Raw genomic sequence first — 72089 nt, 5'->3', positions numbered from 1 at the left:
TTCACAGTAATGACTTGAATTTCCATAAAATTTCAGACAAATTAGTACTTAAGTAAAATGACGTACATGCCTCTATTTATTAATCCTTTTAGTGATGAAAAGGCGTGTCAACATTACTCCCTAACAGGTGCAAAATACTTTGGTTTCTTTTCTTTCAGGTCCCAAACTAATCACTTATTTTGCGATAAAATTTTTGATCAAATTGATCACTTATTCGGGACCGAGGGATTAACTAGATTATATACTTCAGAAAGGCATGGAATCTTATAGCTAAGCTTACCATAGGCAGTGTATGTTAAGTTGGTTACTGTGAAATTTTGAGAAGTTTACCATGCAGAGAGGAGGCAGTTGATGAGTGTCATGTTGTATGGCACCCCAGAGAAATCCTCTGTTGATTTCCTCCGAATAATCCTCCAGAAAGTAGGCCTGTGGAAAAGAAGGTTATTTTTTTTGGTTCACAAATTCATTGTATGCTGGCAGTAGCAGTTCCTATGCATGTTCAGTGCAAGACAGCAACCAGCAACAGTAAAATTACAACGTGTCTTCCCCCAGGAATGAAAGAATACAAGTGCATCTCTTTCAAAAAAAAAAAAACAAGTGCAGAACGGGACACAGAAAATGACTTGCTTGGAATTGACTGTGGCAAAATACAGTGTATGCCGGAACTTTCTAGTTTAAATTGCTTTAAACTACCACGCGAGGAAAACAATGGATCCCCTTGAATTCTAACTTTTTGTTAAGAGAGTAGTTGATTCATTACATCATGTGGGTTTATGTATCTTGAGTTAGCTACAAGTACACAAATTCACATAGGAAAGATCCACTTCAAAAACTATGAGGCTCATTTTTCGGCTTTTTTTGAAAAAAAAGGCTAAACGACATATTTGCAAACGAAAATAATTTATGAATAAAACTTTTATTATACATGTTCTTAGTGTTCTAAAAACAAAGGTTGAAAAATAAAAACTCCAATATCAACTTTAAATTTAAGAATAAATATTTAAATTTTGCTTTATAAGCAGAAGAAAAAAAAAGAAAATATGAGGGTGTATATGTTTGGTGAACTCACTGAACTGTGGCAGCATTTTATTTCTTTTTATTTACTTGTCATGTTTTTTCTTCAACATTTTGATCTCGTCATCTTTAACATTCTCTTGTAAATAACATCTAACAGAACCAAAAGAGATATGGTAAATACATCAAATACTTACACAGGGGATAGGAAAAGAAAGAGCGCGATGACATTGCCTGAAAGAACAAAACCAATCAATAACCTGAAGAAAGGCAACAACACTCACCAAATACTAATTATCACCCAACAAAATTCCAGCAAACAGTATCATCAAGCTAACGAACAAAGAGTACCGGGTGTCCGAGTAACACTGACCAGCAATTCCAAACAAGAATTTCGCCAAATCCTCCATCTTATATATATCTATGCTCCCTTAAGCTCCTAGCTTGCACTTACAAATCTCTCTCCTTGAGACACACACTAAAACAAAAAAAAAAAAACGAAGCAGGGTGAAAGCTAGCTCTAAAGCTGATCAATCTCTTCTTTTTTCTTCTTCAGAAGAAGAGATCGAAGCAGGTGCCCGAGCCAGCATGCACAACTGAATGTCTGAATGGCAAATGCGTCGCGTGTTCTTGTGTGTGTGACATACATGAACGGCCGCATTATATATAGGAGGAGAGCTGGAGGGAGAGGGCGTGTTTTGTGGACAGGGGAGAAGATGTGCCTGCCCATTGATGTCATTCACTCACTCTTATCTTGACCTCCTGAAAACGAGTGCCCATTTGTAGACGTGTAGGGTTCAGGGAAGTAAACAGTTTTGTTTCCAACAGCATCTTGTCTCGATCCTCTTTCTTGTATTTGTCACCGTTAAGTCACGATTTCGAGCCATCGTTTCGTTCTTTGTATTTTGACACTCCATTTCGTCACAGTAGCATATCTCTCTGTCAATCTTTTCCTTTTCTCCAGAGAAGAATGCGGTTCTGAATTCTGAATCTTCTGAAGATGTACCGACCTCCACCACTAACTACTGACGGAGAAAATAGTATTCTGGATTCAGTTAACCTGTAGCCATGTAGTATATAGTGCACTAATTAATTAATCAATACCGAAATGAATTCTCAAACTAAATAAATCACTCATCAGTTGATCTGGCAATTAAGTTGTTGAAAGAGACCATTCCTTGAAATTAAATACAGTATAATCATTCCACTTGAGGACACTAGTTTAGACGAGAGGCAATCAGTGATCAGTTCGGCATGCTCCTCTTTCCTCAGTGATGCAGCATTGCAGATGAACCATGCAACTCCTCATGCTTCTTCTCCGGCCATTTATAATCTATGTGCTTAGATTACGTGGACGCCTAACACACAGACATGCATCTGCCAAGTAAACAACCCTCTCGTCTTATTCATTGTAATGGCCTGTCGACGACGTAGTGGATATGTACACCACAATCAAAGTAGCTCATGAACAATGTCGAAATGCAAACAGAAGTGTTCTATCTGGTATTGCTGAAGGACCCCAAGAATCCAAGATATGGTCAAACTTAGAACACAAATGGCAGGCTACGACTAAAGTAGTAGAGCCGGGTGTACAATCTTGGCCTTTTGCACCGTGAAATGGGTGAGGATATGCATGAACGTATACATGCGTCGGTCCAAACCCATGCATCATATAAATTCGTATGCATCTGCAAATCGGGATATGTCATATGTCACATGTATCTGTACACACACCACCAAACCCAAGACATTAACGGTTGCTCTGCAGGCTGTTCCAGCATCACCGGTCCATGTGGCAGTATTATCCAGTCATGTAGTGACGGTATTGAGATCCTTTGTAGTCGGTGTGCTGGTGTGTTTGTCACTGACATGTGGGCCCAGCAAACATTAGGCCCATATGTCAATGACAAACGCACGGTGTCTTTGATTGCATAGGATCCTGATCTGTAGTGACGCAATGGGCAAGTTCAGACATTCAGAAATCCGGTCCAGAATCCCTGCCGTTCTATCAGTTTACTGGCATGCATTCAGCTGGAGCTGTTTATCATACAAGACAAGAAGAAGAATCCATATGAGCTTTCCTAATTGTGCTGAAGTTCCACATCAGTGAGGCAAAGCAATGCAGTGCAGTGCAGCTATGATCTAACTACTTTGCATGGAACCATGTAGAAGAAGCCATGCAGGCATGGCAGCACGCAGCTCTTGACTTGCTGCAGCATGAGCAGAAAGCAGAAGCACGCGAGCACTTTGGCATGCAGGCACCTACATTTCTGATGGCAATGTCAGAATATTCCTCTGATCGGGACACTACTAGCCAGCTTGCATCAAGAGAGATCACAGACGCATTCTGTCGATGGTTAGAGAACTCTGAACTTTTCATTCATTCTGACGAAATTGGGGTCGGCATGAGGGGATACGTGACTGGTGATCATTGCACAGGGAAAAAAATGATCTTGTTTTTCTTTTTAATCTGCAGGTGATTACATCATATTTATAAACGGAAAATAATTTAGGAATAAAACATCTATATTTATATTCTTACCAATATAAAAGTTAAGGCTGGAAAATAAACTTCGATGAAAACCCTCTAAATTTTAAAGTTAAAAATTTAAATTTTAGCTTATAAAGATAAGCAGAAGTGAAAAGATTAGGATGGATGTCTCCATGCATTTTAACCTGGCGTGTCAGAGGAAATTTTTTCACCAAAAGAATAAAATGTTGTTGTGTTTCCAGCATTTGATATCGTTTTCACGGATTTTTATATGCGATTCACGGAATTTGATTGATCGAGTATGATCATCGGTTGTAGCAAAATCTGGGCCGACTGTAGCGGTTGGACAGCGATCCCCTTAGCTGTGCCTTCAAGAATTCTCTAGAGTTCATCGCGCTATTGATTGCACTACCAAAATTCGTGGTTTTGCGCTTTTCATCGGGTGATCATCGATTGATATGATCGATTCGATAGCGATGTCATGTACTCGTGTGTGTCATCTTTCGCACGAGCAATTCGTTTTTCTGTGCCACAAAAATCGCACGACACTGCAGTCAATTTACTGATGTGATTACACACTTCTCGTGTTAATTCCTCTCGACAGCTAAATGAGGCACTCACACATCCACGGTCTGGGTAGTTTTGAATCGTGGCTCTCCTAAACAACTATTCATCGCGCTTATCTTTTTTTCTTTCTGTTTATATTATAAATTAAAATTAAAATTTTAATCTTAAATTTGAGAAGTTTATTTTTGGAGTTTTTCAATCATAATTTATTTTTTAGCCTTGACTTTTAAATCTTAAAGAACAATATGCAAAGGTTTTATTTACAAATTATTTTCATTTACAAATATATCGTTTGACCTGAAAAGGCTAAACAATCACCGACAATTTTCAGTTCAACAACGATTTTAACAGGGTTAATAGCTAAATTGATCCTTCAAATTTCACCTAAGGCTCATTTGGTACTTGACATTTCAATCTATCTATTTTACTCCTTCAAGTTTTAACTTTAGTTCAAACTTATCCTTGGACCCGCTTATCAAGCACATGATTAATCCTAATCAACATATTTTTTGATAAATGACTCTTATACCCCTCATTCACATACGTAAGAAAAAGAGAAAAATAATATGCCTCACTATCTATGCAGTAAAACTATGTCTTTAGGAAATTCTATACACCCAACTTTCTATAGACATACATCCAAAAATATATGACAATGTTTTTCTCTAAAATTTATGTACAATGAATATTTTGCATAGGCGGGTAATACACGGTGACTTATGTAAAAATAAAAAATAATTATTTACTTTCAAGTTATGTGATAAAGCTAAACCCTCATGTGCAATTGCTGAAATAACGAAGAGTACATATAGAATACTATCTATTTTATTTTTTTCCTAGTGTATGCAATTTCAAACTAAGAACAAAAGAGACATTTTCTAATATAAATATTGGGTGTGATTAGCCACGTGGCATGTTATGTGGATCAAGGATGATTTTAAACCAAAACAAATACACAGATGACACATATGAACAAAATGAAAGCACAAGGACCAAATTGAGCCTTTGATAAAACTTAAGGGATGAGATTGGGTATTCACCCATTTTAATATGGATAAGCAGATAATAAAAGTATTAATTGACTGTTACTCTCCATTCCCCTCGTAACAAATTAACTGTGCGCTAATTCCATGGTGATTATTATGTTCTTTTCGTAGAAAAGCCAAATGAAATATTTATAAACACAAAATAATTTATGAATAAACTTTCGTGCATGTATTCTTACCGATCTAAAAAAAGTTAATGTTAAAAAATAAACTTTGGTGAAGGAACCCTAAAATTAACTCTAAATTTAAGGTTAAAAATTTAAATTTTATTTTATAAGCACAAGCATAGGCGAAAAGATGATGGGTATATATACATTGCAGAAGGATCTTGACGAACGAAAAAACTTCTAAAGCAAGGTTCTTGGTTCCCTCCCGTTCATGGTGACGAACGGATAACTAATGAACAAATACCTAAGATGATTAAATGCGCCCTAATGCGAAGGGCGGGTGATCCAGTGGTCAAAACTAATCGTGTTAGGATATGTCTCGGCTGCAATTAGAGCTCGACGTCGCCTTGCAACGAAGGGCTCTGGCCCTAGCCATGCGTATCACGAGCACATCCATGTGTCGAGTCTTCCATTTGCTAGTTGGCCTTACACTAGAGGCGATCGATCGGTCGGTCGAATCGACGGCGGCGTTCCGTGTCATCTCTCGCTCTCGACGTTGGACGCTGTGACAGCCACCCGAGGATAGCTTTCCCTCCTGTTATTTCGCTTCTGCTTCGGTTTATAAACTAAAATTTAAATTTTTGACTTTAAATTTAAAGCTGATTTTAGAGTTTTTTTTGTTATTATATTCTTTTATCTTGCTAACAACACACATGTAAAACTTTTATTTATAAATTATTTTTAGTTTGTAAATATGCCGTTTGCATGTGCGTACTCAATTGGGCCATAAGTATTTGATTCTTAATTGATTATAATCATATTTTTATTAAGTTCTAAATGTTTTGATCATTAATAATTTCTTACCTGCTTAGTTTTGAAAATTGTTATATGTAAATATGTCTTAAGAGCATTACCGATAAATTCATTCTGATATAGAATTGATGGCACATCGGGTATAAGTTTGTCTTAGTGTGTGATTGAATCTGCGCTTTCACAACTTTCACTTTCTTATTTTTCACACATATGCTTCCCGAACTACGTAACAATATATTTTTAAAAATAATGTTGCCTTTAAATAAACTTATTTTTAACTTTTAGTTAACAGTTAAATAATCATGAGCTAACCAATCAATCAGTTTTACGTGCACAGGATTAGTTTCCATCCTGCATCTTTGAGCAAACTCTTAATTGTTAAACATACGTAATCGAATTCCGGACTCCAGTGTTACACTATTACTTAAAGCTCATGAGTTAATTAGCTTGACCTAGACCAATTAGCTCTCTCGAAATTTTAGCTGATGTTTGTATCAGATATATCTCTTTTATAGATATTGTATAACCTCTATAAATATACTTATATGTCTTTTAGAGATATTGTATAGCTTCTATATAGTAACTATATAGTCTGTATTCAGGGCAAACTTGTTTCAAGTACTCTCCCTTGTGAGCTGCAAACCTGAGAGTAACGGTGAGCAGCTGAGCAGCACATGAATTGAATTAAGGAGAGGCTAAGAAGTCACTGACGAGTTGTTCACCATTTAAAGTTTAAATTCATTTAGGAAAATTATTTTTCCTTATAGTTTTGAAATAGTTTTGAGCCCAAAAACTTCAAAACCAGCGCACTCCGAAGCAAACCATTTTCAGTGTGACCCAAAACACCTCAACTCATTTCCACTTGCACTAATATCCAACATGTTATCCCTAACAATCAAGCCATTAGTATGGCTAACAGATAACCATGACAATCTCCATCCAAAAATAATATGAAAGCATTCAGTATTATAGTATATCGATACAACATGTGTTATCTGTGATATCAGAATGGAATTGCGAAAGCCTATACTTCATAAGTTGTATCATCAGTTCAGTCAATCTAATATCTCTATTTAATTGCTCATTGCTTGAGTGAACTTAGTAAACAATCTCGTCAAAAGATTGTTTTGTAACTTCAAAAGACATATGATCCCCGTTAAATTTCACCATATATAATCACTAGATAAAAGAAATACTAGTTAAACACTTGAACATTAACATACCTCTTAGGTGAACTCGGGATTTCATCATAGAACACAGAGTTGTTTAGAGCAAGAACTAGCCGAACTAGCCAAGTCTGTCTTTGTTGCTTTAGAAACAATCTTCTAACATGTGCAAGTTAAAAGTAAAATAAGCAATTCAATGGTTAAAATTAAGTTGACAAAACAAAAAAATAAGTTTCTGAGACAAAAAACAGTATGTATCGTAAGCCTTAAAGGATAGATATGAGAATTCTTTCTTCTGAAGTTCCTTTTAAAAGTAATAAACAAACATCATTTTCGATCTCATTAGTCAAAATGTGAACTCGGTTTGAAATAGGTCATAACTAGTGAAATTTATTCTAAAAAAAGAGACCTTCTTTTAGGGCCTGTTTGGGAGCACTCCAACTCTAGAAAATCAACTCCAGGATCAGCAAATCCAGGATTCGCAACTTCAGGATTAGCAAATCTAGGATCACGATTACATGTTTGGCAAATTTTTGTATGCAGCTCTAGGAAAAGGAGAGCTTGGCGAAATTGACTTTTTTGCCCTTTTACTGTAGAGGTACTGTAGTATGCGACTATCGTAGCGACTGAGCACTGTAGCTCGAATATATATACGGAGCGATCATCAATTTTTTAGGGACTGCCATGGATTAGAGGATGAGGAAAATTGACACGAGATTAAACAAAAAACAGAAACATACTTATATTAGAGAGATCATAAAGATTGAGAGAATCCATTTCGCCATCTTTGGAGTGCCGCCGGCAATGGAAGGGGCGGCAACGTTGTAGGGTTTGGCGGTGGTACTGTTCACGATGAACAGTACTCGTGAACAGTGCGATGGGGAGGGGAGTCAGGTTTCTATTTTTTTAGCTAAGGGGTAGTGTGTAATAGCATTGGTGATTAATTACCCCTCAACTCTATGTTTAGGTTGATAAGATTGGTTATTGGAGCACCCCTTAAGGAGCTTCAGGAAAAACATAGAGTTGGTCTCCAACTCCAGGATTTTTTCGGATTCGAAGTTTCTGGAGTTGGATGCGTTTGGCAGGAAAAAGTTAGAGCGAAGTTAAAAATGTTGGAGTACAGCTGTGTCAAACAGGCCCTTAGTTGATTAGAAAGTGAATTTCACAACTAGCTAGGAATAGTAGACCCATATGTTTTATAATTATATCGGGAACGAGAAATTTAACTATTTTCCACTACTTTCCCACTTTTATATTTGCTCTTACAAATATGACACTGGAGATAGGTTAGCTTCTAACCTTTTGTCACTTTTGTTGAGTTGGCACGCCATGTCAACACGCCGAACATGGAAAGGGCACGTGAAATGACAATAGTAACCTTGTAAAAGCAGCTAAACCATAAGAAGAAAAAAATTTAAATATTGAGTTATATTTATTCTCGATGTTGTGAAATAATTTAAACATTGAGTTATATTTATTTTTTATTTTCACATTTAAAATTTTCATTATAATTATAAATACTTTAAATACAACAGGCATGAGTCTAAAACACATTTATTTTAAATTTGTATTTTCTAGATCACATACCATGATACCATATTATAATCGGATTGAATTCCAACTTTAATAAATTTAAAAAACAAAGACCTCGTGTGAGTTGTCATGCATTATTGCATAATATAAGAGAGTTGTAATTATTGTTTTCCTTCCCTAGTGGTCGTATTTGTGGAAGGAGACAATCATTTGTTTACAGGAGTAGATTGGTCATTTTGCATGCCAATAAAAGTGGCAAAAAATTAGGATCTAACTTCTCTCTAGTAGCATATTTATAAGATCAAACGTAAAATTGTTAATTTGAGAGTATGCAAACCTAATAGTGACAAATAGTTAAATTTCCCTCGGGAAACGAGGGTCTACGAGTATCAAACTCAAACAGCTAAATGAAAAAACGTTTTACTAGGTATCCACTGATTTTCCAGAGTTGCTATGGCATCAAACAAAAACTGAATAGTGAGAATTAACTCAAATAGTGAAATACAAAGTTCTCGGTATATGAATAGAAGATGATAAAATACTTGTCAATAATGTCAATATGATTCAAGCAAATTTTGGTTAACTCAATCTTTATCTTGTGCGTATACATGCTAACTTTGTTTGAATCGCTCCCATTTTAAAACCACAGACTCACTTATAGAGAAGGGATAAATTTATAAGTTGAGACAAACCCTTGTCTTCCCCATCAGAAATCATTCAAAATTTTCTCAAAAGCTTAATATTTTTTGGAAATAAAATTGTCCTCTAAAATTGGAAAGTAATTTGTGTAGAATTTTCCAGACGCATTACAAGCAAAGTCAAAAAGACAAATAAAAAACACACGAACTAGTGTTGTGAATGAGGTAGTTCGAAGAAGCATGAGGTATTTAAACTGCGGAATTTATATTATGGTATTTAAATTACAGAAAATAAATTTACAAAAAATTTAAATACACAACATATTTTCAAAATCTTGAAATGGAAATATAGGAAAAGAAAATATTACAATGCGGAATGATTCAAAACCTATTACAAACTAAAAACTTATCTAGCCTCTCGTCACTCTCTCATTTTTCTCTCTAAAAAAATGCTAGACCTAAACCTATCCCTCACCCTATATATATATATATATATATATATATATATATATATATATATATATAGGAGGACATCCAACGCATGTTATTTTTTAGCCTTTAGATCTCATCTTAATGACCCCCCAAGAAGCCATATCATAAACCAAATGGATATCCACACATCCCTCTCCACAGAGGATCAACTTTCTTGGCCGCTACTCATGAGACAGTCCGACGTTTGTTTACAACGTGACAGAGTAATCCAGTGCAGCTGGCTTACTGTCCCCCTGCTTCTATATGTCCTCATTGAGTGACGAAAAATGGAAGAGGAGAGAGTTGAGTTGGAGAATACGTATATGTTTTTTTTCAGTTCTCATTGCTGATGGTAATGACACGCAAGTGCAAAGTGTGCAACATCTGATTTTTTTTATATTTTTTCTGCTAACTGGATTGCCACTTAAGAACCACATAAATAAAACCATTATCTAAACTATTTAAAGAGGTAAATTGCACCGGTATTGATAGGAAGACGTTATTTGGGGTCGAGCCGTCGAGGGATGAAATTACTCGGGCTATCGAAGAAAACAGAGCAAGCAAAGTTGAGAAGCGATAGGTGGTTGGCTCCATAGGTGACATCACTTAGGTTTAGGCCTCCTCTATGTTGTTAGTCTTAATATACTTGCTAACGTAGTAACGTGGCATGAAGAGGGGAACGATCTGAACGATACCAAGTGCTAAGCACTTCTTCACTCAACTTGATCAAGGCAGAAAAGCAATGCATACAGCCTCCACTCACAAATAAGTACAGCGACACAATCGTCAAGGCATTAATTTAATTATTAACTAGTATTTCCTCCGTCTCTAAATATTTAACGCCGTTGAGTTTTTTATATAAGTTTGATTACTCGTCTTATTCAAAAAATTTATATAATCATTAATTATTTTTATATCATTTTATTTATTATTAAATATACTTTTATGCATATATAGTTTTACATATTTTACAAAAGAAATTAAATAAAACGAACGGTCAAACATGTGTCAAAAAGTCAATGACGACAAACATTTAGGGACGGAAGTAGTACGAGTATAAAACATATAACAAAATGTGGCAATGTTATAATGTTTTGAAGCTATATCTAAGACAAATACTTCAATAGATCAATGGATATATATATATTTGATGTATGTGTCTAAATTCATTAGCATCTATATTAATTATTAAGAAGAGTTATAATATCTTCTAATATGAGACAGGTAATGCTAACCATTCCATTTGAAAAGGTTGAATTGAAATATTCAAAGAGATATTATGGGTTAAAATTTTAAATATTGACTACACATTTGCAACGTGACTGATTTATGACTAGGGAATATGTCATCGCATGACCGCCCATTTTCCTCAAATTTTCATGTGGGCATAATGGAACCTGCATTCTGATTTATGAATCATGGGCGCTATACCAGCCCATGAACTTGCCCATATGTCTAGGACGAGGGCTGCCTGATGTACTTCACTTTGACACGCGGGAAATATATCGGTTACACAAAGTTAGACGATAATAAGTCAAAAGATATGTTTTCATAATGCTATTACCCACCTCTTATAAAGGAGTGGCAGGTTTGATGATTTTCCAATTTTTTTTTCAGACTGCCATTGGCTGCGTTCCAAACGGCCTATCCCGCTAAACTAATCCTCGTTTTCCGTTAGCACGTTTTTCAATCTACTAAATGATATATTTCGTAAAAAATTTCTATATAGAAATTATTTTAGAAAATCAAATAAATCTATTTTTAAATTTTTAATAAGTAATATTAATTAATCATGTACTAATTAAGTTTATCATTTTCCAGGTAGTTAATGGACATTTGGGACATAGAGCTTCGAACGCAGCCATCGACCATTTGCCACCCTATGAAAATTATAAGTCGGATCATTTGATTTAATGGCATGTGGGCTAGAATGGCAAATCTTTCGTACACATAGATAAGCCCCTTAAAAGAAGTCCCCTACATAGCATACATTTTTGCAGTAGCATGTAGTAAGTGGCCCGAGTGGCAGAGAAGCAACTCTCCAGCCATTCTCCACTCCATGGTTATCAATTATCACACAGAAACCCTACTGACATAGTCCTATTATATACATTATTATTGAGTTCCCACGCTTATTCACACAGCGTCTTCCTTCTAGGCCAGGAGGAAGAAACCACATCCATCAGGCAACCGGCGTTCACCAGGACCAAAGCTGCCAAGCACCATCAGTATGCGTGGCTAGGCACCATGGCTCTTCCAGCCCGGTGCGGGTGGAGGGCGCAGGCACAGTGGACGGACGTCAGGCTGAGGCAGCCGCTGATGATCAGGGAGTGCCTGTCAGGACAGGTGTGGAGCGCCGGGAAGGAGTCGCAGACCGCCTGCACGGCGGGGGGTGTCAGGGCCGTGCACTGGCTGATGTTCAGGTTCGCGAGGCCGTCTTCTTCCTTGCTAGAGGTGCCGCTGCTGCTGCTCCTCGCGGCATCCCACCTCCTGCGTTTGCTCTTGACCCGGCTGTTTGCGAGGGAGTACATGGCTCGGTCGGTGATGTTCTGGCAGTAGTACAAGCCTAAAGATCGCAGGTGTGGACACCCAGTGGCAAGAGCGATCACACTCTCATCTGCAGTAAAGGATTGGAGAAAAAAATTGAAGTTCGGAAGTCACAACCAATGCAAAATACTGACACCTTCATTTTAGTAGTACACAGAAACCAGGTGCCTGAGAAACTAATGTAAAACTCTAGTAACCTATATGATTAGCACTCGTACTGACACCTTATTTCTTTTCATCAAATGAATGAAGAGAGAAAAATCATTAAAAAAAAAGATCGTATACAAATACTGCAAATTACCTGTTATAAGAACACAACCGCACAAGTCCAGAGCCCTGAGATCAGGGCACCCCGACGCCAAGCTGGTCACTCCCTTATCAGTGACATCCTCACACCAACCTAAGCTCAATGATTGAAGCTGGCCGCAATTATGAGCTATGGCCTGGATCAAGATCACAGAAGCTGAATGGAAGTTCATCAAACATGTTATCAAAATAATTGGTTAGCAGAGAGTACCTGCAAAGCTCTGTCTGTTGCTGCCTTCCCACAACCACATAGATTCAAGCACTTAAGATTTTTACAGTGGCAAGTAAGATAGGTCAAGGCAATGTCACTGAAGTTGGAACATCCACTAATGTTTAGTTTTGTAAGCTGTGGACAGCCATGAGCTAATGCATACAAGGAACGGTCACTAAGCCTAAAACTTCTGCTAAGGTCTAACTCACGTAGATCATGACAGTAGGTGGCAACTGCCTCAACTGCAGTGTCTTCAAGCTGAGCTATGTTCTGTCGAAGAGTAAGAACTTGAAGCTTTGTGAATTTGTAAGCAAGTGATATCATTAAGTTATTCATGTTCTGACGACACCTGCAGTTGGTATAATTTTTCAGTTCAACTAACAGATCACTACAAACTTGGAAATGCTATACTATAACATGAAAACACAAAGAAAAATCCATTTGAAAATATGCTTTCAAATAATACTAGTAGCATGTATCTCATGATGGGAATCATCAAAGCAGCATCTTAATTAACCTATGCATGAGAAATACAAATACAAATCACTTGCCAGTGGCTTAGCCGTTTAGTGCCTTAGAACATTCCCAACAGTTCATCCAAATTTAATCAACCATATTGTCATTTGGATAACCATCCAAAATAGATTTTCTATTCATATCATTTATCACTCCACCAAAGCATTCATATTATATCATACATATCTATTTTTTATTATTTTGTATTCACCTTGTCTCATGTTGTTATTGCTCTCTTTTGTTGTGATTGGATGTTGAAATATAGAGAGAAAAGAGAGAATATCCATATTTGAAGTTTCTCTTTCTAATATGAATGATCCTCTATTTTTGGAAGATGTGATGGAATATCTGCTGGAGTAACATTTTTCTCCCTCACATACTCTATTTTCACGATGGAGGATGTGATGGAGTATCCATTGGGAATGTTCTTGGTGTCCCTAATCAGAAATAGTTACTAGTCCCTGTTCAAGTAGGTGAACCATGTTGTGTTGGCCATGCTCTGCTAGTTCCTTTCATAATTAAGGGATATATAAAATATTTCAGATCTGTGTATTTGCATTGGACATCAGTTGAATTGAAAAGAGAAATCTTAGGATTTTCAAGCCTTGAGACACTATAAGGGGCCAGCTATGCTCTATATCCATGCAAAATTTCAAATATCATATACGACACAGGAGGTAGAGGAAAAGGACATGCCTAAAATAAGTGAAGAGGCGGGTATGCATATATTTTAGTAAGTATTTAGCGACCCAGCAAAGTATTTATCATTTTCCATGTATCAAATGTGTGCTTACAGTGAGAGGTGTTCTTAATTATTTGTAAAATAGGCATATGCCTAAATAAATGATAACTAGTTTTTCCATGCAAAAAAGGTTGAGAAATAATTCCTGGATTTTGGGATGGCAGTTTAATTTCCCCATTTGATTGTATAATTCATGGAGCATAACTTTATCACTTCATAAGTTGGAGACTGTGCAATTCACTATGAGGAACCAAAACTAAGAGGGAAGTTAATGAGTACTTTCTGTAGTGTTTAGAAGTTCCCCACATTGTGGCATACACAGTTCACGCACAAAAACATAGTAGACAAGTTCCATAAACAATAAATCTACAAGGGGCTCCTAGTTGATTGGCACCGTAGAACTAATAAAATGGATAAATTGTTTTCAGAATCGAGGATGACACAAAAGGAGGAGGTGCAAACTCTGGCTCTTCTGAAAACAAACAAAATGGCATACAAATTACCATGGAACATAGATGTACCTCACAGATAGTAAATTAGTAACATCAAAGCTGGAGTCATACAAACTGACCTATATTAAAATGTACTACCGTAAATAACCAGAAAACTAACTTGTTTGCAGAACAATGTACAATGGTTACAGATTGAGTCCAAAGTTCTAAGCACATGGGCTTTTCTATTTTTCTAGTGATAAGATATGGACCATATGGTTGAATAATACTGCATAGGAACATGGGCTTTAAGACACTTGGAATATATTCTAGCAGTAGTTCCATATGCCATATTTCAGTGATTGAAGCTAATCCAAATATTTCCCGCATTGCACCTACAACGTGTAATACTGTGAAAAGTTATGCCAACTCACAAAATCACACAAGTCAGACACTAATCATCAATCTAAAGAACTACACTGAAGGATGAAACTCTACTCACCGTGAGAGGGAAAGATTAGTAAGCCCCCATCCCAGTGCGTCACGCCAACCAGTGCAAACACCAGATGCCGCAACAACCATCCGGTCATCTCCAACTATTGACATAATCCGCAGCAGCAGCTCAACAGGAAGGTCCTTCCAGCCTGACAAGGTTGGCATTGCACCACCACTTTCAGCCTCTCCCCTCCCATTGCCAATAGAAAGCATGAGGCTTCTGAACCATGCATCCAATTCTCCATTTACTGGCCTCGCACTAACCATCTCCAAAAATACCTCTGGCACTAGTGACCCTGCAATTACCTGCCAAGTAATCAACAAATGGGATAAGCCCAGTTAAGCTATCGAACCACCAGCCTATTTACATACATCAACTGTGGAAGGTTATAATAGAATTGCACGATCACATGCTACTCCTATTACTTTGTGGAGCAAATTTCTTTTTAAGAAAAACATGACTAAACTACATTATGTCAGTATTATGAACAACGCTTCTGAAAACGCATGGCACAAGTACTACTGGGATTTGGGACAGTCACGTAAGGAGAAACTTGAAACAGCACAGACTACTGAAGAATTGATCAATTGAAAAACACCACAAATTCAGAGGTTACAAAATGAAACGATTTGTGCTGGAGCCTCTGATTTTCAGTATGCAACGCGCCTACAAGAACATGAATGAGCCTTGGGAGGAAAGTTGTGCTCTTCAAGAAAGGAAAAAACCAGAAATTTTCTCCGGAGTAACTCCTGAATGAGCCTTCGGGGTAACTACCAAGCGCCTATTAGTAAACCCTAGGTCGAATTTAGGGCTGTCTTTGGATTTTCGGATGATAGCGAAATCATCACCATTGGATTCGGAATGACTCAAGGAGTCGGAAAAGGTGTTGGATTTTGAATCCGAGGTTGAAAGGTCACATAATTAATTGAATTAGAAAAAAATATAATTTTTGGATTTATTTTGATAAGGAAAAAGAAATCAGGACAATCTCCATTTTTTTCTTTTCTTGTCTTCTCCAATTATTTTTTTTTCTTTTTTTTCCTTCTTTCCTCCTTTCTTTTCCTCTCCTCTCTTTCTTCTTTCTTCGTTCTGCTTCTGACCGGCAATAGGGAAGGGCGCCAGCGGCCAGGAGAATGGTGGGGCGGCCAGGGGAGACCAGCTCGCCATCGGGAGGCCGAGGGGGTTCCGTTCCCCTCGGTGGCGGCGGCTGGAACGCCGGGGAAACTGGGAAAAGCCGGCGGCGGGGGCTCCGGCGGGGTACGGCGAGGGCGGCGACCGGGGAGGTTCAGGGGAGTGAGGCTAAGATGGGTGCAGGCTCGGCTGAGGCCGAGGCGGCCAGGAGCGACGGCGCGACGGCGCCGTTGGATGCCGAGCAGGGGATTGGGCGCGGCGGGGGCGCTGGCGTCGCTCGGTCTCGGGGAAAGGAGGGGAAACAGGTACAAGGGCAGGAGGAAGAAGATGGTGACCTCAATTTTGGAGGATGGCCGGCGGATGCGACGAATTTGGAGGAAGCGGCGTTGACGGCCCTTGGGTTGCAGCCGGCGGCGTCTTGGCGTCGGTGACAGCAAGCTAGGCGGCGTCGCCGGCGGTCACCGTGGCTTCAGGGAAAGGATGGAGGAGGTCACGAGCTTTCCCTTCCACCGTGGGCAACGGCTGGAAACGAGGAATAAAAAGGGAGACGGGAGGGAGGGACAAAGAGCGGCTTCGGCTCGCTTCGAAACGAGAAATTTGCTATCACATTATTAAAGTTTGGGTTGTGTATGTTACGTTATTCTGAATTTTCCTGATTTAGACGGCAAAAAAGTTTTTGGCGGAGTATCACGTCAGATGTTTGATCGGATGTCGGAAGAGTTTTTTTAACACGAATGTAAAAAGAATTTTATGGCTCGCCTAAAAACCGCGAGCCAAATCTTTTGAGCCTAATTAATCCGTTGTTAGCATATGTTGGTTACTATAGCGCTTATATTAATCATGGACTATTTAGATTAAAAAATTTGTCTCACGATTTAGTTTTTATCTTCATCGATGTTTAATGCTCTATTTAAGTGTCCAAAGATTCAATATGATGTTTTTGATAAAACATTTTGGAAACTAAGAGCATCCCCAACAAATCATCTAAATTTGGTCATCTATATCTTCACTTGGATGATCATCTAAAATAATTTCATCTTTTATATCTCTTTGTACTCTAGCAGATCATCCATATATGACATCATCCATATTTCTTTAGAGGATGGAGAGAGAACATCTCAATATACATGTTCTCTCCAAATATGGATGACATCTAAGAACAGAGGATGAGATGGATATTCTGTCGGAGCTCAATCTTTATTTTTCATCCACTATTTTTATGATAGAGGATGGAATAGATGAACTGTTGGGGATGCTCTAAACAAGGTCGAGTCGTTTCGTTAAAACATTGTTATTAAATAACGTCTATCTTTTTTTGGCACTTACCCTATTTACCCTATTTGTTGTAACTTCGCAATTGATTTCTCTTTTTTCAGTTCGATCCTGGACCGTTTTGCCCCCATGGCTTGTCAGTGCATCGTCGACGATGATCCGCCTTAAGCGGGAACTTTGCGAGGAGGTGTGTGCCTTCCAGCAGCAGAGCTTTGGCGCCGAGACGTTACCGAATCTGCTATGGATGCAGCCGTGGTGCACCACCGCCTCCGATGACGGCAACGCAGCTGGACACACTCCGTCAGCAGACGCTATCGTTCCACTACGTCTAAGTTCTTGCCTTCGGGAGCCCAAACGAGACGGTGCTCTGCCGCATCGTGGACAGTTACGACGACTCTCGCATCAACTTCATCTCCTCTGGCTACGACTTCAAGTACTACAGCCGCTCCTAGATGATGCTGCACCGCCTCACCTCGTCTACGTCGTGGAGACAATGGTCATCTTCAAGGACATCGTGCATGTCAACAATGAGCAGTGGTGGCGTGCGCTTACTTTGGCTACGTCAGGCAGTGGGTAGCCATGCACACTGGCGCCGCTGCTTGAGCGGTTCCGCACCACTGCCTACCGGAAAGGCTACCTCGTCATGTTCGACAACACACTGACTAGTCATGGGGACAAAATGGTCTAAGATCAAATTAAAAAAAAAGAGAGAAATCCAATGTAAAGTTGTAACAAATAGAGAAATGGAAAAATACGTCGTTTGATAATGACATTTTAGCGAAACCAAATCCAAAAATGGCTAACAGACGAAACCCACCTGGCAGAATAGCAAATTTCTCCTTCTTGACATGGTTGCACATGTGACGACAACACGTGGACTTGGAAGCAGTTGTGTGTGGATGGCAATTTCACCCATGGAGCCAGGTTCCCGATGGAGACTCGTCCCTACAGGTATGGGGACGGGTCTCAAACTTGACCCGCGGGTAATCAGGATCGAGGCACCGCATTTAGACGGGTGAGGGGACGAGTGTGGAGTCTGACCCGCGGGTGACCCACGAGCCCTAGGGGGTATATTCCAAAGATGGATTGATGGATCATGCATGAAATATTTGTGTAACTGTGTTCCTGCTGAACATTTTAAGATGTTATTCAATTATTGATGCTACTTTTGATGATGTGTCAATTATATTCGATTTTTGTTCTCGTTTAATTCATCATTGTCTTGTATTTCTTGTGTTGATTGAAGCGAGACGTTACTCAATGCAGATAAGCGGGTCCTCAATCAGGTCAGATACGGGATTGATTTGGACCCGCTTCTTAACTCGGGGCCAGGTACGGGTGGAGAAGTTAGAGGTCAGGTTCAGATCTGTTCCTGACCAACCCAACCCGCCCCGCCCCGGTTCCATTTCTAGTCGTGTGGCCACACCATCGGCAAGGTGGCGGCGACACTAGCGCACGTAGAGAGGCGGGAGAGAAAGAGAGAGGGCTGGTTTGGGCTTGATCTTCTTGTCGTGAACATAACATGACCCGAATATATTGTTGAAACATAAAAGAGAGAAACGAACAAACGTTCTGGTAATAAAATTATTCATCACCCTGGTGGATAGACTCACAGCTCTACCATTACTATTGTAGGTGCTTCCTGTTTTATTTAGATACTTCAATTATTATTTTTTATTTCTTCTCTGAAACATACTTTGTTCGTTCGCTTACGATCACATGATCACATGAGCAATATAAGAAAACCATCCCAACATAAATCAGACCGTTTCAAAACAACGGGGACACACGTACACAAGGAAGCAACATGTAATTAAAAAGCAAGGTCTCCGGAAGAAAGTCTTTCTCAATAAACGCAAGCAAAAGTTTCCAAACGTCTCCTCGCAAAATTCTCTCCACATGGCCAAAACTTTTCCATGGATGAACAAGTACTTCACGTGTCATGCTTAGATGCCACAGGAAAGCTTTGGGGTGATTGTTTCGCTTTGTCTTTTCTATGAAAAAATCAAACGACATATCTAAATAAAAAATAGTTAAATTAAATATTTATATGTGTACTAGCGGCCTAAAGTCAAGTCTAAAAAAATAAACTATAATAAAAATCTTAAAAGCCACTCTAAATTTATTATTAAAAATTTTAAATTTTAGCTAATAAGTATTAGCAAAAGCGAAAAGATAGGGTCGGTGAGTAATACTGCTATTAATTATTTCAATCTTGCAGTTGCTTTCTCTTCCTCCCAATGCTGTGGCGATCAAACTTAAATTGGTCCACGGGTAGAAGAACCTAACGAGAATTCTATAATTTGCCGGAATTTACTCATCAAAGCGACGTTCATTGGCCATTAGAATTCGCTTGTGGAATTAAACACTGGTGTCGCTTCAACCAGAGGCTGTCATGCATCCTGGCATAAATTCAAGGTAACGCTAGGCTCGTCACTTGAGTTTGACATCTTCATTAGACTCCTCAATCGAGCCTATCCTGTTCTAAATGTTTTTTGTTTAATTTAGCCCACATCACCATGACAACAGGATCATGGATTTTGATACATTTGTTTCGTTTTCCTTTTGCAGAAGATAGGTTTGACCCAACAAAAACTAACCCATTCAAAAAAAAAGAAAAACAAAAACTAACACCCTCATCCTTTATTTATTTTTTTGCTATACTTCAAATCTTAAATTTTATCTTAAATTTAGAACTAATTTTGTAAGGTTTATTATAGTTTATTTTTTATCTTGACTTTTAGATCGCTCATAAAGCATATAAAATTTTTATTTATAAATTATTTTTATTTGTAAATACGTTGTTTGGCTGAAAAAGCAAAACGATCACTCATACAAGGTGGAGTACAAAATAAAACGTGAATATGTGATGGTTGAATTGTTCGCCGGGTTAGATCAAGCTATATACCATTCATTGTATGCTTAGTTCATGGTTAATATGTGTTAAGAGATGTTTAATTTAGGCCAAGTGGACATCGACTCATTGCCCCATGGTCCATTTGTGTTTGAGTGCACATGCGCAATATCGACTCGCCGGAGTTTTCAGTTGTCCTTTTTAAGAGATGGCTTGAAAATCTTTTCTGAGAACGATGTGTATCGTCCTGATAAGGTGATGTTTAGATTAAGAAAATTTTTGGAAGAAGCGTCACGTTAAATGTTTGATCGAATGTCTGAAGGGGTTTTCGGACACGAATGAAAAAACGAATTTTACGGCTAGTCTAGAAAACACGAGACGAATTTTTTGAGCCTAATTAATTCGTCATTATCATATATTGGTTACTGTAGCACTTATGGCTAATCATGGGCTAATTAGGCTCAAAAGATTCGTCTCAAGATTTCTTTCGTAACTGTATAATTAGTTTTTTGATTTATCTATATTTAATATTTTATTTAAATGTTTAAAAATTTGATGTGATGTTTTTGGAAAAAAAAATTTGGGAACTAAACAAGGTCTAAATATATCAGAGCGTGCTCAGTTTCAATGCTTCAGTACTGTAGCCTGTAGCACAAGTATGTTATTTTTCGCACGCAATCTGTTACTACAGTATTACGTACTCTATCTACGGTAGCATACAGTTGGTGAGAAGCTGATTGAACTTTTCCACATATTCAGGGTGTGGGTTTTGTTTCCGCAATTTCAAGAAAACACATATGTTTGATCATTATCTTATTTAAATTTTCTGTGCAAATTTACAAAAGTATAAGTTATCTTTAAATTTATTTAATAACAAAACAAGTTATACCAAAATAAATGATAACCATGTTAACTATTTTAACAAGGCGAGCACTCATACATGTGTTTTAAAAATTAGACGTCGAATATAAATAAACGGAGGGAGTATATAAGTAAGGCCATTATTATTTGGTTTTTTTATGGAAAATGCTAAAAAACATATTTACAATCACAAAATAATTTTAAAAACTTTTATATACATATCCTTAGCGATATAAAAATAAATGTTGAAAAATAAACTGAGATGAGAAAACCTTAAAATTAACTCTAAATTTATGTTTGAAAATTTAAATTTAGCATATTATAATCATAAGCATAACTGAAAAGATTTGACCAATTTTGGGGCAATTTGGCACTCTGCTGGCAAAAGCTAGACAACCAGCAGGAAACTGACGCTCTGCCGCTTTTTGCAAGTGTTTTGTTACCGCCAGCATTTTCGCAGTCTCGCCGAGTCGCTGGGCTGTGCAGCCACTGCAGCTCAGCCCAGAACACTGCAGGAAGCAGTAGTGACATTCGACCTTGCTAGTTGGTACTTCTGTAAAAAGATGACAAAAGTACTACATATGGCCGGGGACTAATTTTGGGGCAATTTGATACTATCTTTTCCTTGCATTCCACAAACCTGTCCAGAAGGGGCTAGATTTAGATTTTGTTCCCTCCAAAAACAATTAGCCCCGCTGTTTGTTTGGTTAACTGATACGTAAACTGCATTAGTATATAATTAATTAATTAATTAAGAGTTATAAAAATAAAAAAATAGATTAATATCATTTTTAAAGCAACTTTCATATAAATTTTTTAGCAGTTTAAAAAACATGCGTATAAAAAACGTGAGAATATAGATTACTAAACTCTTGCTACTAAAAAAGAACAAGGCCTAGCCGTTCAACAAAAAGCGCCCGGCCGCCGGCGACCACCGCGGAAAACCGAGGGCGTCCTATGGAGGAAGGAATCGGGTTCGACCGTTCGATTTGTTACTACAAGGTGCACAAAGCTCGGCTCATTAACCATGGGTCATTCAGGTTACATTGGACCTACTCTATCAATCTATCATAGATCCAACGAAACCCCATCTTTAAATCATGTGTAAGTATTGTTTAAGTTAAACTTACACTTTCGGCCGTATCAGTTCGTTTCAGATTACAAGCTAAAATTTAAATTTTTAGTCTTAAATTTTAAGTTGATTTTAGAACTTTTTTCCATCGTAAGTTATTTTTTGTTTGTAAATATATCTACCTAACCTAACCTAAAGTAGTGTGAGGGATGAGTATTTCCTCATTTTTAAGTTAAACTTGGCCATCATCCATTACCGATGAGCGACTAAACCCAAGTGACGGTACTGGATAGTGAATATTGAGGTGGTAGCAGATTAGGGTCTACGTAATGGATCACGGATAGCGGATGCTGTAGCGGGCACTAAGTTCACATAACGGTATTTAATAATCACTCGCATATTTGATTATGTGTAGATTACTGATGACTTTCTAACACATTCACAAAGCAACTGATAAAAAAATGGTGATAAATCACAATACAGTTATAACAGAAAAACATAAATAGACATGTATGTGTACTTAAAAGTTAATGTTTTGTTTCACCATGAGCCACGGTAGCCGCTGCTCGCCGCCCAAATCTAGTTGGCCCGCCGGTGTTTATCCGTGCATGGCGCAAGTGACGTAGTGCTTGTGAGTTGTAACGGCGTGATTAGATGGGAATACGAGAAGACATGAATAAAACGATAGGCTGGGATTACGGTTACATATATATTTTTCACTGTGATTGTGGCCTGCTAAGTTATTTTGCGGATGTTATTGTGGCCTACTAACTGCAATTATGGTCGTTAAGTTCCGGGCCGCTATATCTAATCCGTTACCTCGTAGCAGTAGTAATAGTGAACCGATACTGCAATTGTACCGCTATAGCGGCCGCTCCCACCGCTATTTAGTACCTTTCAATCCAACACAACCGCGTTGGGCCGCATTTTCTGTCCAGAAAATCGTTTTTGGATGGCAAGGTTTGTATAGGCTGCTGGTTTCTGTCGTTTTGTGCTGTTCTGAGTCTCAGACTGGATTGAGAAAAAAAATTTCAGGCTTCGAGTGCTTCTGGAATCTCGAATTGGGTTTCTCGGTGGTTTGTGATGATGTGTGGTCATCATATGGGCTGATGTAGTTGTGTACGATTTACAGCCAAAATCGAATTTTCAGCGATTTTAGGAGTTTTTTCATCGTAGTTTATTTTTGTCTTATCTTTTATATCGCTAAAAAATATATATATAAAAATTGTATTTATAAATTATTTTTTATTTATAAATATGTTATTTAATTTTTTTAAAAAAAATACCAAACAATCCCCCCTTAAGTAGCGTAAGTAAGCCGCACAAAAAATATAGTAATAGATTAGTGTATGATTAATTAACTATTAATTATAAAAATTAAAAAATGAATTAATTTAATTTTTTAATATAACTTTTTAATAGAATTTTTTTAAAAAAATACACCGTTTAGTAGTTTAGAAAGCGTGTAGGTTGAAAATAAGTTAATCTGGCTAAACGGACGAACGCTGTCGTAGTCCCTGATATTCTGCTGCCACTGCCCCCGTGAACGTGATTGTTCTGATCTTACGAAGCATCTGTTTCAAAATGCAGCCAAGACTATCTCCAAGAGAATGTTAATATTTTATTTTTCAAAAACTTGTATGGAGTTCGTCGGCATAAAAATTATGCACTTCTCCAACAGAAATCTAAAAACAAATAACTTATATTAGGAACTCATAACTTTGTCCTAAATTTATGATACACTGAGATAATTTTAGGCATAAGTAAATATTAAGAATATATTTGGTAACCTATTGGAGATATATTTTTTAATCTAATTTCTAAAATTTGGTTTTAAAGATTAATTTTAGACACCTCTTGAAAATGCGTACTACTACGCACACCACCTGGTTAGCTACATTTTAAAAGGAAGAGGTAGTTTCTCTTCCAGTTATAATGTTCTATAATATTTTATCGTTTTGGACAAATGTTTGGCCAAAATTTTAAAATTCTAGCTATGGGTAATTTTTTAAGTATTTAGTTTAAAAACAATAAAATAACATATTAGATCATTCATAAATAATACTTTAATAAAAACATTTATTTATTTATATGTTTAATAGAAATTTACAGTCAAAGATAGATTTAAAAAACCATGTTATTGTTCAAAATGACAGAATTATCAAACTAGAGGGAATGGTGTATTACTACTTCCATCTTAAAAGACTTTATATTTTCCATATCCCATGCTTGCCAGCAACATATAATTAAAAGGCTGAAATGTCTCTCACGTTCTTAAAGTTCAATTGTCCCCCACTTTCTTATAGTCCAACGCGTTTGTCCATCTCTTGCTTAAACTCCAACAAAATAATCTTTTACTTTCTTGAACTTCAATACGATCTTTGTGGGATAAAAAAACAGCAACAAAGAAACTAATAAAATAGTTTCTTTCCAGGATAGAGGAGTAGAATAAAGCATGAATAATATCTAAATGTCTAAAATTGTATCCCTACATCCTAAAATATAGTTACCTAAAATGAGATTTGAATGTCCTATTTCTACGAATCTAAACATGGCATATGTGTGATTTAACTCTATATTACCGCTACAAATCTAGACAAATAGCTACAACTTCGTCCCAAAATAACTTTATATTTCACTCATCACACACCTAGCAATATAAAAGCTAAAATACTAAAAATACCCCTCACTTATCAAATCTTAATACAAGTATCCTCTACTTTATCTATTCTCGATGTATGTATTTCTTACTTTTACAAAATATAATACAATGATTACTTTAGGATGAATTTATTCAGCATAAGCTAAAATAACTAAAAATGATCTTATTCTAAAATAGAGGTGGGATATTTTGGACGGATGGAGCAGCAGCATGCAACAGTACAGCGAGCTCGTGTAGCTTAGCTCTAGCAGCAAGGCAGGCAGGTAGCCAGTAGCAGCCCAATGATGAGTATGAATGATGTATGGGCCAGGGGCAAGTGAAGAGGTGGTGACATGGAGTTTAGGCTGATTGATGAATTGGGCTAGCGGGTGAGCCCATTGATTTTGCATGGGCCATGTTGAGTGGTTATGAGGCCGAGAAAACCAGATTATCTTGGAAAAGACCATGTCAAATAACCCAGTTGAAATATTGGATAGTTCGCATAATCCTAATGGGCATTAAACTATCCTAATCTATCTTTGCCAGACTTTTTAAAACATGCAGAATACCCTCGCTTCCACCCGGGTTGGGGTGGAATGGAATGGATCAGATAATATCCAACCTGTTTTCCACACCTAGTTGTCGAGCATAAGATTAAATTAGTGATTGGAGGAAAGTAATGCTCCCTCAATACTCTTGAGATAAAATCTGAACGGTGCAAGCGCACTATACAACGTCTGAATTATCTGCTACAGTAAATTGGTGGGTATGCTCAGATGAATCTGATCTTCCGTTTAGATACTTTGGTGTTAGTATGCCCGTTTAATTTGCTGTATGTGTTAAAAAAATAAAAAAAATGCTGTATGACCAACTGACTGGTCATGCGGCCCATATGCCCTGAATCCCGTGTGGCAGCAGTACGATACCGACCAATCGGAAAAACAACGGGGCAGGTGTGTGCGCGCGCGCGTCGTGCGTGCGTGTGTGATTTATTGGGTCAACTAGGTCGGTCAGTAGAGCTATAAAATTAGTTTATCGAAGTCACCTATACTAATCTTGTTTAATTGTTAATATTATTTTAGTTGCCTAAATAATATAACAATAGATTTCTTCGAAGGCCATCAGGTCAGCGGACCCCGACGGATGACGGTAGATCCGCTCCTGGATCAACTTTAGTTAATTATTATAAGTATATTTTACTCGATCAAAATCGACTCTGAATTATATATGGATCCATCATTGGACCTCTTACCTACACGGACATGCGACAGAAAACAACCGTAGCTTAGTCCGCATGCTGGTACAAATATGTGAAAAACAGTCATAATCAAACAAATCCGATCATAATAAAATAATGACAATTACCGAAGTATTTTTCAATAAAGCGAATTGTCAGAGCAATCATAATGCAAGACATTAGCTATGATTTCAATATCTTTCATATCCCAAAGAAAATAGTATTGGATATTACTCTTGCAATGAAAACGCTATTAATTTACATTTAAATTTAGTGGTATCAATGTCTCGTCATGTTTCGAGTGTTGTACAGAAAACATGCCTCTTTCTCTAACTCGTCCATCCCATCATCTTTTGTCCTATATAATACTTTATTTTATTCTATAGACATCATTTTAATCATTACATTATATTATAAACGCCCTTAAAAGCGTATAAACAAGTTATTAAACGATGTTACGTAGAGGGAGAATATAAACGTGTGTCCGCTGCAGAAAACGGACGTTGCCCGGCCACCACGCTTGTCGTCGTCGCATCCCGGCTCCAGCGAAAACGCCCACCCGGCGGGCCACTCCCCGAGAGATCTCCGCGTTCCGTGAACCTACCCCGGCCCGGCCTGCACAGCACACCTGCGCTACAGTACACTACACTACACTACACTACACTACTCCCAACTGTACGTACGTGACACAGGAGAGATCCAGCCCCCCGTGCCTGCACTGTACGCACGTTCGCATCTAGTAGTAGTACTCCCAACCCACGCCGTCGTGCAGCACCAGTACCCTTCCCGATCGAAAAACACGCAGCAAAAAACAGTACCCGGTGCCCGTGCCTCCGGTACCGCGGTACACGCATCGCCGGAAAGACGAGCACTACGTTCGTGTACCGGGGTACGTGCGTGACGTGACAGCGAAAGGACCCGACCGAGGAGATCGTACAAGTACAACCAATATAATGGCGCTTGGCGAGGCGCCCCACGGGCCCAACCCCTGTCACCCGCGGGCGTCCGATCCGTCAAAGCCTGCTTTGACCTGTCCCTGTCCTTGGGATCTCGCAGCCTTGGAAATTGGTCCGTCCATGCAACCCGTGAGATGAATTTTGGACACCAAAATAATTATACAGTTATGGGGTGGGACGAATTTTTTCCGCTTAATTAGTATATAATTAGCCATAAGTGCTATAATAATCAATATTTATTAATAACAGATTAATTAGACTCAATAAATTCGTCTCGCGGTTTTCAACCGGAATCTAAAATTTGTTTCGTAATTAGACTACGTTTAATACTTTAAACCGTACGCGTCGATGTCACATGTCTTCTAAAATTTTTTGTCAACTAAATGCAACCTAATATGCTTATATGTAAAATTTGTAATTCTCAATTTTATTTTTATTTGATTTTGAGAATATTTTTAATAAACTTTATATTAGCTTTAGGGGATGTTTGTTTTCGGAACTTTTTTAGTCTCTGTCACATCGAATGTTTGGATACTAATTAGAAATATTAAATATAGACTATTAATAAAACTTACTCTGGACTATTTCACGAGATGAATCGATTGAGCCTAATTAGTCTATGATTAGCGAATGTGATGCTCAAGTAAATATTTGCTAATCATGGCTTAATTAGGCTTAAAAAATTTGTCTAATAAAATTGCCTTTATTTATACAATTAGTTTTGTTATTGGTCTATATTTAATACTCCTAATTAAGGTCCAAAGCATCCGATGTGATAAGAGCAAGTTCAATAGTTGTTGACGCTGCAAATAATAATCAACGGTCACACACGTAGGCCCAGGAATCAATCTTAGACCATTCCAGTGTAGGACCTAATTCTTCGAAATACTGAGCGTGCCAGTCAGTTTGATGTTGTAACTGACAAGATATAATATGAAAAAAAGTTAACCCTAAAATCGCTATCAGCCGGCCGTCCAAGGACCCTAGCTGATAGACTAGACAATCGGCTTTATAGAAATTTTATGATAAAAGTTATAAATGTGCCCAATCGGCTGAGTCAGAAGCAGGATAAATAATAAATAAACCAACTAGCCAATTAATCTTAAAAGATCGGACCGAATCGAGGCAGTCTTAAGATTAATCAGTCGATTAGACCGCTTTAATATTTATCGCATGTGAAATCATCAGCCGATATGCGACTAAGTATAGAATTACATGTAAACTAAAGTGCTATACTAATTGTCAGCATAAAACAATGATAACCAATATCACACGTGCCCAACTTAGATCTAGAAGATCGAACACAATCGAGACAGTATAGATCTAAACATAGCCATGCATAACATAAGATGAATATTATTGCGAATAATGAGATGACAAACCAGCGTAATCCATCAACCAATCTATTAAATTCGGCCGATCGGACAGGTTTTCGTAGACAGATCGTACCAAACATACAAACATATATAGATCAGACCTAACCGAGACAGTATATAGTCTAGCACGATATGACCATAGAAACATGAAGATCAATGAGATTAACAAACCAATCAATGGATTACTCAAGATAATACTAGCCAGAACTCTAGTGATAAGCCTCTATGAGCCCCCGATCCAATCTGACAACACGGATCCAGCAAACCAGATTGATCGGATCAAATTGAGACAGAACCAGATCAACTGGAACAACGTTAACAGATTGAAAAGAGGAGTTCATAGAGACTTGGACGAGCACTAATACTACTTCAAGCTAAACTAGATCAATGCAGTAATAGAACTCAGCCCACCGATTAACCAAGCAGAAGATCGGACTTAACCGAGACAGTTCTGTCTTAGTTGATCGACGGGTTTTGATGAACCAGAACTTACATTACGAAGTTGACAAACTCCATGCCGAAAGCTCAAGCAAGTCGAAGGTTTTGAGGCGATGCGCCAAATTGAATTGATCTACTGATGATTTACAAAGACCCCGGACACTCATATTTATAGCCCCGGGAAATAACTAACCTATTTGGATAAGAATCCGTTACTAACTAACTTTACATTGTCCGGACCCTAATTACATACCAGAATCCTAAACGAACTTCGAGATAAAACCTATTAAACTACACGGACTCACGGTTAAATACCGAACCTATATCCAAGCTCTGGGTCCAATCGGACTCTATCCGATTCAGACTCTATCGGCTGCAATCGCACCGCTTCCAGTTTCCTGCCTCCAGCCGATTCGAGCCTACTTATCCAATTCAGTCCTCAATCGCGTTTCAATCCATAACGACTATTTGCCAAAATCTGGCGTTAACAATAGTATAGCCTAACTGTTGGCTACAAATGATCTATAGCCAACTTAATAGCCAATGCATACAATAATCATAGACTGCACAATTAATATCCAACCCCACCTGTCATATACACATCGTGTCTTAGAGCCCGTGTACAGTTGGGTACAAATTATAGCCCACTTCTATTCTGTCTTCTCTTATCTCTTTAAAATATACTTATAGCTGGTTTATAGGCTGTTATTGTACCTGCTCTAAGGGACTACAGAGAAGTCGCTGGATCCAAACAACCGCTTAGTATGTTATAAAATTGTTATTGAAAAATATTATTTATCTATAAATATATTGTTTAATTTTATCTATGAAAAAAAAACAGGAATCACCCCACGGTGATCGAGACTGTGGCAACAGGCAGGCATGGGAACGGCTGCCGTACGGAGCTCCCGTCTTGGCAAGGGATAGCGGTATAAACAACGTGCGCCGAGACGCTGCATGCACGGCGGTGAAAGACAAAAAGTCATCGCTTTCGTCTCAGGTCACATGCCTCCGTTGTTTTCTATACCCAGCCCGTTCTCTGTGTGCCAGTGTCAGTACTCGCCATTCTGTACGGGTCTCGGGCTACTTTAACTATCCTACCCCCCACGTAACTTTGTGCCCTAACAGCACAGTTAATCACTACTATGTGGCAGCTAATTACGCTACCAACAGTGATAGACTAAAACCACGCGTTTCCAGACCAGCCTTTTTTTTCTCTCTCTCAGAGATGGTCATCACTCATCAGTCGGACTGTCAGAGCGAGGAGGCCACCAGGTTTCTTCTTGCTGTCGCCATTCTTCAGATCTGAATCGCGCGCATCGATCAGCTGATGGTTTTTTAGATCGAATTATCGATTTGGAAACGTTATCCGGATGGATCGCCCCCTCCCCCTGGACAGGACGCTGATGACTGGAGACGCCATGTGTTGTTTCGCTGCCCTTTTTTCGGATGAGCAGGGGCAGGGCAGGGGCCGCCGGGAGCCATGATGAGTGACCGGCGTGGCGCGCATGTGCGTCGCCTTTGGGATTAGCAGCAGCAGCAAGAAGAAAGGACGGAAATGCCTGGGAGGCATCGCCTTCGCCGCAGGGGACGAAGCATTTCTGGCGTTTCTGCCTACAGGCTACAAGGTACAAGCAAGCAAGCATTTCGCACAGCGAGCTACTGCTGCCTCCCTTTTACATGGTAAAATTTTATAGTCTTATATAAAATTTTCAATTAATAAATATATATAATTTATATATATGTATATATTTATTAGTATCTAGACAAGGCTAAAAGTCTTACATTGTCAATGAGAGGAACTCTATACTGCACTATTACTAAAGCCGTGTGTTTTTTTAGCGATATATTATTTCTTGAATTTTTTATACACATATTTTCTAAAATATTAAACGGTGTATTTTTGCATATATATATATATATTAGAGTAGATTTTCAATTTTATCGTTTATTCTGTTAAATGTTATTAGTAAATTAGGGGGTGTTTAGATGGGGCTAAACTTTTTAGCCCTATGTCAGATAGGAAGTTTGAGCATTTATTATAAATATTAAAACAAAGACTAATTATAAAACTAATTACAGAAATGATAGCTAATTTACGTGACAAATTTTTTAAGCCTAATTAATTCATAATTAGAGCATGTTTACGGTAGCATCACATAGGCTAATCATGAAGTGCTCTAATCATGAATTAATTAGGCTCAATAGATCCGTCTCACGAATTAGTCCAAAACTATAGATGTATTTTATTAATAGTATACGTTTACTAAATATCCGAATATTTAATGGTACACCTTGTCCCAAACAACAGCTTAGATGACTTTTTATGTTTTTATCTTTTGTCGTAGAAAGAACGGAGCCTCGAGTCACCAGAATCTAGCAACAGTAGTGGCCGTGGATGCCGTCCGTCGTACACCTCGATGTGCTCCTCTAATTAGGCAGGCAGTAGCCATGTGATTCGATTAATCAAACGGGCAAATTCGATGTGCTGTAGCTCTATAGTTAGCAGAGGGGAGCAGAGACAATCTTTGACCATCATTAGGGTTACGGCCTTACACGATGAGGAGGTTTTTAATGCGAAATCTGAAGATTAATCACAATTCACATCCGGTGCAGTGAACGCCAGGCTTACCACAGATGTTTCCTTTGATCTGCTGCTCATCAACGTACATATGATTTGAAAACTGCATTCAGTGCAGTACACAGTAATCTGTACCGACGGAGCGCTAGCAGTCTAGCACTGTACTCCATTATACTGTCTGGAACAAGATTAGGACTGAGTGGCTGACTTCTTTTTTCAGATGAGTTTTAGGGAAGAAACATAAAAGATTTTCTGATATATATATATATATATACATACTTAATGATACAAATAATAAAATTGACTAAATCTGTTTTAGAAATATGAACTTTTATATAAAAAGTTTCTTTAAAAACATACCGTTCAGCATTTTTACGAAGGCATAAACTGACGAATAATCCATAGGACTAACGTAGCCTATATCATTAAAACAGCAGCAGCGGCACAGTGTGCAACCAGGCAGCTTCATTTTCACAGCGTGTGCTCAAATATCGCCGCGGCAGGAGTCCCATAAAAGGCACCCGGGACTTGATAAGCGAATGAATTTATTACCATTCAGAGGTGATTACTGCGCCAGATTTGCCACAGTGCCCAGATTTCACTCCTCTACTCTCCTAATAGTACATGCTGCACTGCGAGTGTGCAAACTCTGGCTGTCTGGCAGCATTTTAGGGCATTCTCAACACAATGACTAGAATGATGTCCATAATATTAATTAAGTTGTCATTTATAATAAAAAATGATGTGGCAAGTGAATAAATAAGAAAAAAGAATGAAACCATGTCTTTTGATTGATATTTTTGTTTTTGTTAGATGATAAATTATGAATAGTACTTTACGTGTGACTAATTTTTTTCTAATTTTCTAAAATTTTTTTAAATAAAACGGATGATTAAACGCCGAAGAATTGGTTTTTTCTTGACACAGAGCGAGTAGTAGACTAGTAGTAGTACTACCTTGGTGAACAAACTGAACAATACGCGCGCAGTAGAGCTGCTGCTGCGGTCGCGTCCGCTTAACCGCAGCAGTGTGGCTGTGGCTGCTTCGCTTCAATAATAAACGGTGCGCTCTCGCAGCGCTTCCACGTGCCTGTGTCACGCTCGCCGCTCGCGCCGCGCGCGCGCGCCGAGTCGCCGCCGATCGCTACGCTCCTCCGTTTTTTTTTCCCCTTCTGGGCTTTCTCCGCCACGGCGCCGCGCGCCCCGCGCCAAGTCGGCCAACTTCTGTTTCGTCCCGTCGCGCTTGCTCGGCTGCTCCCGCCGGTTTGTTATCGAACGGGTTGCCTTGGTGGAGCTGGGGGAGTGAAGAGGAGTGAGGACAATGCCGTCGCCGGCGAGGGCGTAGGGTGGTCCCGGGAGGGTGGGGTGGGGGTGGGATGGGGTGCAGGAGCTCGCGGCTGGACGCGGCGGACGTGTCACCCGTGGTCGCGCTCTGCCGGGAGCGGCGCGACCTGCTGCGCGCGGCGGCGGACCAGCGCGCCGCGCTGGCGGCAGCGCACGCCGCCTACTTCCGCGCGCTCCCGCGCGTGGCGGACGCGCTCGCGCGGTTCGCGGAGCAGCACCACGCCGCCACGCCGCCTGGGTCGCCCGTGCTCACGCTGCCCCCGTCCGAGCCGGACGAGCCCAAGAAGCGGAGCGCCTCCGTCTCCACCCTGCACACCGACTCCGGCCACTCCCACCTCCACTTCCACGCCGACGGCTCGGACTCCGAGCCCGACTCCGCCGACGACTGCGCCTGCGGCGCCGCCGGGCACGGCGGCCGAGGCGAGATCTCGCCGCCGGCGGAAGAGCTTCAAGAACCGCAAATCCCAGAGCCGGGAGCGTCGTCCAGGCCGCAAATGCCGTGGGAGTACGGTCCCTACAACTCCTTCCCTTCCTCCTTCCCAAATGTCACATTCCCCGATTACTACTACATGAAGGCGAGCTCGACGCCGGCGAACACGGTGTACCAAGAACCCTACGGTTACGGCAACTTCGCCGCCAATGTCTCCTACAACGGGTACGACTACGGGTACAGCAACCCAATGTACGGTGTTCCGATTCCCCCGGAGGGAGAACGGCTGGCCGAGGATCGTCGCCGGGAGGCGCCGGCGGCTGCGCCGGCGCCGGCGCCGCCGATGCCAATGCCGGAAGTCTCGCCCTGGGACTTCTTTAACCCGTTCGACTCCTACGACTACAGCCAGCAGCTTCCGCAGTACAAGGAGAAAGGATACGGTTCCAATGGGTCGTTCACGAGTAGCCCCAACTCGAGCGAGGTGAGGGAAAGGGAGGGGATACCGGAGCTCGAGGAGGAGACCGAGCAGGAGTCGATGAGGGAATCTCTGAAGGCGAGGAAGGCTGTGGAGAGCACCGCGTCCAACCGGATTGACAATGTCGATGTGAATGCCAAGGTGAAGACGGCGTCGATGGAGCACAAGGAGTGCGAGATTGAGAGTGTGGGGAGCGCTTCGGTTCTTGATTCGGGGGAGGAGAGCGTGTATAGCTGTGAATGTGACAATGCCAATGCCAATGCCAATGCCAATGCCAATGCCAATGCCAATGCCGGAGCAGGAGCGGCGGTGCCGATTGGGGATGATCCAGGGATGGTGAAGAAGGTGGCCTCGGAGGAGCACTCATCAATGGTAGTGGCTGAAGACGTGCTGCCGGAAAACTTCGGGACACGGGATGTTGCAGATGTTGTGAAGGAGATAAAGGAGCGATTCAACTCGGTGGTAGCCTGTGGAGACGATGTTGCTAAGATCCTTGAGGTGGGGAGTATGCAGTACCGGCCACAGAGAAGAGTTGTGCGATGTGAGTATGCTTTTCTTTTCATTTGACTGCAAGAAAATTCTGAATTCCCTAGCAGCAACAGACTCTAATGCAAGATGAAGTATACTTAGCTAATAAGTTAGCACTGACAAATATTGAAGAGATCGTGTGTACGTGGCTTCTTCTAATTGTATTGACCTGTTGACACAAGTTCTTGCTTACCCTGCTTGCTCTTTTTTCCCAAAGATAGTTCTTACCCAGTTAAATAATTTGTTACTTATCCTTGATGCAGTGGTATTTTCACGATTGATGAGGACCTTTGCCTTGTTGTTTTCTTCTGTATCTGAGCCTCCTGTGAATAATTTGGAGCAAACAACATTAAGTGCATCCAGAAGAAATCAGAATTTGAGTCAAAGAATTGGTGGTGCCAGTGATATTGAGCTTAATACCCTTTCTTCAGTAATGGATAGATTGTATGTGTGGGAGAAAAGACTTCATAAGGAAATTATGGTATGGTTGTTTAATTATAAGAGGTTTCTTGTTTGATTCTTGTCACTCTCAAAACATACAAAGCCACAATTCCACAAGTTTGTCAAAACTGCACTCCCAAAATGCATTGGTTATATTTATATAATTAGAAAGGATCCTATTGTGGCATTGAAATTAATTTGCTGCTGAACTATAGAGTGACAGTTACATATGGCTTCCCATTTTCCATGCACATCACATTGACAATTTTCTTAAATAATTATTAGGAGGAAGAAAAATTGAGGATCACATATGACAAACAATGGAAGCGCCTGAAAGAGTTGGACGATAATGGCGCAGAACCATATAAAATTGATTCTACGCGGGCCTCAATTAGGACACTGCTCACCAGAATCAACATTACTATTAGATCAGCCAAAGTTATTTCGAGGAGGATCCACATACTACGAGATGATGAGCTACATCCACATCTTGTTAAGCTTATTCAAGGGTAAGTATATTCGTATTTACTTCTTCAGTGATTATTTAAGGGGACCAACCATCTAATCACACTATGTGCTCTTAGTTCATGCACCCATTTACCCATGTTTTATTTTGATTCCAGAGAGTGTTTTTTAAGTACTTATGTTTTTTCTTGAATGTTTTATCATGCTGCAACGATATCATTGTCATTTGATCCATCCCAACATCTCCTGAAATTAGCTTGTCAATATGGTGTTTATTTCGTTTAACTTTTTTTTAGCAAAATGGCTATCAGACTAATAAAATTAGCTAATTTAGGTTATCCTTAGTTTAGGAAGTCCAGTTGTACTTGGCTTGTAAGCAATCTGATCTCTTATGTGCCTGTATTGTTGTTTGCGTTTGTGCTTATTTTCATGGGAGAAAGCTATTGCCTTCGTAACATTATTTTTCCATTTATTTCTTCTGCTCAGCTTCCACTACTTACCTTACCACAAAGCTTATTTATCCGTGAACAGACTGTAAACTGCTATCATTATGATGTAGGCTTGTGAGAATGTGGAAATTCATTCTTGAATGCCATCGGAAGCAATTTCATGCTATACTTGAAACTAAATCTCATGTTCTCATCCCTAAGAATGGGCCTGAAAGGAACTCCAAGATTACATTCGAACTAGAAATGGAACTTTTGAACTGGTGTTCCTGTTTCAGTAATTGGATTCTGTCACAAAAGGCTTATATTGAAACTCTCAATGGCTGGTTAGTCAAATGGCTTCCACAGGAAAAGGAGGAAACACCAGATGGGATCGCACCATTTTCTCCGGGTAGACTTGGAGCTCCAGCTGTGTTCATCACAGCTAATGATTGGTGTCAAACCATGAAAAGGATACCAGAAGGTACTGTCATAGGTGCAATAGAAGCTTTCGCTGTTAATGTGCACATGCTATGGGAGCGGCAGGATGAAGAGCAGCAACAGAAGTTGAAAGCTGACTTTTTATCTAGAGATTACTCAAAGAGGTTGAAATCTTTTCAAAAGGAACATGGTTTGGCTGGACATCATGAAGCTGATAAGACAATGTTGCCTATTGCCGAAAATAACAGAGCAGTTGATAGCCGCATGGTAGCTTTGGACGCTTTGCACAAGAGATTGGATGAACAAAGATCTAGGCACGAGGAAACTGTGAATCAAATCCAAGAATCAAGTGCAACAGACCTGAAAGCAGGTCTAGGGCCAATACTTGAAGCATTGGAATCTTTTACCCAAGAGACGCTGAAAGGTTATGAGAATGTAAGAATGCTTAACGGTTGTGGAGCTTGATAGTTAAACAAGGCTCCCCCTTTGCTTCTGATGGCTTGTACTTTGGTCAGAACAAATGATCTCGGGATTCAATGGTAAGACTCAGCAATACTGCACTCATTTACCAGTCAATACCGTTGTATTTCTGAGTAATGTTCACTTGATATGCAAGAACAGAAGGTGAAACAGATTCTTGCATGATTGTGGCATGAAGCATCATTTATCAGTGCTTTGAGGTGATTCTGAGCAAATGCTCAGGTAAAGTTTCCTGGCCAGCTACATTTGATTATGCCAAGCGATCTACTAGGTGACCTCTTATCAGGGAGGGTAGCAGACAATTTTGTAGCCACTTTCAGATTTTGTACATATTAGTTTAGTGATTTTGCAGAGTAGCTTCTTATTTATGTACAATGTAATCTGTACATTGTAAAAGCTGTATTTATGCCTTGTTACCCGTTGAGTAATGCGTCCAGGCTGCATATGTCTTTGCCTTCTGTGATATTGTCTGAAGTGAACTGAACTTTGAATCCACAGGTCGGTTCTTTTTTCCCCTTTTTAGGGCAAATTCTTTTGTCATTTGATTGTTCACATAATCTGGCTATAACCATTCAACTTTTTATGCACAGTTTCAAATCTGTCCCTAGTCAACAAAAACAACAAAAAAATCATGGGCTCCTTAGAATTTCAGATCCTACCACACATAAAAATACTTGCCTGTAATGCAATCAAACGTGTATACAATTTTTTTTCTTTACAAAAATCACCATGATCTGATTGTCTTTTTTCAGATGGAACACGATTTGGTTTTTGCACCCCTATTTTTTCACCTCTACTTATACTTATAAGCCCTTAAATTTAATTTTTAACATTAAATTTGGAGTTAATTTTAGAGTTTTTTCACCGAAGTTTATTTTTTAAGCCTTAGGACATGTTTAGGAGAACTTCTGGCAACTGTAGCGAAGTTAGAAGCCCTTCTAAACATCACTTAGCTTCTGAGAATATGGAGTTGCAAAATCTAGAAAATGAACTAGATGAGAAGCTAGATCTTTAAATTTTGAGAAGTTGGCTTTTCACTCGCTGCTTCTTAAATTCTTAAGCTCCCAAACATGCTCTTAGCTTTTATATCTATAAGAATACGTATTTCAAATTTATTTATAAATTATTTTTTGTTTATAATTATACTGTAAAAATCACCCCACAGGTTCCTAGGTTGGTTGGTTCCTTCTCAGGCAATCAGTTATCTCAAGCAAGCCCACACAAGATCAGATCTGAAGTGAGAAAACCATGTACAGTACTTAGGGTGGTCTCAGTCTCTCATCAGAGAAGAGAACAGCAATGGCATCCAAAGTAAAGCTTTCCAAACAGCACGTGAAGTTCATCGCTGAATAGAATATATCACACGGTATCAGAGCCTTGAATCCAGTTGAATGGCACGTCAAAAGCTGCATCAGGCTCCAAGAAGTCACGCCAATCTCGAACAAATGCATGCTGTTTTTTTTCCTATGCCTCACGTGCTTCCAACAAACAAGATCATTTATAGATCCATAGATAATTGGTCAGTTGTTAGCCACCACCAGACAAGACTAGCGAGGTAAAGCATGAATTTGATGTGGGTTTCATATGGATTCATGGAAATCAAGATGAAGGAATCAAGAATAATCTCCACATTAGCATGACGTATGGTGCTTACGAAAAAAAAATATTGCCCCCTGCTCAAGGTGTTCCTGAGCCTTGATTCTGTCGGTCGGCCCTAACTTACAGTGTGATCCATATTGCACGACCAAGTAACTCTAACTAATTATGCAGTTCTTTTTGTATCGGGCGTGTGATTAGTGTGCACTCTATAGCGAACCTTCGCCTTCTAAGGACACGTATGTCCAACAGTGAGACATGATCGTCGTTATATATTCACGTCAGATTAACTATATATCACATCATTAATTTAAAAAAAATGGATCGCTCTCTCTTCATTCGTCGACTGTTTGGGAGCACGTACCCAAGCTACATGCAACACTTTTAGAAAAAAAACTTAGCGCATTGGTTACATATAACAAATACAAAATATAAAAATGATGTATAGAATATGATACAAATAACAAAATAGACAATTTATTATACAACTTGCATGTTTAGTTATCTACATATGACAAATAGACAATCATTGTCTACACTGTTGTACATGTCCTGAATCGCCGAATGGTAGCTTTGTAATGCTACTGATATGCTACAGTGCCATACTTAAGTTGGGTAGATCTAAATTTTATGGCGAACATTTATTTACAATTCTAATGTGTTGAACGTTTATTTGCTTCCTTACCTTGTTATAAACTTATTTATTCGTACTCAAAATTCGTCCAAGTATTTATCAACCTTTTTATTTCGCAAAAGACAAAATAAGCAATCTAATGTAAAAGTCTGTGTTCTTTTTCTTTGAACGGATGAAAAGCGAAAGTAAAAGATTATTTGATTTGTTATAGTTATGGTATAAACAATAAAATTAACTAATATAATGTTAAAAATCTACTTTAGAGCGATGAGATGATGAACTTATATAGGATTTTTTTTTAAATAACATATTGTTTAGTAGTTCAGAGAGGTATGCACGTAAAAGTCGAAAAATAATCTATAAAAAATCAATGCAAACGAACACAAACTTTAAAACAGGGCTGTTAATGGGAAGTAACAAGTTTTAGATCTCATCGAATCCCTATTAAAAACACACCCATACGTACCGAATATGTTTGGACTCCGAGATTTTAAATTTGGTGGATGAAATCATATCGTCATGACTCATAAACTTTACCCTCCATGTGTTTCAATATATTTTGGTGCCATAAAACCATGAGCAGATTATTCTCGCAAGGTGAGGAGGCCATCCAAATGAGCACTAAACTTATTAAAGGAGTGTCATTTTCATTGATCTCACGGTGGAAAGAACTGAAAGCTAACGACTGCAAGAGAAGTTCCGGAACCAAAGCAGATTTCTATTGCCATAAGTCGCTGCTATAACCAAATTAACAAGTACCAGCAGCACACTGACGAGATCGAAACTAGCCATAACCACTACTACCTCCGTCTCTAAATGTTTGACACCGTTGACTTTTTTATGCATGTTTGACTATTCGTCTTATTCAAAAATATTTCAAAATTATTAATTATTTTTATATTATTTTATTTATTGTTAAGTATATTTTTATGCATATATGTAGCTTTACATATTTTACAATTTCTTTAATAAGACGAATGGTCAAACGTGTATAAAAAAGTCAACGGCGTTAAACATTTAGGAACGGAGGGAGTACATTACTGAAATGCTAGGGATACGTATACCGTTCCGTCTGTTCATGTGCGGTATATATAAAGCGATCCAATCGAAATATATGTTGTAGCCACACGTATATTTTCATCCACGCATACAAACTATGCACGTCTTAAGGACCATATATGCTAACCAATGCAACTTCTATACTATACATATCACTACTACTAAGCTAGCTATACGAGGTATTCATGCTATCTGTGATGCATCTCAGGGTGAGTTAATTAGGCAACCATGCTGTTGGGGGCCTTGGGGCCATACAACCATGTTTTAGTTTTTGGTTTATTTTTTTTATAAGTTAAATCGAAAATGCTAGAATACGGTGCGCTGCACAGGCTGTTATGGGTAAGACAATTTTTAACCGCTTAATTCGTTACATGGTTTGGATTTTTTTTTCATTTATTTTTTTTAAATTTTATTTATTTTTATTAAAATCAAGATATTTTAAGGTATTATTTATGTTTTAGAGTGTCATCCTTGTATCGACTTTAGGCTTTAGAGTATCATATTTATACTGACGAGTATTAGCGGTATTAGCCATTATTGATATTATATTAGTTGATACCACACCCTAGTATCAGTCCATACTAACTGAGTATCACCTGTTATTGATACAATATCTTCTTTTTAAAGAGAAGTATCGATGTTGTATCAATGCTATATGCGTATGATATTGGTACGCACGATTGAACTACACGCAGTGGTGCTTTCGCGCCAGTAGTGGCGCGGAGATCAGTACACAGCAGCAAGTTGAGGCGACGGTGTACAAAATCGTACACGGCTCGTAGGCATTATATGTACTATAGGCATTATATATATAGTACGTAGACCGTTTTTCATCATATTTGGTACTCATAAGAATTATCCTGCTTTGGAATGGGATAATGCACGCTAACAATCTTTAGCAATTAACAAGAGGTACACCGAAGCAGCTGCTCTATACACTTTGTAGTTTGTACCACTACACGTCTCTTTCACAAAGCAAAACATTAGACACATCAAGATTCCACTAAGCATAGTAGTAGTAGTAGTGGTAGTCACACCAAAACCACCTATACCCGTAACCCATCCTGCTGGTGCGGCCATCCGCTAACCCAGCCACAGTGGTCTTACCAAAGAAAGCTCGCGGGTCACGTCACGCTCGCACGTTACACGCACGCACCCACCCACCCACCTGTAAACAAACACAAACACAAACACATAAAGAAAGCAAGGTAACGGTGATCCTGCCTACCGTGCCCGCCCGCCCGCACTGCTCCACCGACCACTTGTGAGTGTGATCGACAACGCAAGAAATCTGATACCGCGCTGCTCCATTCGGTAGTTTGTATGATTTAAATTTTATATTATAACATAAATATTGTTATACTAATTCCTGTGCTCTCAATTGTTTTAATGATTTTAGAGTCCATTAAATGGTTAGAAAATTATTCTAAATTTTATATCATAATATAAACATATATGAACTAATTCTGATGATTTTAATTATTTTAATAATTTCAGAGTCAATCGGATGCTTAGATAAGAAATCTAATCAATTTAAAACCTTAAGTGACTCAAAAATTCCGTTAATATCTTATTACTTTGCGTTAATCAACATCGAATGATTGCGCGATCTGAAATTTTGGTGACCATTTTCACCCGTGCCACCGACCGACGGGCCCGGCCGCCCGGGCCGCGCCGCGCGTGAACACCAACACCCCCATCAAAACTCCAAAATCACCGGGAAAAACCACCGCGCGCCACCGTGATCCCTCGCGCCGCTGGAGCAGCAGCCTCCAGTCCAGTCGAGCGTCTGGCGACCGCGACGAGACGCGACCCGAGCAACCCCAAAGCGCAGCAGCTGACAAAGAGACGCGGGGGGAAAGAAAAGAGAGTAGACACAGACACACCCACGCGCGCCACGCGAACGCGAGGGAGGGAGGGAGGGAGCGCGCGCGCGCTTCCGTTCCGCGGCGATTCGGTCGTCCGCCGGTTTTTGCTTGCTTCTCTACTTTGCTTCCCGACGAAGTACGTCGGCAACCGCGGTGCGTCGGCGTCGCTCTGAAACGAGGAGGAGTGGAGTGGAGGCGACCTGCCGCGGCGCGCGTGCCCCAGGCTCACCGCCTTGCAGTTGCAGATCTCGCATGCGCGGGCGGGGTGGCCGACGGCTGAGGAGGAGGAGGAGGAGAGGGGAGAGGGCGGCGTAGGTGGGCGGGCGGGCGGCGGGCATGGGCGTGGCGCGGCTGGGGAGATGGGTGGAGGGGATGTCGGCGGACAACGTCAAGGGGCTGCTGCTGGCGCTCTCCTCCAGCCTCTTCATCGGCGCCAGCTTCATCGTCAAGAAGAAGGGCCTCAAGAAGGCCGGCGCCTCCGGCGTCCGCGCAGGTGAGCCACCTCCGCTTCTCTGCACTTCCCTCTCCTCTGCTCAACGCCTCAACCCCGTCTCATCTCGCGGCCCAGCGAGCCGCAGGGAGAGGAGACACTCTCCTCTGCTGCTGCCGCCGCGCGCCGTGCTTGCTCTGCAGCTTAGATCTGTGCCGCCGCGCGGGATTTGGATCTTGGTTGTTGTGGTGTCGGTGGACATGGGGTAGCTGGTGCAATTAGGAGTTTGGTGCTGCACGCGCATTGGAGATCGGGATGGCCGAAATGGTCCTGCTTTGCAGGAGTGGCTCAGTTGATGTGATGATTATGTTTCAGCAAGATGACTAAACATCGCATACTAGCATAGCTAATGATACCACAATGGTGATGGCTTGCTGTGTGCGAATGCATTGCGATTTCGTCATCCACGCCTCATGTCAAAATTAGCAGTTTGAACACGCTTACACAAATAGGGAAGGCTGTAAATATGAAAATATTGATTGTAGAAGGAGAAGAGTCTATGCTTACAGAAATTGCTGCGACTGGGAAATACTATGCAATTACTTTTGCTCTATTTATTGGCTCATTGTGCTTTAAAACTTCCATGGATGACCAGTCTGCGTTGTACAATTTGATTTCCGTTATTTGTCGGTTCATCATGAAAGTGCCATATAGAGATTTTTGCTTCGCTCTGGTTAGATGGATCTCAACTTTTTTCAGTATTTATGCTTAAGTTGTTGACTTGCTACAGGTGTTGGTGGTTACTCTTACTTGCTTGAGCCACTGTGGTGGGCAGGGATGACAGCAAGTAGGTGTTTTTCTTCTTGTAACAAATTTCCTAGTTGACAAAAAGTTCTTCCTGTCTTTGGTGCTAAATGACTTGCTGTGCTGTCCGTCAGTGATTGTTGGGGAAATCGCTAACTTCGCGGCTTATGCTTTTGCTCCTGCTATCTTGGTCACTCCACTTGGTGCACTTAGCATAATTATCAGGTCAGATTAGGATTTGTATGATCTTGAACTGGCAGCCGAAACGTTCTTCTGTGTATAATCCAGTAATTCTGATAATATTGGCATCCTTTCTTACAGTGCCGTTCTTGCACACATTATTTTGAGGGAGAAGCTACACATATTTGGTATACTTGGGTGTATTCTTTGTGTTGTTGGTTCGACAACTATTGTGCTTCATGCCCCTCCAGAGCGTCAAATTGAGTCCGTGGCAGAAGTATGGGATCTTGCTACTGAACCAGGTACCTACCCTCATACACAACTTTATAATGTAAAAATTTTAGAAAATAGCGACTTCACTTAGACATTTATTTTTCAAGGACTAATTTTTAACTTTTATTTTTTTTTCAGCATTCCTACTGTATGCAGCCATTGTGCTTGCAGCAGCTTTTGTGCTCATATTCCATTTTGTCCCACAGTATGGTCAGACCCATATCATGGTGTATATTGGTGTTTGTTCTCTTGTGGGATCCTTATCGGTATGCATGTGCACCCATTAATAATTCTTGATGCGTATTTGCAGCAACCTTCTTAGTCGATTTATGGTTTAAATGGATTCATTCTGTAAACTGCTTTATCTGGCAGGTCATGAGTGTCAAAGCTCTTGGGATAGCCTTGAAGCTGACATTTTCAGGGATGAACCAGCTTGTTTATCCACAGACATGGGTGTTCTTACTTGTTGTAGTTACATGCATAGTAACACAAATGAACTATCTGAACAAGGTATGATCAACATTTATGCTATAGGATAGTTTGGGCATGCCAAGAGGGAAAAGAAGTATGGAAGATGGACTGAATAAAACTGTTTAGCATATGAAAGTCTTATACATATGGCTTGTACTCTATGGCTTTGAATTTGACAGTCCACTTTTGCAGTCCCTTGACACGTTCAACACCGCAGTAGTTTCGCCCATATATTATACGATGTTTACATCCTTGACCATTTTGGCCAGTGTAATCATGTTCAAGGTAACAACGTATTTTAATCTTAATTTATTTGTTGACATAAATTTATACCAAACATTGCTTATCTGCCATCTTAATAAGTGATGGTGACACTATAAACTAATGAACTGATCTTGTTTAATATAGATAGCAATATACCAGAAGTACTCTTCTTTTTTAATGAATCCGCTGCTTGAATCAAAATCAATCTTTTTATACATTGTGTATTTGAATTGTGCAGCTCTACACATCAAATCGACTCTTGAGTCATGACTTATCCTTTGATATTTTTTAAAAACATGTTGGGACTTAGCATTCAGTTTTTGACCTTGGCCACTGAACTTTGCATCCATCTTCCTAAATGACCACCCATCATGTTTGCTTGCTGCATCTGCCATAATGCGGTTATAGATGATTGATATCCAGTTATTCACATTCCTCTTAAATATCCTGTTTGATATCCAAATTCCACTTAAATATCCTGACTGATATCCACTTACCGCTTACAAAGGTCTGTGAGTATATATTGAAACATAATCTACAAAGGTCTTCCATACAATAATGAATTTCTGAATCATGTTAATGCTACACATTATATTGGCCAAGCTGATTTATAAAAATGATGCATCAGTCCCTTTTTGCTTTCCTCAATCCCCACTGGCAGTGCTTCAGAACTGTGTTGATGCAATCCTGTCCGCATGCAGGATTGGGATCGTCAAGATCCAACGCAAATTGTCACAGAGATGTGTGGTTTTGTTACTATCCTTTCTGGGACATTTCTTCTTCACAAGACGAAGGATATGGTGGATGGTATGACCTCATTTCATCTCCTCTTGACTTGAAATGGAACCCATTGGTAAATTCTTATTCATTGTCATCACAGGTCTCCCAACGAACTTACCTATCCGACTGCCTAAACATGCGGAGGAAGATGGTTTTGCTGGTGAAGGAATTCCCCTCAGATCTGCTGCTGATGGCATTCCACTCAGGTCACCAAGATCTACAGAATCGTTTCGCTCAACATTATGACCTGCTAATGCTTGCAACCGTGCTTCAAGGGTTTATACCAGCCACCAACTTCAACGCTCCTAAACGTGGAAAGGGAAGAATCTCCATTCTTGCATTGGATACACCCCCATAGGTTGACTGTAGGATTTAAGGTAACAGCCTAGCTCCCCTTGTAATTTTGGAGACACCAGTACAGAATTTTTGGTGTTACAACACCAGCTATACATCTTTGGGTAAGATTAACCAGAATGGCCAAAGAATCCAAGTTCTGAACTGTAAATCGCAGTGAGCCGTAGAAGCCACTATCTGGAACTGCTGTATTCTTTCAAATACAATAGGCAAATAGCTCACTCATAATACACAAGAGGTTGAAAGAGCACTTGCTGTTGGTAACCATCCGGTTCCTGATTTATTCATGAGAAACCAGATTTGCTGCCAAGAGCAGAACATCACAGCACAAAATCCCACAGCTTTGTGAATTTCCTGCCGGAGTTTTCTTTCTGATTTGCTAGTGGTTACCGTCACCTGGCGATATCACTTTTACTGTGGGTTTTTTTAATAGAAAATATAGGGTTACTGTACGAGATTATCGGCATAACGTTACGTATCCTGCGACATGACAAGTCCTGTTTGTAGGTTGTAGCCCGCGGCTAAACGGAACTCCTAATTCGCAAACGTGTGCGCGTGTGGCGGACGCGTGAACACGTCGCAACGTGGCACCATCCATGCGAATTAGGGTTTTGGGGTGGGGTTGGGGAGATGAGGGCAGCACCGCAGCACTAGGGAGAGGCACTGAGGCTGGGTGATTCTTGGGCTTAGAGGAATGGCTGAGGAGTAAGCATGTTCAAGTTAGGCTGACGGTGTAGCGGGTTGGATCCAGGCCTAGATATTGAAGGCTGGAAACATGAACAAGCCTCTAAATTTATTAAAAGCCTGACAAAGTCCCAAAATTAGAAAAATCTTAGCTCAGCCAAAGAACGCGTGGTCTTTGTTTTCATGTGAATTGTTAGGCTCGGCTTTAGGTTTTTTGGCCAAACTTTTTCCTATGGATTGTTGGGCTCGAAGCCCCGCCTAAGTCCTAACTCAGGGTTTGAACATGCCTATCAGAAAGGTGGCAGAGTGATGGTGGGAGGCGGATAAGGGCGATCGATGAGACGATGATAGCAATGTCGGTGTCGTAGGATTGGGAGAGGTTAGTGGATAGTGTTGGTGGCGGGGGCAAAGCAAAGCAAATGGGAGGGGGAGGTGGCCGGCTAGGTGGCGACACGGGGTGACGGTCATAGTGGAGAAAGTGGGGACTGACCTAGATCTAAAGCCCGTTGTTGCCTTAGATCCTACTTGCTTGCACTCGATCTCGTCTCGATTTGATTTGGAATGGAGGGCCGAGGACGGATGATGGAAGGAGCTTGTAGGAGAGAGTTTGTCGTGGTCACAGTTGTTAGAGCTGGAGGGAGGTCACCGCCATCGTTGGAACTAGGGGGGAGGCGCCGTTCATTCATGTTTTTACTCAATTTTGAGGATAGGATGGATGCGTCAACGATAGAATAAACGGTATAAGTAAAAAATGCATGGGCTAGGTCGACTGTGGAAATGGAGCACGCGGTAGGCCTTGATCCTACTTACCTACCTATAAAGATAGCTTTGAAAGAAGTCATCACATTTGCTTTAAAGCCTAGAAATTACCATGTTAATCAGAGAAAAGACGAAAAATACTAACCACTAGATGATAGTAAGCATATATTTCAATGGTTGAGATTTAACAATTATAAATAAATAATTGGAAACTTATCGGCATTATAAACGAAAACAGACATGTGTTAATACAAAACAACGCCAGATTTGGTTTTACGTATGGCAATAGCAAAGTGATTTAATTTACCAATAGGAAGCAGAGCTAGAATATGTCTATGTGAATCTTAAATACTCTATATATGATTCTGTGATAATATCTTTGCAAAATCACATGATTTGGCGGTGGGAAACCAAACTATAATAGATATCTGGGAGACACTATTAAATAGTACATATATAATTTTGGAATCATTGTTTACTACTACCTCCGTTTGACCGTTTCATATCGTAATATTTTCTAGGCTTGTCTAGATTCATCCATTGATGAATGTATATAATTTGTATATATGTCTAGATTCATTAACAACTATATGAATTTAGTCTAGGCTAGAAAGTAACAGAGGTAATATGATTCTTCACGTCTTCTCTACTAAATTCATAAATTCTTATTATCAAATTTATTGAAGAAAAAGGAAAATATTTTTTTCGTCGTATCACAGCGGGTCCAAATTACAACAGCGTAGATTGACTAATATAGTTAGATACAAAATACAACTATATATAGAAAAAAATTAAGAGTTTTATACCAAATCTAATTCACTTTTAAAGTACGTTGTATGTATGGAAACAGAAAAGAAAGGCAGGGTTATGTATAAAATCCGTTTCTGTTTTATCATTTAATAGTTCTATATGAATTTCAACTATCTTTTAAACTTTGAGTCAAAACTATAATTGTGTTTAAATTATATTTTTATCTAGCTCTATAAAAATTGCACAGGAACCCCTAAAAAAGAAAGGGATCTTAACCGTTCAATCACAATGGGTTTAGATTATAACAGTATATATTGATCGATATATTTATATTCAAAATATAATTATATTTATAGAAATATAATCTAAGAGTTGTATATGAAATCCAATCCAAACCTATAGAAATAGAAGATAAGAATTTATAAAATTCAAAGATAATTCTACATAATGGCAATAGAAATAAAATTTTAGAATTATATATTAAATCTAACTCTACGTGAATTATTTAGATCCACACAAAACTATGGAGGACAATCCCTCAGTTTTTATGATCCTAATGACAACAAAGAGAAGGGCGGCAGGTGAGCAAGCGAGTGAGTGAAGGAGTAGGGCGGGACAAACAAGCATGCATGCTAGGTGAAGAAATTAAAGCTGGTGACATGGACATGACTCAACCTTGCTAGGAAAAAGAGCTCAGAGCGACCGAACAACACATACAAACTTTGGGTGTGTTTAATTTGTAAAAAAAAAAATTTGGTGGTTACATTGAACGTTTAAAAGGAGTTTTCGGACACGAATAAAAAAAAACGAATTTCATAGCTCATCTGGAAACTGCGAGACGAATCTTTTGAGCCTAATTAATCCGTCATGGGTACATATGGGTTGCTGTAGCACTTATAGCTAATCATGCACTAATTAGGCTCAAAAGATTCATCTCACGATTTTTTTCATAACTATGTAATTAGTTTTTTTATTTTATCTCTGTTTAATGTTTCATTTAGATGGCCAAAGATTCGATGCGATGTTTTTAGGAAAAAGGTTTTGGGAACTAAATGGTGCCTTAGCAATTTACAAAGTTTCTAAACAAAATGTGAAATTCATACGTAAGCGTATCTAGGTAACGTGGAAGAGGAGCAGCCAGAGGGTGAGTCAAGGGGTGACAAAGGTGTAGGGCGGTGAAGGTAACTATCAAGACTTTTAGTAACTATACAAAGATAATCCCAATAAGTCAATAATGACACGGCTCAATATTTAAAATCCTGATGACAACAAAGAAAAGGGTGACCAAAGGGCAGGATTGGAAGTGAAAAAGCAGCAAAGGAGTAGGGTGATGTTGATTGGTGCGACTTTAAAAATTATAAAATTAGAAACCAAATGATAGGTAATGTTCAGCTTTTTTTAAAAATATTAGTTAAATATTAAAAACAGTTATGGAAAAAAAATTAAATAATTTTATATTATAACATAAATTTATATTTATGCTAGCCGCGTAATTAAGTGGGCCGCTGTGCTTATTGCGTTTGTAGGCAGCTTGGCCAGCTGCAAACAACCCACGGCCCAAATATTTTGGGCGCGACGTGCGGTACCTTGCCAGCTGCTTTCCTGCTCGATCGCTCGGCCGGACACGGTCGGGCATCAATACCACAGTATTGTGGCCTGTGGGCTGCTCTGCCTTGTTTGCCCACACTGGTTCCGAGAAAAGGAGGCTAAAGTAAAAGTGGTTTAGAATATTTGTAGCAGATACTTAAACTTATCATTCGTCCTGAAAATAAAATATCTGAGAAAAAATGTTTTAATAGATATTTTATATTATCTTATTTAAAAAAGAGCATCATGTATATAACAAAAATAAACTCGATATTTAGAGTTTCTCTCATTCCATATCTTAATTTTCAATGTCAAGAGAAGAGATTAAGAACAACACGAAAGAACATGATTATAAAATATTAATAAAGTATTTAGAGGATTTAATATTAATGTTCTGTTAAATTGATGACTGATATTAAGAGAGAAAATATTTTAGAAGTTAACCAAATAACAACATGAATAATTAAATTTTAGATGAGTTACTGTGAACACTCACTGAGTGGCAAATCGAGATTTGCATGTGCTGCTTTTGAGAACTATCAGTTAACGCCTCTCCCTCTCTCTCTCTCCCTAAAAAGAGAATAAAAACAGCCCTAGCACCTGACAGCAGAGGTTCTGGTAAGAGAACATGAATTATAAATAATTTACTCTTCCTAAACTTATCTTGAAGCTAATTGGTTTCCTTATTGCTATTACAACATTATATGAATATAAAAACATGGCTTGTGGTGACAAATCGGTGGATGAGCCCCTGGAATTTAAGCCGGGAAATACTTGACATTTTCCAGTCGAGGATATAGCTCGGCTCAATAGCTCCAGGACTGAAAAACTGCCCCATTAAAGGTGGATTCCGAATTTCGGACGCATAATGTTAATGGGAGAAATCCTGTGTGCGGCGGGAATGAAAAAAAAAATGGGGTTTCCTTTGGAAGTTTGAATTGTCGTGGCAACATTTAAGTATTTACAAATGGTATATTTTAAGTCTGAAGCACAACTGACCAATTAACTGCCACTCAGAAAATGGATGGTGGTGATTTAATTTGTCACGTATGACGTGCGACCGAGGTGTTTATACCAATCGAATAGTACAATTATATGACGAAAGGGGTTGATTGTTTGGTATTTTTATGGAAAAACAAAATAATATATTTGTAAATAAAAAATAGTTTATGAATAAGATTTTTATATACATATTATTGGCAATCTAAAAGCTAAAACTAAAAAATAAACTACAGTAAACCTCAATTCAACCCTAAATTTAAGATTAAAAATTTAAATTTTGTCTTATAAGCATAAGCAGAAACGAACGCATGGAAATGAAAGAGATACGTCTGTTTCAATTGGGTACGGATAAATTATTGTTTGGGTTGTGTTGGCAGTGCATTATCGCAGAATACAGCCGTGGATAATGTAAGAAAACATCAGAAAGTTGACACTTGACAGCGAGCTCCCACGCCGCTTAAAGAATCAACTTGACTGGTGTGGTGCAGAGTTAACAAATGGGACGGGAATCACCCAATTAATTATCATGGTTATCAGTCTTATCCAACCAGTACGAATCAATTCACCGCTTGGTAAATCAACCAATTTTTTTTAAAAAATAAAGTGTAATTCAAGTTTTCAGTAGATATTCATTTTTCTGAATTCCACCTATTTTCATTGGCAACCAAGTGGGGATAAACGGAAATACCCATATATTGCATGGGCCGACTCCAGTACATTTTACTATAGTAGAATTTAATCCATATCGTTGATCTATTTTTATCGAACAACTGTGATTGAATTATATTACTAACGATATTAGGTGAACTAGATATTTGAAGGGGTAATATCGTCATTTTTGTTGTAAAAAATAAAATTACAAAAATACTGCTAATCAAGTAATTAACAAAGTAAAAAGTATATTTTTTCTATTGATAGTACAATGCTATCAGTAAAATACTACATCGAATAGTTATACATGTTGTATTATAGCAGATGATAGCCCCTGGTATCGATGAAGCTAGCTAGGAGTCGGTATTCGGCGACCAAACAGTTCTTGAAATCCAATACTCAGTGTGCTAATCGATTCAAGATCATGTGTGCTGTGAGGACCGAGCGGTACTCGGTTGGTTAGCCGCACGGGCGCGCGAGCTAGTCCGTGAGAGTTCGATCTCTTCGATCGCAACTCGTATGTCTCGTCCGGGAATTTTTTCCCTCGCACACATGCGCACCATAAAATCATAAGCATATGGTAGGGATGCGCACGCGTGTGTGTGCGTGTGTTGTGGTGTGTGTTCGTGTGTGTCTCGAGTTGTACTCTTCCAAAAAGAAAAAGATCATGTGTGTTGTTTTAAGATGTTAATTCTAAACAGCTCAACTCTTGTATAAATGGAATGATTTCTTGTTTTAGAACACTTTTAACTTTAGGGCTCCTTCTTAACACATCAATTTTATAGGATTTTCAAACGAATTGATTTAATTCCTGAGAAATTCATTAAAAAGAAGTCCTCTGTTCTGAACGAGCCCTATGAGCAGCCATAGGAATGTGAGAACCTTCAAAATGATAAAAGGAGATAGTACTACTACGTAGAAAGTACTCCTATCTTGAACATGTATCCATACTAATGTTTGGATCTAGATGCAAACAAGTATGGATTGAAGAGCAATGCCACAGGTACACTATATAACCAATCTGTGCAGCAATTGAAATTACAGCCAGGTGGAAGCATCATAAAAAGAGTGACAGACAGTACAATTACAGTTTCACAGCAGCACAACACTCAAAAAAGATTTCAATCTGAGATGACCATCAAGAAACTTCCATACAACGTATGTCACACATGTGACCCTTACAAAGGAAAACAAACAATTCATCGGTTCAAAAGTTTCTCAATCACATGTATGCTGTATAGAGTTATGTACACACATACACCATCCATCCCAGAAAAAAAAAATTCTAACCACGAATCTAGATATAAACTTTGACTAAGATTCGTAGATAAAAATTTAATTTTTCTTGAGACGCAAGGACACGAAACATGCATGCAACTATGCAAGAAGCGAGAAGGTCACATGAACATCACCAGGCAGCAAGGTGAGCACCTAGCAGCACACGGGGTCGTTCTTGCGGTCCTCCGCCAGCGGCGGCGCCGGCCCGCCGCACAGGCCGGTCCTGAACGCCAGGAACCCGGCGGCGTGGCCCGCGACGGCGGCGAGCAACACGCCACCGTTGAACGACATGAGCGCGAGCATGATGAGGTAGGCGACGCCGACGCGCACGGCGTGCGCGGCCGTGCGGAGCGCCACGGCGGCGCGCGGCGCGCGCCGGGCGAGGCGGGCCTCCAGCGCGCGGTAGGCGCGGAACTCGAGGAGCACGGCCAGCGCGAACATGAAGACGAGCGCGAGCGCGTACATGCCGCCCCTCGTGCCGGGCCACAGGGTGAAGAGCACCTCCGTGTTCTTGCCCCAGAAGAAGGTCATGTGCATGTACCGCGCCTTCTTCGCCGGCGCCGGCGCCGCCGGCGGGGCCATGCCGCCCATGTCCATAGCAGCTGCTAGTATATATATCGATGCTGCGCGCTGCTGCTCTCTCTTTCCAGTGCAGTGGCTGGCCTACGGGTAGTACGACATGTATATACGCGAGAGCGCGACCGGCGGCCGCGTGTAGTACGTACGTACGACGGCGGCGGAGATGGGCAGTACAGTACGCCGGTTACCGTACGTACGATACGACACGGCCGCGCGCGTGGACTCGAAGCGGCTACGCGTGGGGCAGTTTGGTGGCACACGAGCAGAGCAGTAATACTCCTGCAGCTGGGCGCTTGAGCAAGCTGAGTAGTATAGCCAACTTCTACCTTTAATTTATCTACAGTCAATTTAAAATTATTTTTAATGGTTTTTTTATTTGATATTAATTAGGTGCCACATTAAAATTTTTTTATGAAATGATAAGAATTTAATTAGGAAAAAGAAGAGAACTCTTTCGTCCTAGTGAAAGGCTCGTGACATTGTTTCCAAACAAATGAAAGCCGGATAAAAGTCAATTGAGGCCAAACCTTTCTTTCATCTAGATCACGTGCGGGGTCCATCTCATATTTTCCTCTCATGCAACAATTACTTTCATGCAGGAATTTAATGGCTTATCAAGTATATGAAACTATGAAATGAAAGAGATGACAACTGAGAGATGTTTTTTTATTTCACCGAAGAAACTAGAACGCTTATGTGTCACACTTGAGAACTATGAAATGAAAGAAACCGCTGAGAATAGCCTAATAGCCAATTCATACAATAGCTACATACAAAATATATACTATCATGTCCCACCGATCTATCATACACACATTGTGTCTTGGAGTTCGTGCTACAGTTTGTTACAAATCTATAGCTCACTGCTCTCCTCTCTTATCTCATTAAAACATGTTTATAGCTGGCTTATAGTCCGCTATTGTACATGTTCTTACGCATCAACGGAGGTACGGTACTCCATACTTCCGTTGTTGAGAGATATGTGAGATTTTGTTTTTTTCTTAATTCGTCACCACCAGAAAGAGATTTTAAGATCTTGTTGAGAAAAATTATAACAAATATCATATCAGTTGTTAATTCAGTTTCTCAAATTAGCGTTAAATATGATAATCTTAGTTGTATTTTTAATATCTTAATTATTGATAAAAGTAGGGTGATTTTCTTAATTTGGAGTAAATCTAAGAAATATCATTGAAAATGCCAAGTTCAGAAAATAGCATCGACAAGTGGGATTTTCACGCAATGTAACCATACAAGCGATTTTGTCATAGAAACATGGTCGTTGTTAGGTTTTTTCTATCTCGCAACATTAATTGCATTGGTCATCTTACATCACTTAATGAATGGATACTAACTGGGATTTATGAGACAAAGTATGTTGTACAATAATATTTCATGTAACTCGTATTTGTCGATGGTATTTTTGAAATTGGATGTTTGTCAATAGCATTTCTTGAATTTTCTCTTATATCTATGGATAATATATTGTATGATACTGTCCACTCCATGACGATCAAGAAGTCGTGCGCAAAGTTATATAACTTCCCTCAGATATGCTTCTGATGGTATTGTATTGGAGGCTATGTAGCCCGTTAAATGTCTCAAGCTAGCTGAGCTGAACCACGGTCCAGTGAGCCCTTGGGTCGAAAGGGACTTCATTGAACTAGAGCCTTCACTAGGGGAAGACTTTGTGTGGTAATTAATATGTCTTCTCTAGCAACCACAAGCCTTTGATAGGAAGGGTCTTCACAAAACATGTCAAAGGTCGGTGAAGAAGGATGATGACACGCTGATGGTGGGCCTTTATGGCACATGGAGCATAGAATTGGTTGGCTTGGCCCACTAAAGCCTACATCTATATAAATTTATTTCTCGTTGTACCTCTAAAAATGTCTCTGTCAAGGGGAGAATTACATAATCAAACATATTAGCCTATAAATCTTAAGTTATTGGAACGGTAAATAAACCATATGTGCTGTAATAGAATATAACTACTGCAATACCTCAAATATTAGAAATCACAATTTTTAATTTCTAAGTTTGTCTATCGACAACGACGGCATTAATTCCACTCAGGTCATCAAAGGCCACACAATTGTTTCGCTTAACATTATGACCTATTACTGCTTGCAGCCGTGCATTCAGGTTCATACCAGCCACCAACACCAAAGCTCCTAAGCGTGGAGAGAGTCTCCATACTTTCACTGGATACGCCTAGGATGTGTGCCGGTCAATTCGCGGGGAGAAAAAATGTGACCAATTCCCTTGCAATCGAGCACATCGGCATCAAATTTTTTTTAATTTTTTAACATTTTTAAGAAATAATTTTATTACTAAATCTCCAAGGAAAATATTTCCAAAACTGAACCTTTTGGCCACGGCAGTGCTGGTGACGTGGCAAAGCAACGCTACCACGCCACCTGTTCGGGCATGGCATGACGTGACAAGACAATGCTGTCACGCCACCAATAATGACGTGGCAACCCGTTTGGCCACGCCAATATTGGTGACGTGGTCAAAAGGTTCATGCGGTGGAAATATTTTTCCTAGAGGTTTAGTAATAAAATTATTTCTTAAAAATATTTAAAAAATAAAAAAATTTCTTCGGCATTTGCATTAGTTGCATCCGACTACTGTCATAGGTCCATTAAATTTTTGTAAAGGAAACAAACAGGGGAAAGCAGATTAGGCTCAAGAGGCTCAACTAGGATGGAGTTTTCACATTTTAGCCATTTTAAAAATCATCCGCTCATACAAAGGGATCGTTGCCAAGTAAATTGGTCCCAAGAAACTATTAGCAAATTACTTTATTTTATGAATAGGACTTCGGTGTCGGTGTGTGTTTGATGACGAGGGCTTATTTGCACTATAATTTAATTACATATCCACCCTTCTAAGGGAATATTCTAAAATGATTGATTCATAAATAAGCCCTTGATACCAATCTCTTTGACAGCAACCCTCTAGATGTCAGCTTTGGCACCAATTACCCTGGCACCGAGAAAAAGAACTATATGCTACCATGTTTCGCTTCTACAACTATTTGTAAGCCAAATTTTGAATTGTAAAATTTAATTTTAGAGTTGATTTTATGTTTTTTCATTGCAGTTTTTATATAACATTTGCTTTTAAATCGTTGTGGACACGTATATAAAAGATTTTTTTTTCAGAAATTATTTTTTGTTGCAAGTAAGTCGTTTCACTTTTTCTTCCAAAAAGCAAAATGATGCAACTTTATTTTTTTCGAAAGCCTTTTTGTGTTAGAGTTCTATATATGGGATATCCCACATGCGCACATAAGGCAGAGTACCATGCACATACCATGTTTTTAGTAGAAAAATATTCTATGGGTTTAGATAAAATCCAAAGAAGATAAATATGGTGTCGTTAAGCACGAAAGAGATATAGAGTCCTCCTTGAACCCCACCAGGACTACTCGTATCTTCCTACAAAACTTGCTAGTCCTAAAGAAGAGTGCCCCCCACCCCAATGATATAAAGACAAGGCCTCCCCGTATGGGAGCGAACAAGCCAAGGATTGACCAAGACAAGCTAATACAAGTCACATGTCCTCTCTCATTGAGCTGATACAGGATGAGCTTGAGCTCTATGCCAATTTTATGGAGGACTAGATTACGCTTTCTTCCCATGTTTTCCATGTTTTGTACTCTTGTCATCCTCGACTAAATAGGATTAGGGCAATGGCCACTAGTTATCCTCGTACATCTTTTTTCTCTATGCACTATCGCAAATACCCTTGCTATTAGACAACCCTACGTCCACCCGATACATGTAACATATTGTTCTTGCTTGATCTAGATAGTTGGAAACCAATGACCATTAAATGTGTGTCCTTCTTTTTCTTATTTTCTTTTCCCTCTTATTCCTCTTTCTCTTTTGTTTTCTCGTTTTTTCTCTTCTTGTCATCCCTCCTTCTCCCACACCCAGCTAGTGCCCTCAGCCTACCAGTCAGCGTAGGCTCACTCAGCCCACCAAGTAGTCCAGCTCCCATCCTCTCGCCTCGGCCCACATGGTGGCCAAAATCGTGCCCCCTTCACGTCTAACTCTTCCCCAGCAGGCCGCCCACAATTCGGCACCTCGAGCGAATCAACCGCCACGCACCATGTTGCCCCATGGCCCAGTCGGCCATCGAAGTCCTCAGCCCAATCCCACATAAGCGATTGCCTGCATAGCGGCCGCCCACCCACACACTCCCATGTGTCATCTTCTTTGTCAGCCAGGAGCACCACCCATGCACCCACCAGCCCGAGCGACGCCTCGCCCCGCCATCCAAGCCATGTGTTCACGTTTGCCGGACCACTCCCCATGCCCCGCCTTGTCATGCTCGTCGTGCGCGCCACTAACTATCGCGCCTGCCCCGTTAGTCAAATATGTCCCACCTGCGCTCGACCACCCTCACGACGCTGTAGTCCTCACCGTCTCCCTAGGGGTCATCGTTGTACTACCACATCCCTTGTCCAGGCTATGCCGCTGACGCCACCGGACTTGAACTAGGACATGTTTGCATGTACGTCATATGGCATATGACTCCATCCGATGCCAATCATCGCCGCCATCGCCCACGCAACTGCATCCTCTCGTCCTTTTCATCTTGTATTGTTGCCGCCTACAAAAGGGTAGAGGAGCCCGACAGCAACGCTACCGTCACCCCCCAATCCCCATCACTCCTACCATGCCCAAAACCGCCCCGCCACCACCTCCCCCAAGCCAAAGCCAAGAAGGGAGAGGCGTCGACGCCGCTGACTTGGGGTGCTCTACATGGGCTACCACCGCCCCCACCCCAGTGAGCGTCACACCCTATGCTTCCCAACCAGCGACACCGCAGTGCGGCCTTGTGAGCCCCACCGGCAACGTACTCTCACCCGAGCGGCAGAGTGAAGGGAAGGAGCCCTCTATCTCAGCCTTGTCTGACTTAAGTTGGGCCTACCTGTCAGTTAAATGGGTCTATCCCCTCCCCGTTGCCTTGGTTGGCTGGCAGACGGGCACTACCTATCAGTTGGATGGCACTGTCCTCCCCCTTCACTATTCGGCGGACGGGTGGCCCCACCTGTCAGCCAGATAATTCCTTTGCAAAAAGAAAAAAAATATTTCTGGAAACGCTTATACAATGCACTCTTGGAATGTATTTGATTCAATTGAAATTGAAATCTCCAAGGCTTATAACTTCTCCATCTAGAGTCTGTTTGTATGATTCTTTCATTCTTACTGTCGACGATCTAGATCTTCTAAAATTGAGGCCTACCTCCTCCTCATCCCCCTTTATCTTCCGTACTACGCGTGTATTGATTGACCACTTTTCTCATTTATTAGGTTACATTTGTGAGGAGGAACCCACAGCCACCAACACGGAAGGTCCCACGACTATACCTATAGTGAAATGTTTTGTTTACAAATAAAAATGCATGCTATGCTTAGTGTCACTCATAAATTGTTAAGCCCACCTTGATTTTGATGCCATGAACCATTGATGTCGTATGACTACTTTATTTATTGTTGTTTATGTAGCATTACTTAGCCTTGCTCAATAGTTGTACCATGCTACATACCATCTTCATTTATATATGAATGATGGGAGATGATTACTTTGGGTGGTAGGTAATCGTCAACAGGCGGGAGATGACATGATATGCCAACCGCGGATAATATGCAACACTCTTTGTGAAAACCCAAACATAATAAAACTAACGATTTTAGACATGGGCGGTAGGGTTGGAATTTGGGTGGTTCTTGGGAACGAATAGAGTCGACATTAGCCAGCTAAGAATTGAGTCAAGAAAACAACAGGAAACAAACTTAGTACAACCGCATTTCTTGCATGAGCATAGACCTAGCAGATTAATTAACCACAGTGGGGCGATACTCTAGGCATGGCCAGTTCTGATAATGGTTTGTTAATTGAATATGAAGAAAGACGATAGAATGAAATGATAATGATGTCAAGTAAAATTCACTTTTGCTTCCCTCCCTTGATATATCTGGTCCAAGGCTAGTCATAATACTAGCAAGGCGGAAGGGGTTTCAAATGGTGCATAAGGACCTAGTCTTTGGAGCCGGTATCGCAACAATAGTGTATCTGAAAAGCTAGGTCGAGACAGGCAGATGTGTTGTGCTAGGTCGTGAATTGTTGGTAAAGTGTGCATACACTGGAATGTGAGTAAAACTAATCTATTCAAATAATCATGCTCATGGTTAAAGGAGCACCAGGACTTGTGATGTTCTAGACTAGTCTCTGATTATTTTAAAATGGTTTAGAAATTGCATGAGCCATTAAGTGAGAGTCTACTTCCCGAGGAATGGGGAAAGACTGATGCCAACGGAAAGAGGATTTATGGGCATAAAGTTAAACTATACCAGGTGGAGCCTGGCTCGGTGGACACAACCTTCATGAAAACTACACTGGCCTTACGAAATATGACTTTTCAAAAAAGAAAAAGGGGGGGTAGACATAGGCTGACGAACTACTTTGCAAAACTAACCTTTCTTGAATTCTAATTGCATGAATCATGTTATAATGGTGGCTTGAGAGTACTCAAAGTACCAACCATTGAATATTTTTCCTCAGTTAGAGGAAGAGTGTGATCCATAGGCACACTCTCCTTAGGAGGACCCGCAGGAGGCACCATAGGAGTCGAGTCCCCAGCCAATGTCTATGGAGGTTGTGTGATCACGGTCCTTCGCGCTTCCACTATCTTATCTATATTTTTATCATTTATAAGATATTTGGCCGATAACCCTATACATATCTCTATTGTTTGTAAAACTTAATAAAGCCCAAGGGCAATTTACCAGCTATGTTACATGAGTACCAAACTATAAGGATTTGATATTGAGTAGATGTAGCCATGTAGGGTGTGAAAACAACATATTTACAAAAAAATAATATGTGAATAAAATTTTTATATATGATTCTTCATGATTTAAAAGCCAAGACTGAACAATAAATTTTGGTAAAAACTTTAAAATCAAATAATTATAAGCAAAGACGATGCCGGTGATGTCTCAGGTGCTCGGAGCGGGGGCTGATGTAGTCAGCATATCAGAACTCAACAATTAATGACATAGGTTGTCTGAAATGATAAAAATGTGTAAGCAAAACAGGTCAACTGGCTCTCTCCAATGAGGCACTGAGCTAATGACGACACTGCCAATCCTCTGCACAAAAGCTCCAAAAACAAAGAAAACGACAATAATTTCCGTTACATGCCACCATCATCGTACGTCTGATTCTTTGAAGAAAAATCGTACTACTAGGGGTAGTGGTGCAGACCGTAAGGCACCTATCAGAACACGTCATACTAGGGGCTGTTTAGTTCCTAAATTTTTTTCTCAAAAACATCACATCAAATCTTTAGACATCTAAATAAAATATTAAATATATATAAACAATAAAACTAATTACATAGTTATGGAGAAAATAGTGAGACGAATTTTTTGAGTCTAATTAGGATGTGATTAGCCATAAGTGCTACAGTAATCAACATGTGCTAATGACCGATTAATTAGACTCAAAAGATTCGTCTCGCGGTTTTCATGCGGAATCTGGAATTTGTTTTGTAATTAGACTAAGTTTAGTACTTCAAATATATGTTTAAAGTTTTGATGTTATGTTTTTAAAAAATTTTGCAAACTAAACAACCCCTTAATTTATTCCAAACACGTTCCGCTGGTTGATTTGGCTCTTTCTATACAAAATTAGTTCATTATTCTTAGCTATGATTGCTCGAGCCCAGGGTTGGAACTGGGAAGGAGCCAAAACCGGTCCTGGGCAGAGCCATGATAAACATGATTATTGTTAAAAAATTATGTGAATTCAAAACTTAAATTTTTTTAAAAAAATTCACCGTGGTTTTGGATGTCAAACCGCACAGTTTGACACGATTATCGCACGGTTTAGAGCGGTTATCGTGGCAATTTTAAAGACGACGATAATCGCAACTTCAATTACGATAATCGCATGGTTTGATACGACTATCGTGTGATTTTGAATACAACGATAAGCATGTTTTTTATTACGATAAACACACGGTTTACTACGATTATCGTGTAGTTTACTATGATTATCGCAACGATTGAAATTCCTTAACATCGAGCCGTATTGGGCCTCAACAATAGTATGTTTTTTCTCACCATTTGACCCTTTTTTAATTGATTCATATCTCGTTTCTAAAAATTTTGTCCACCACAAGTTTAGGATAAACATAACTGTCACCATAATTTACTTTTTGGATTTTTCTACTAAACTTTTTATTTTTTTAATTGGGACAATATTTACAGAAACCATATCGATAAAAGCCGCCGCCGTATCTTGGTGATACGTGCGATTATTGTGATTATCGCCACGATAATTATGGTTTGTGAATCGAACTACAGCCGATAAGCCGTTGAAAAAGTGATCTAAATAATTAAAAATAATTTATTGATAGAATTTTTATATCAGTGGTATTAGCTGACCTGTTTAAATCCTAAAATGAACACTGTCATTAAGTTTCAAATATTTTAGACTTGTCTAAGTTAACAAATAAACGACGGGTGTTATATGGAACCAATTGAGTGATTGAGTCGTTACTTCTCAAATGCAACAATACGGAGTAGGGAGTACCATAGTTAGCCCCGTATTTTCACTTCTGCTTATACTCAGAGCATTTCCAACAATCTTACTCTCTGAATATCTATTTAGCCAATTTACCAAAAAAACAAAGAGTTAAAATTGTCTTTCACTCCAACAGCATATCTACTACACTTCCTAGGCCGTGTTCGTCCCTCTCCCTTAGTTAACTTATACCCCTCGTTTTTCGCGCGCACGCTTTCCAAACTGCTAAACGGTGTATTTTTTACAAAAATTTTTTATAGGGAAGTTGTTTTAAAAAATCATATTAATTTATTTTATATTTTTTAATAATTAATAATTAATTAATTATGTAATAATTACTACGTTTTCCGTGCCGGGGTAAGTTAACTTACGCACGCACCAACAAACACGGCCCCAATCTAACAAATAGATCTTACATTTAGGAATGGGCTGAATGGCAATGGGTTGGGTCACGTACGGACAGTGCATAAACATGCCCAACCCGATACCCGCCAATGCATACTCGATCAGTACCCGAATTACTTAGCGGACAAAATATTATGCTCATACCCATGCCTGACAGGCACCCACCTAATCTTATTTTGAAATAAACATATTCTTAATTCCTTATCCAACATACATAAAAAATAGTAAAAAAACAATGAACTCAAAATTACAAAAAAAAAAAGAACAATGATATCAAAATCAGAGTACCACACTTAAAAATTAAAAATAGTAAACTACCAAACAACCATAGTATTAGAATTATATATACACACACATAATAGAACATATGTTCACCTACACATGCAATCTCTACCATCCATCCATCATACACATGTATATGCACGTACACATCCTTAAATATATACATACATACATATATATGTGTATACATGCATATATCCATGTTGATATAATATATACATACACACATGTGTGTATACATCCTTATATATATATATATATATATATATATATATATATATATATATATATATATATATATATATATATATATATATATATATATATATATATATATATATATATATATATATACCCGTGAGAAGATCGTGCTCAACTCGAGAAAGCTCACGAGCTTTGAATCAGACTCAAGCTCGGCTCATTAGGAGCTCGAGTCGAGCTCGAACCAAGTCTGAGGCGAGCCAAGCTCGAGCAGCTCACGAGTTTCAAGCCTTTTTGGCAGCCCTATGGGCCAGCCCAGGCATTGGCAGTGCGGTGGATCTTGGACACCTACGCAATAGCGAGGACGCGAGTGTTGGCCTTGATGTCATCGATCACCGCATAGAAGGTCTTGCGCCTGACGAAGTAGTCGTCGAGCTTTGGGACACCGATGGCCTTGCCCAGCCCGGCATGTGTGGCGCGCTCGGCGGCGGTTGTCGTTGCGAAGTACTCCCGGAAGTCCTTGACCATGCCACTATGCCAGCATCCACTCAGCGGTTGAGGTACTCCGCGAGAAGCGTCTCGTCAACATGGACCCAGAGTAGGCAGCACAGGAACCGAAGCGCCAAGCGGTAGTGGCGACGGGCAGCGGCGGGGAAGAAGGGATCACCGGAGGAGGTGTTGAAGCGGCCGACGAGTAGAGGAAGAGATGTGCGGTGAGGAGAGAAAGTGGTGGGTCCCATAGTGGAGCTCTTTGTTTGGCAACCCAAGCAGATTGGCCAAATTTGGCTAGTGAGAAGAATAATTTGCCCACGAGATGGCTAGACCATCTTGTTGAAGAGGCTATTGAAGAATGTTTTTTCTCATAATTATCAAATTTTAGTTTGGAGAGTGAGATAGATAGGTCGTTGGAGATGATCTTCCGGTTTTTTATCGTAGTTTACACTTTCTGGAAAAATAAACTCCGATAAAAACCTCAAAATTAACTTTAAATTTAGAACTAAAAATTCAAATTTTGCGTTATAAGCATAAAAGAAAGCCAAAAGATGGGGTCAATCTACGGATCTCTCGCAACTTGATATGTGCATATACCAAAATTTGAATTTTATAATTTAATATTAAGATGATTTAAATTATTTTTGCCGTAGCCCTATTTTTTACAATTTTACATTTGAATTTTATGATTTAATATTAAGTTGATTTTATTTTTTTAAGTTTATTTTCATAATACTTTACTTTTAAAATAATGCTCACTCCGTTACGTATTATAAAATTTTCTGAGTTTGTCTAAATTCATCTATATATCATTATATATGTTTGTCTGTATGTATTTATTAATACACATATAAACCTAAGCAAGAATATAAAATCTTATAATAGGAAACATGAGAAATATGAAAATACATATAAAAGTTTTTTTATATCTATACTACTATAAAGATGAGTAGTGGTGGTGGTGAATCTGACACCTACCCACCACCAACTCCCTCCTATTTTTTAATCTATATATCAAACCACTTTTATTAACTCTACTTATTAACATGCTAATGATATTTTTTTAATAAAATTTCGTTGTAACGCATGTACGATATGCTAGTAAAATGATTAAGACAGTAGACAAGCTAACGAGAAATATTTGTACCCTAGTCTATTAAGAACGACAGCAATGACTTAATTTACAGAACGACAGAAATATTTGTGCCATCACCTTCTGAGCTCCAGAAAAATCGAAGAAACGAGTCTGCATCATATCGAAGAAACAGCCCAACCATGGAGCTCTCACCGCTGCTCCTCCTCCTCCCCTTCCTCCTCGTCGGCTTCTTCTACCTCGCCGCCGGCGGGAACACGCGCCGGCGGCGACGCGCTCCAGCTCCTCGGGGACTGCCCATCATCGGGAACCTGCACCAGGTTGGCGCGCTCCCTCACCGTGCCCTGCGCGCGCTCGCCGCAGCCAACGGCGCGCCTCACCTGCTGCGGCTCCGCCTCGGCCAGGTCCCCGCGCTTGTGGCGTCCTCCCCGGCCGCCGCCGCCGCGATCATGCGCGAGCACGACCACGTGTTCGCGAGCCGGCCCGGCTTCAGCACGGCGGAGATCCTCACGTACGGGTTCAAGGACCTCGTCTTCGCGCCCTACGGCGAGCACTGGCGGCACGTCCGCCGCCTCAGCTCCGAGCACGTCCTCAGCGCCGCCCGCTCCCACCGCTACGGCCCCATGAGGGAGCAGGAGGTGGCGCTCCTGGTGAAGGCCATCAGGAGCGAGGCCGCCGCTGCTGACGGCGCGGTGGTGGACGTGAGCAAGGCGCTGTACGCGTTTACCAACGCCGTGATCTGCGGCGCGGTGTCTGGGAGGTTCTCCCGGGAGGACGAAGGGAGGAGCGAGCTGTTCCGGGATCTCATCGAGGAGAACGCGACGCTGCTGGGCGGGTTCTGCTTCGGCGACTACTTCCCGGCGCTGGCGTGGGCCGACGCGTTGCTCTCCGGCTTCGCCGCGAGGGCGCGCAGGAACTTGAGGAGGTGGGACGACCTGCTCGAGAAGGTGATCGCGGAGCACGAGGGGAAGCGGCGGGGGAGAGACGACGGCAGCGGCAAGGACGACGTGGAGGAGGACTTCGTCGACGTGTTGCTGGCGCTGCAGGAGGAGCAGCAACACGGCCAGGGGCAGGCGGAGGGGTTCCATCTCACCAGAGACATCATCAAGTCGCTCTTGCAGGACATGTTCGCGGCGGGGACGGACACGTCGTTCATCACGCTGGAGTGGGCCATGTCGGAGCTGGTGAAGAACCCGGCGGCGATGCGGAAGCTGCAGGACGAGGTGCGCCAGGCAACGCCGGGAGCCGCCGACAAGCCTGCCCGCGGTGCGACCACCAGCACCGCCACGCCCTACCTGAAGGCCGTGGTAAAGGAAACGCTCCGGCTCCACCCACCGGTGCCGCTGCTCGTCCCGCGCGAGTGCGCGCGGGACGAGGACGCCACCGTGCTGGGGTACCACGTCGACAGGGGCACCCGCGTGTTCGTCAACGCGTGGGCCATCCACCGCCGGCCCGACGCCTGGAGCGAGCCCGAAGACTTCCGCCCTGAGAGGTTCTTGCCGGGGAGCGGCGAGGCGGAGGCGGTGGACCTGAGGGGCGGCCACTTCCAGCTCGTCCCGTTCGGCGCCGGGCGGCGCGTCTGCCCCGGGATGCAGTTCGCCCTCGCCACCGTAGAGCTCGCGCTGGCCAGCATGGTCCGCCTCTTCGACTGGGAGATTCCACCGCCTGGAGAGCTTGACATGTCCGACGAGCCGGGATTCACCGTGCGGCGGCGGATCCCTCTCCGGCTAGTCGCCAAGCCGGTCGGATAAGACAAGAAGTAGCCGAACAAGCCGGGGAAACATTTTTTAAGGCTCAGTAAATGTCATCCCTTTCTTACATTAATAAATATTAATAAATATAAAAAAATAGATTAACACGAGCCATATCACTCATATGCAGGTTTAAAGTTTTAAAAGTTGATTTGAATGAGTTTTAACAAAACAACAAATATAGCTATAAAGGTGAGTATACTAGTTTAAATGTATTTTGTTCTTTTATAAATTATACAAGTTAAATTTGAATTATGTGAAGTGATATATATTATATTAATCTATATTGTTAATCTGTTTATATTTATGATATGCAATAAACATGTGTGGATGTCTACCCACGAGCTGTCTGTTCATCTAGTAATAAATAAAGGTTCAATCAGATACACGTTGTTGTAACTTGTCCTCGTTATTCATGTATTTACTCAAGTAGCATAGTATGAATATTTTTTACGAGTTCTTATTACTATAATTATTTTAATGATTCTAGAGTTTTAGAAATAGAATCTAATTCAATCTTTAAAAATTAATCATTGAAGTTATTAAAATAGAATTTTTTAACACCTCTTTAGTTCATGCTAAATAATCTAAAGTTATTTATATTTTAGAACAAACGTAGCAGCCAGTAACATGTCAACATCTCATTCATGCCACGTCATATGACCGAGACTCGTTTTGATTATTTTTTGTTAGCTGTACTTCATATGAACCAATAATTAGAATTTTATGAATTTTTAATTTTATTTATTAAATAATTTATAAATTTAATTTTGTATTTCAAAAAAACACAAAACTAACCTTCTCCCGCCCTCTAGGAGGGCGGAAAGGTGTGGTAACTGCCAGTCGGTCGCGAGGGACGGCTTGAAACTGCGCACGGCAAATTTGCATTTTGGCTCTTTCCGCCCTTACAGAGGGCGTCAAGGGCCTAAATGCAATTTCGCCGTGCCGCCCGAGAATTTTGTGATTGAACCGAGAATTTTTTTGATTGACCCGCGGTTTGATAAATATATGTATAATCTATGTAATTGATTAGTCACAAGTGCTCTCTTGGTATAGTGGTCATTGTTCCTTGCTTCTATTTAGTAGACCAGATGTTGAATCCTTGGAAAAGCATTCAAAATTTTTGGGCGCCAGCCGTCCCTCGGGACCGTGTGGCTGTTTGTCACGTCACCTTTCCACCCTCCTAGAGGACGGGAGGAGGTTAGTTTTGTGATTTTTTAAATGCAAAATTAAATTTGTAGATTATTTAATAAATAAAATTAAAAATTTTAAAAATTCCCAATAATTGAGGGAGCTATTTGGCCAGCCCATCTGGGATTTAGTTTACAAGTACTCTGTACTCCACACATATTTGTACAGTAGTGGCATGGGCTGAATCAGGACTCATCAATGGAAATGGACCGGAGTTTAGCCGATATTTACTTAGTCGAGAAATGTTTATTTTACATCCCTTAACCGTGAGTCTATTTTCGTTCGCATCTCTCGACCGAACCGAATATAGAGTATCCCCAACTCTAATATGGTGCGGTCCTATTTAGTTTTCAAAGTTTTTTTGATGAGGTGTTTGACCGGATATTGGAAGTGGTCTTTGGACACGAATAAAAAAATAAATTTTATAGCTCGTCTAAAAACAACGAGTTGAATCTTTTGAGCATAATTAATCTATCATCATTATTACATGTGGGTTACTATAGCACTTATGACTAATTATGGATTAATTAGGCTTAAAAGATTTGTCTCATGATTTTCCTTTATTTGTGCAATTAGTTTTTTTAGACTAAGAAGGTAGAGGAGACTTTACCTTACATCCATTTCAATGATAAATAGGTTGGCGTTATAGAGGTTACAAGGAGAAAAAGGAAGAAAAAGAAAATTGTACATGGAGAGGAGCTTGAAGCTTCTCAGGCTAACCACAGCCAAATGGAAGAAAGTAAAAGAGGAGATGAGCCTAGCTTATAGGTGTTTTTTGAGGCTAGTTTTTATTTTTATTTATGTTTATTAATATCTATTTAGTTGTCTAAAAATTCGATAAGATGTGATTGAGAAAACTTTTTGATTAAACGGGCCAAGTCGAGTCCTTTTGGGTATTTTGACGGTGACTGTGTAGCGGCACGACGTACGGAGTATGTTTGATTTAAGTCTTCGTCCCATTTGGTGATGAGGTGGCAGTTAGTGGGACCCATCGTTGTTCCTCCTCTCAACATGGAAGACGTCGGCTTGGAAAGTCAAGCTCACGCACGAACGATGCTAGCGTGTATTGGCCTAGGAAAGTTGGGCCGGAAGGGCGTCGACGAACGACTTAGGAATAAATTCACCTGACGTCACTCAACTTAACATCGAGTCTAATTGACGTTCTTTAACCCCAAAACCATATATGTATATCCCTAAACTCGTATAAACCGTTTAAAAAAGGTCCCTCGACGGTATCAACGCAATTTTTGACCAGTTTTACTGACGTGGCATACGGTAGGTCCCACATGTCAGTTTTTTTCCAATTTTCCTTTTTCCTCCTTTCTTCTACCGGACTCTCTCTCTCGTCTTCCTCTCCTCTCATGGGCTGGGGCACGGACGGTGCCAGGCTGGAGGGCAGAGCGTGACTGCGGCCAGCGCAGGGTAGAGGGCAGAGCGCGACGGCGGCTGACGCGGTTGGAGGGCAGAGCACGGGCAGCGGCCGACACGGGCAGGAGGACGATGACCGGCGCGACATGCGGCAGGCGGGCAATAGCCGGTGTGGGCGGCTGCAGAGCCGCGCGGCGATGGCGTGAGGCGGCCAGCGCACCTCGAGGACGGAGCGCGGGCGTGCGTCGGAACCACGCGGGGCGGTGGCGTCGGGACGACGCAGCTAGGCGGGGGCCGCAAAGGCTGGGTTGCTGGCAGTCGAGGCAGCTAGACGATGCAGCCGCGCGAGGACGACGACGGCGAGGGCTGGCGCGCACGCGGGCAGAGCCGGGCAGGGGCGACGACCCAAGGGGACGGCCAAGCCGGGGGCGGTGGCGTACAACGACCGAGGCAGCGGGACGGGTCGGCGGCCCTCGTCAGGTTCATGTGGCCGACGCCGGTCGAGAACGCTCCAGCCTTGGAATGCTGCTCGATCGTCATGATGGCCGACTTGATGGCAGCCGACCATCACTCCAGGCGGGCACTCCCGACGCCGTGTACTCCGTGATGCTGTTGCCGTTGGTGGCGGACACCTGCACCATGCCGGAGCAAAAATCCTTGAGAACGGTCATGTAGCAGTCGATGTCGATGTTGATCAGCACCATGCCGACATGCTCTCAGGTCGATTCTGCACGATCGTTCTCCGGGCTCTCCCTCCATTGGCAAATGGCAAAGCACGATCATGCCGTTGATTCTGCCTTTGCCCACGAAGTAGCAGATGCGCTAGTCCTCTGAGTAGAACAGAAGATATTACTTGTTGCTTGAATTCCTCGTCGCCTGATTAAGCCCCTCGCCGTCGATGAGCCTGTCGAGCCGAGCCGGGTGCCAAACGGCCCTCGCGCAGATTCACCGTCCCGCTGCTGCCCTCCACCTGGTCGCTTCGATTATTGGTAACATCATAACACGAGAGAGAAAACGAAAAACAAAACAGAAAAAAACCCTTACATATGGGACCTACCGGACGCCACGTCAGCAAAAACAGTCAAAAACTAAGTGAATACTGCCGAGGGACATTTTTTAAACGGTTTATATGAGTTTAGGGGTACATATTTCTGGTTTTAGGGTTAAGGGGTCAAATAAATTCAGTGTTAAGTTAAGGGACCTTCGGTGAATTTATTCCAACAACTTATGCCCCACCGGCCCACACCCATGTTAGCTCATCGTTGATGGCATCGGCCTTCCTGCTGCGAGGGCAAAGGACGGAACCAAAAATTTTATATGGTGATTTTACGTAATTTTATAGGGGACGATGAAGCTAGGTCAAGAACTCCAGCCATAGCTGTTCTAGGCTTGAGTCCACCCGTGGATGCTGCTCCATTCTTCTTTGGTGGAATACTGTTGTCTTCAGCATGTCGTTGTTGTACCAGCATGGACGTGGTTTTGCACCCTCGTTATTTTGTTTTTCCTATACTTATAAGCCAACATTTGAATTTTTAATTTTGAGTTTTTTTCACCAAAATTGATTATTTAGCATTGACTTTTAGATAGCTAGAATACGTATATAAAAGATTTTTTTATAAATATGTCGTTTAGTTTTTTTTCTAATGACAAACCGTAACAATCACCTCGGTAGTTGCTAATGATGTTGCTTTCTCGTTGGGGCGTCGGCGAGGTGTGTCCATTCTTGTTGGGCCGCGTGTTCGCCCCTTCCGTTACATGAGAAGGTTTTGTGCGTTGTGACGGCAGGGGCACCGCATGCATAGATGTTACTGCCTCCGTCCCGAAATAAAATTATTTTTCAGTTTTTAGATGCAATATTTTGGCTCTTTGTCTTATTTAAATTTTTTTATGATTAATTTTTTTATTGTTACTAGATAATAAAATATGAATGATACTTTATACGTGACTAATTTTTTAAATAAGACGAATGGATATAGAAATCGAAAAATAACGTTATTATGGGAGGGAGGTAGTGCCTTCTAAGTTCTAAATAAAGCTGATGTCATCTTGGTCAGAGTAATTAAAACAAACAAACAACAAAGGCGAGGTCATGGGCCGCTCAGCTACTACTTCGGCTCTACGAAGTCTTTGGGCCCAAACGGCGGGAAGCCACAGCGGAGGCTGCTGCTGCCGGCCTGCTGCTGCCTGGTTTTGCAGGGAGAGTTTAGTACCACCTCGCCTGTTCAGCTCGGAGAGGCGGTCACGCGCGCTATAAAATGAGGCGCAGGGCTCCGTTCCAAAGCATACCTTTCTCGGCCTTTTGGCTAAGATCAAGTGTAGTATCTGTTCTTATCAGTTTAATATCTGATATGTGGGCCATGTGCCTACTTCGATATTAAATTTATTTTTTGTGGGGGAGGGTCCGCCACAGTGGCTTGCCACTGGGGCTCTCGCGTGTCGCCCAGGCGTTGCACTACAGCCTGGGCCTGGCGCACCCCAACCAAATCAATACAAACTTCTGTTTAATTAAGTGTAATAGTAGTATAATTATATAAATACAGTGATACACATGTCATTAAATTTAATAATAAAGCAATTATGTATATTCAGTGGTAAACATGTCACAAATATATGATGTGCTATTTTGATTAAAAAATCACTTCAGTAGTTAAAATTAAATATAAGAAAAATCTGCTACTCTTCCAAAATTGAGCATTTTATTTTTTTTTAAAGTCTGTTACATGATATACGAATTTTAATTCTTCATAATTAGTATTTGAATTACCACACCTAGATTGTGCCTTTTATTCTATGCACATTAATCCAGCCTTACTGCTCCACACGAAAGTTTTCTCTTCTTCAAATTAATCCATGTAAATTAATCGTACTAGTAATATATAAGGCTTACTCCGTACCAAACTAGTTGAAGCCTAAAGAGAACAATTCAAGTACAGTACTTTCCTGATTGGGCCTGTAACTAGCATATTTCTAACGAGGCCTGGGATGGGCTGTGATTGACTAGAAATTTCCTGGCCCATCTCTGGATTTGGGCTGGGCTGTGATTACCTAACGAGTCCTAGATGGGAAGCCCAAAAGGAGAAACTAAGCCAGAGGCATTGCACAGTGTGGGAAAAACTACTCTTTCTGAACAAAAGAGCTCGATTGCTTGACCCGTCAAAATTGTGCAAGAATTGAGGTCGCCCTCGAGTTCAGCAGTGCAGCATCTTGCCAATCAGCGTCAGCTAAACTGGAGCGACAGTTTGCCAAACTAATCAAGTCCAGGCTATGTTTTGCACGGTTGCAATGTTCTGAACTCTTTTTCAACTGTCCAATTGTAATTGTTCCACTGCAGCCAGCGACTGATGCCTCCTCATCTCCAATCGCATCCCACAGTGGAAGCACTACTCTACTCCAGTAAACACAAGCAAATAAAACAAGACAAGCAAAAGAAGATGCGGTAGCAGCAGTCCAGCATGGCATCCTGTACCGATGAGATAAGGAATTAAGGAGCAAGTAGGTAACCTGCTAAAATGCCGAAGAGCCACGACTTTTCTTTTCTTCTTATACTTATAAACCAAAATTTAATTTTTTTAATATTAAATTTGAAATCGACTTTTAGGGAGGTCTTTCATTGTAGTCTATTTTTCATCATTGATCGCTATTAACACGTATATAAAATTTTTATTCATAAAATATTTTTATTTATAAATACACCCTTTGGTTTTTTTTCTTCTCTGATTAAGCCAACCAATCGCCCCGTGAAATCCCTCCTCTCCACCCAGATTGTTATTTCCAACTCTGATCCGGATTATTCCCATCGTTTTGGCCGATGGCTACCGACGCGTGCATGGATGGATGCATCGTGCGTAGATGCATTGCTCTGCGTCGCTTTCCCGGCCACAATAATTCAGTCCAATCGATCTCCTTTTGACCTTCGTGGCTACGAGCAGCACATTTGTTGTTATATTTTTTGGGTTTATTTAGACTGCTTTAATCTTGAGATAAGACAGACCTTTCTGCTTTAGCATGTGATCGAGCGCACATTCTCTGGCCACGGTTTAAGATTATTTCAAATCAAGGGCACTAGCATATTAGCATATAGTAGTATCATATTGCTGGTAATATTGGTAGTAGTATATAGCATTAGCAGCCGCAGGGGTGACATTTTTCTT

General features: G+C 40.4%; 6 protein-coding genes and 1 non-coding gene across 9 annotated transcripts in view; 4 read left to right on the top strand and 3 right to left on the bottom strand.

Annotated features, from left to right (window-relative positions):
* Positions 1-1638, bottom strand: part of LOC102712084 (bidirectional sugar transporter SWEET1b) — a 3328-nt gene extending 1690 nt beyond the window's left edge. Inside the window, exons 1-3 of one of the 2 annotated variants that reach the window (XM_006654364.3) lie at positions 1388-1638; positions 1212-1248; positions 331-426 (exon numbers count right to left, since the gene is read on the bottom strand). In XM_006654364.3, the coding sequence (XP_006654427.1) occupies positions 331-426; positions 1212-1248; positions 1388-1424 (170 nt within the window). In that variant the 5' untranslated portion in view covers positions 1425-1638. The remainder of the gene's footprint in view (positions 1-330; positions 427-1211; positions 1249-1387) is intronic. The other variant, XM_015836941.2, reaches the window with a different exon arrangement.
* A 10087-nt stretch (positions 1639-11725) lies between these two features.
* LOC102711806 (F-box protein SKP2A-like) lies at positions 11726-16794 on the bottom strand. Its single transcript, XM_006654363.3, has 5 exons — positions 16562-16794; positions 15102-15400; positions 12911-13259; positions 12695-12836; positions 11726-12463 (listed from the first exon to the last, which is right to left on the bottom strand). The coding sequence occupies exons 2-5, from the start codon at positions 15359-15361 to the stop codon at positions 12072-12074; spliced, it is 1143 nt and encodes a 380-aa protein (XP_006654426.1). The 5' UTR covers positions 15362-15400; positions 16562-16794; the 3' UTR covers positions 11726-12071.
* Positions 16795-32889: 16095 nt separating this feature from the next.
* On the top strand, positions 32890-36975 carry LOC102699592 (protein ROLLING AND ERECT LEAF 2). 2 transcript variants are annotated; one of them, XR_005811883.1, is made up of 5 exons: positions 32890-34303; positions 34554-34771; positions 35017-35240; positions 35756-36601; positions 36684-36975. XR_005811883.1 is itself a non-coding variant. In XM_015837430.2 (4 exons), the coding sequence occupies exons 1-4, from the start codon at positions 32890-32892 to the stop codon at positions 36525-36527; spliced, it is 2628 nt and encodes an 875-aa protein (XP_015692916.2). In that variant the 3' UTR covers positions 36528-36975. The 2 variants fall into 2 exon arrangements, 1 of the variants encoding a protein (XP_015692916.2); XM_015837430.2 differs by having other exon boundaries at positions 35756-36975.
* A 4648-nt stretch (positions 36976-41623) lies between these two features.
* Positions 41624-45588, top strand: LOC102699313 (probable magnesium transporter NIPA4). The gene is made up of 9 exons (XM_015837247.2): positions 41624-42192; positions 42920-42976; positions 43068-43158; positions 43255-43415; positions 43525-43652; positions 43759-43896; positions 44050-44142; positions 44823-44928; positions 45002-45588. The coding sequence occupies exons 1-9, from the start codon at positions 42036-42038 to the stop codon at positions 45145-45147; spliced, it is 1077 nt and encodes a 358-aa protein (XP_015692733.2). The 5' UTR covers positions 41624-42035; the 3' UTR covers positions 45148-45588.
* A 6209-nt stretch (positions 45589-51797) lies between these two features.
* Positions 51798-52600, bottom strand: LOC102711532 (copper transporter 2). The gene has a single exon (XM_015837490.2). It carries the CDS (start codon positions 52561-52563, stop codon positions 52120-52122), a length of 444 nt encoding a protein of 147 aa, XP_015692976.2. The 5' UTR covers positions 52564-52600; the 3' UTR covers positions 51798-52119.
* Positions 52601-63709: 11109 nt separating this feature from the next.
* Positions 63710-65763, top strand: LOC102722863 (cytochrome P450 71A1-like). Its single transcript, XM_040524210.1, has one exon. It carries the CDS (start codon positions 63811-63813, stop codon positions 65377-65379), a length of 1569 nt encoding a protein of 522 aa, XP_040380144.1. The 5' UTR covers positions 63710-63810; the 3' UTR covers positions 65380-65763.
* A 4457-nt stretch (positions 65764-70220) lies between these two features.
* LOC121054573 lies at positions 70221-70417 on the top strand. The gene has a single exon (XR_005811961.1). It is a non-coding gene; the product is annotated as a U2 spliceosomal RNA (small nuclear RNA).
* The last annotated feature ends 1672 nt before the right edge of the window (positions 70418-72089 follow it).

Source organism: Oryza brachyantha, chromosome 5, assembly GCF_000231095.2.
Source record: "Oryza brachyantha chromosome 5, ObraRS2, whole genome shotgun sequence".
NCBI classification, from domain to species: Eukaryota; Viridiplantae; Streptophyta; class Magnoliopsida; order Poales; family Poaceae; genus Oryza; species Oryza brachyantha.
Note: the sequence above shows the minus strand (reverse complement) of the source record. Positions and strands in the feature narration are given on the sequence as shown.

Coding starts and splice junctions, on each gene's coding strand:
- LOC102711806 (XM_006654363.3), bottom strand. CDS start 15,361: ATGGTTAGTGCGAGGCCAGTAAATGGAGAATTGGATGCATGGTTCAGA. Junction 12,837..12,910: donor CAACAGACAGAGCTTTGCAG/GTACTCTCTGCT, acceptor ATCTTGATCCAG/GCCATAGCTCATAATTGCGG. Junction 12,464..12,694: donor CGGTTGTGTTCTTATAACAG/GTAATTTGCAGT, acceptor CCTTTACTGCAG/ATGAGAGTGTGATCGCTCTT.
- LOC102699592 (XM_015837430.2), top strand. CDS start 32,890: ATGGGGTGCAGGAGCTCGCGGCTGGACGCGGCGGACGTGTCACCCGTG. Junction 34,772..35,016: donor GACTTCATAAGGAAATTATG/GTATGGTTGTTT, acceptor AATAATTATTAG/GAGGAAGAAAAATTGAGGAT. Junction 35,241..35,755: donor CTTGTTAAGCTTATTCAAGG/GTAAGTATATTC, acceptor ATTATGATGTAG/GCTTGTGAGAATGTGGAAAT.
- LOC102711532 (XM_015837490.2), bottom strand. CDS start 52,563: ATGGACATGGGCGGCATGGCCCCGCCGGCGGCGCCGGCGCCGGCGAAG.
- LOC102699313 (XM_015837247.2), top strand. CDS start 42,036: ATGGGCGTGGCGCGGCTGGGGAGATGGGTGGAGGGGATGTCGGCGGAC. Junction 43,653..43,758: donor CTCTTGTGGGATCCTTATCG/GTATGCATGTGC, acceptor TTTATCTGGCAG/GTCATGAGTGTCAAAGCTCT. Junction 43,897..44,049: donor AAATGAACTATCTGAACAAG/GTATGATCAACA, acceptor CCACTTTTGCAG/TCCCTTGACACGTTCAACAC.
- LOC102722863 (XM_040524210.1), top strand. CDS start 63,811: ATGGAGCTCTCACCGCTGCTCCTCCTCCTCCCCTTCCTCCTCGTCGGC.